The following is a 72,089-nucleotide window of genomic DNA, read 5'->3' on the forward strand; positions in this document are numbered from 1 at the left end:
CATCCCCAGCACCTTTGTGAACTGCCCTAGCTCTCTACTTCCCTGCTGCCAGTTTACCAACAGCAGCAGATTTGCTACATCCTGGATCAGCCCAGTCTTATTCTGCCCCAGGGTGTGAGCTTTCCCCATTCCTCTGGGTTTGGTGCTTACTAACTCTTCCAATCTGATGTATTTTCCTTGTATTCTGTCACCTCCTTCAAGACCCCCCACAGTCATCTCCCTTCCCAAGTGGCCTGGCGTATCTTGACCATCCAATAAAATGTACTGGCCCCGTTTCTCAATCACAATCACCCTTAGTTGTTTCTCTTCATTGTTCTTGTCCCTCACCCCGCTTCTGTGCAAGCTCCACAAGAGATTGGCTTTTGTTTTATGATTTTTAAGCCTAGGATGGCAGGTACTGGAAGAACCCGCCAAAGAGATTAATGTACCCATAAATATTTTGGGATCTGTCTCTCGGGCTTTTTCTATTTCAGTGAAAGTTTTGCTTCTTGTTGGTAAACCGAGAAGGTGACAACATCCCAGCGTACTGGAGCTATCTGTGGCACAGACGGAAGAGTGTTGGATCTTTTCCGGCATCTCTCGGATCTCAGCGTGTAGATGACTGTATCCTTACGTGTCTGTGTGGCTGGCACTACCTATTGCCAAAGTGAAACTTCATTTGTGAAAGACTCTGGTTCAGCTTTGAAACATTCTGTGGACTGGGATGCATTCAAGTGATACAGGATGACTCCTCATGGTCCCTCAACACCCTTGGCTGTCCTTTCTCGGCTCCGCCCAGTCACCTACTGCCAGTTTAAAGCAACCCGGCTTCCTTTCAGGGCAGGCCTGAGCTGATTCAGAGGTAATAAATCTGCCTGTTGGCCTCCTGCCATCTCAGAGGCACAAGGTGACTCTATCTCCTACTGCCTGGGCCATGACCACAGGCAATGTGGTGTCTGTGTGAAGCTCTGTCGAGCTTACTCTGAGACGGCGAAGGCACCTCTTGACTGCACACCATCCTTTCTAGCAATGGAACATAACTACAAAATATAAAACCCTGAGAGGCCTTTGTCCTATGCCAAACCTATACCTGAAATTTATTTATAAAACCTTGGTTTAAACAGAGCAGTAAGATCTACTTAGGCTGCAATTATTTGTCCCTTTTGCTTTAGTCTTTCCTTCTTACAGTCCAGACGTCTGTCTGGAGTGAAACCAGAGGACTACTTGCTCTTAGGTTCAATTTCGTTTAAGTTAAACCTCAGTTTCCACACGACTCTTTAAAAATCTTTAAAGAGTAGCATTTTTATGATGTGTTAATAATAAGAATTAAAGACTTAAAAAGACACTGTGGGATGCTCGAGAGTGTTTTGGATTTTCTTCCTCAGTGGCTGCATATCTGGGAGAACTGTTTGCGCCAGTGACCACATGCCACTGTTGACAGTGATTTCAAACACTGTAGTTAGCGTGTTTGTCTCGTACGATATAGGCTCACACAGTCATGGGGGCCTAATTACTATTGAGCATCTCTGAGAGTGATAACCTAATTACCATGTTGCCTTTAAAAAGATAAATCTGTAAGAGATACTTAACTTCTGATAAAATGCAGAGGAGGGGTAATTTTCCTAATTCGCAAGCGGGGTCCCGACATCAGCCTTTCCCTGGCTAGTTTATCTGTCTAGCTCAGCCAGATAAGCCTTCCCCAACTAGTATTTTCTCACAGAGCGAAGCAATTAAAGTCATTCAGTTATTTTACATTTAGAATAGAAGCCAACTCACCTTCAAACACGTGCAAATGCACATGCTCATACTCCTGTGGTATGCGCGTGTACACACACACACACACACACACACACACACACACACACACACACACGGAGCCTACCTTTTGAGAGGCAGAGGACTAGGCTGGGAAGAAACTACAGAAATGAAGACCTTATTCTTTAAAAGAACAGATTTGCAGGGCGAGGTAAGAACTCAATTTGAAAGCTTTGCATATTCAGGGATCTTAATATCTGTTCTTAATTTATATTTCTAATTTTATCCCCAATTGAGCCCTTTGTTGAAGTCCAATACATTCATTCATTTCCTTCCAGTACACTTAGTGCTCATCTGTGTGTCTTACCATTTTCCTCTTCCTTTCTTTTCTTCCTAAAGGTTAAAAAAAAAAAAAGAAGAAGAAGAAGCCCACTTCGTTGTCTCATTCCTAGCCTGCAAGGGGGTATTTTTTATTCTGGGGTTATTCTGCCATAAAAGATAAAGTAAAAATTCCTTAGGACCATTTACTCGCATATAACTCACAGTTTTAGAAATTCTCCTCACCTGAGTACTGTTTGTGAGGTTTGTGTGCGCATGCGCAGGCCGCAGCCCACGCGCTGGTCAGCTCTGATTGGTTTTGTGATCGCTGTGCTGTGCTTCACTGTGGCATGTCATCATTCATCGGGATATCAGGTTCCCAGCAACACTTTGATTAATTGTTGTCCGTCGCCTTTGCTCCTCACTAACCACATCGTAGACTCAGTTCTCTCTGGAACGGTCTCCAGCAGCGGATCTGTTCAACAGGCTGAGAGCTTCTCTTCCTTCTACCCTTCTGAATTTTCTAAAAGCTCATAAAAATCATGCGTGTACAAAATCACTAATTTGGTTGGGGATGTAGGCAGGAGTTAACCACTTGCTTAGAATATGTGGAGAGTTCCGTTCGACTCCCAGTGCTATAAGCTAGAGTAATAAATTAGAGACTCACAAAATTATTAGAGACCACAAACTCGAGGCTACCTTGTTTCCCAGTACAGTAACTTGCGGTATCACGTGCAACATAGTCCCTCGGCTATTGCTTATAGAGCTTTAAGCTAAGTGTTTTCCATGATATTGAATTTTGAGAAAAATACTCATGTTGGTCAACCCCCTTTTTAAGCCCTGTTAGACTTCCAGTTTTCCCACATCGGCCTATAGCTTTGCTGAGGCGTGACTCAGGGTCAGAGTGATGGTTGATTTGCTTGGTGCTCTTTCTGTTTTTCTGGGCTTGTCTTTTTTGAAGCTCGCTGTAGGAACGGGGCAGCCTTTTGAGACAGCTTCTGTGGCGCAACAGTCTTACAGCTCCTGCTGCATATCGGTCTTATACGTGTTTTGTTTTGAGCATTCATGTTCTTGTAATATAGCCAAACTGAATATTTGCTTGTAGTAGCTACTTAACACTAAAGCGTGGATAAATCTTGTGGGTAGTGATAAGTCATAAGGTTATTTCTTACAAAATATTAAGTTCATATCCAATATAAATGTATGAGGAATATATTTTGAAGCTTTACAAATGTGTTTTATTGGCTTCCTTTCAGGTTGCATGTAGGCATACGTTGTATTTTTTTGCAACCTACTTTGTAGGCAAGTTTCTCTCAATGGCAGAGCAAAGCACAATGCTCAGTGCTCCTCTAGCCTACCACCCAGCAGAGGTAGTAGAAGAGAAAAGTTATTAGGATATAGGGGATGTGGAGCTGTTCAGCAATAGTTTTTCAGGGTGGGGGGTAAGTTGGGTCTTTGGCAGTTCAGTCTCGTAGGAAACACCAAATATGACTCAAGAGCTGCAGACCAGTCTTCTGTCAGCAGACACACACAACACATGAACCAACAGTAGTGCTTCAACCCTGAAGAAGCCACCAGGCTCACAAACCAGCCTCAGGCCAGGCCACAGAAGCGGTAAGCTGCCACAGGAGCCTCACAAGCAGATGTTTGGCAAGTTTCTCTCAAGGGCAGAGCAAAGCACAATGCTCAGTGCTCCTCTCTTACTCCCACTCTCTGCGTGGTCATATTTGTACTCCTTCATCGTGGGTTCTCTCACATGTTTGCCATAGCAAAACAGCCTTTCATCTGTGTCTGCCTTCAAGAAAAAATTCTTTCATCTGTCTGCTCTCACATCCTCTCACCTGTGCGCCCCAGCCAAACATCATTTGACATAACTGCCTTTCCAAAGGAACTACAAGTTTCCACTTCAGTTGCAGGTTATTTTCCCAGTAGTCAAGAATCAGCCCCGTGTTACTTCTCTCCAGGGCATCCTTCTGAAGCACTGCCTAAGCTGGAATGTTCATTCTGTTTACTTCAGTCCTCTGCCCTAAAAGCAATCCAGGCAGGTCATCCAAAGTCCTGCGCAACAAAGCTTTTTAGTGGCTCCCAAATGCCGAGGGAGAGAGCTGGGCACTGTTGAAGGAACAGTGCTAAATAGTCAACAGTTCTATTTTCTCTCTGGGCTCTGAAACCTTTTTCTTGATGGCTTGGGATGTCACTCACAGAGACTCAGTTTCCTTTCCTGTGTGAACACTGGACACCGGACACAGGAAAACACGCACCGTGTGCTCTGTGTCACAAGAGAAAGCTACAAATGTCAGCTTGGAACATAGCAATCACCAGAGGCTAGGAAGGTGTGAGATAGATAAAAGGAGCTTGGAGAGCAAGTCCTGAAGTCAGCAGTGAGTGTAGTATGTGAGCCTATTTTATAGCTTATGAATATCGAGAAAGGAGGACCCTAAAGGCTCCAGGCATAAAGAGAAACTGCCTCGACTTGATCAGGGTAAGATGGAGGCATGTTTGAAATATCCCACTGGGCCTCATTAATGTGGCCAGCTTCCCAGTGGGTACTCAGTTTCAGGTAGACAGTAGAGAAAGTTCTGGAGCACTATTGCATGGTAGGATAACTACAGATAGTCATAACGAATAGGAAAAATACACACAACTAATATATTTTGTTTAAAAAATAAGGTGGGAACAAAATAGTTCATGTATCAAATTTAAAGGTTTGGGGGACTTTAGAAAAAAATGATGCATGTAGAAATTAGGGCCTATAAGATATAGAGATTTTTTTAAATTGATTTTTTTTTAGCTTAACATATGGAGTAATGGGTTTTACCATGGTATCTTCATGCATGCGAGTCATTACGCTTTATTTTCAATCGTTCCCCAGTGTCTTCCACCATCTCATCTTCCAACTTGTCGCCTTTAGTCCCCAAATTAGTCTCAACTTCTCCTTTTCTGGTACATTTGTTCCATCGCCTTCCAAAGCCTCCCCCTACAAGCTCTCCAGTTCCCTTCTCGTAATCCCTTTGCTAATCTCATGACTCTACCCCATATATATTTGTCATTTTAAAGTTAGGTTATGCATGAGAGAAAACATAGTCTGTTTTTTCTTTTTTCTTTTTTTGCTTAACATAGTGATTTTCAATGCCATCCATTTTCCTTAAAAAGTCATGACTTAATTTTTATTTATTGCTGAGTAAATTTCTATTCTGTCCATTTTCTTACCTGGTTTGTTGATGAATATGAATTCTGGTTCTATATCTTGGCTATTACAAATAGTGTAGCATGAAATGCATTTCCTATTAAACATTTGCTTCTTCATTGTGTGTGTGCGTGCGTGCCCACGCGCACGCGCACGCACACACACACACACACACACACACACACCAGGTATATGTTTGCACACATATTCTCTGGGGCCCACAAGTGTGCCACAGCATGCATGTCTATGCTAGAAGACAGCTTGTGGGAGTCACCTTTTTCCTTCTACCATGTGGGCTCTGGGGATTGCCCTCAGGTCTCAGGCTTGCCATCCCATTGTCCCAACATTTAGATCTTATGACACACAGAATGTGAAGCACTGAACCTGTTTTTTCTCTTACTCTTTCACTTGCTTCTAGTTCAAGGCCAGATTCAAGTGTGATTTCTTTCATAAAGACTTGCTTTTCATGGTCAGATTTAATTTCCTCTCATCTTTCCTACAGACGTTTCATGTCCTCGACTTTTCAGTTTCTCCTCTGTGCTGTGTTCCTGATAGTCCTGTTCCTATCTGCTTAGCCATCTTGATAGGTGTCTACTACATACTGTGTGCATTTATAATACGGCAGTAATTAGAGTTAAACTTTGTTATTATTTCCACTCTTACAGGTGACTCAAGCAAGATAGAGGAAACCATTTGCTGAGCTCATGTTATATTTCAAGTGGCAGAAAGATCCTCATCTGCCTGACTTCCAGGCAGGTTCTCAGTGCAGCCCAGGCTTCTCTACTCTGTCTTGATGACTCTCAATACATATTAGATGAATTAGCAGGAGTCTTTATCTTCCTTGGACTCCTTTCCCACCTCCTGTTCCCTATCACAGAACTACACCAGTCTTAGATTAGGGACTGTGAAGTATGTTGTCATCTAGAAGACATGGCTTACAAGTGTCCATGTTGACCATGTTTTGCTATTAAGAATGTTATGGTAACTTTGTGGGTTTTTTTCTCCTTCCCTATGGTTTTTTATAACCCTCCCCGCACTAGTTAGATGGGTCTTGCTAATAGAATAAATCCATAGTGTCAACTCCTCAGTGTTTACTCCAACTTAGAGATGTGACCTTCACTATTACATATTATGATGCAAGCCACCCTGAAATCCTCTGCTGTTGAAGCAGTGCTTAGTGTACACTTGGCATGGGACCCTGGGCTTATCCCTCCACTCTGCTTGCCTGTTTACCTTGGACTGCTCTTCTGAGTTGGACCTCTTCCTAATTACCCTTGCTTCTGGCCTCCTACCAGTCTTTTGCCATCAGGTAGTCAGATGCAGGATTCAGTCCAGCTTGGTTTTAGGGCATATATTACCCTATCCTTTGACAAATGAACTTCTGGTTTTCAAAATCTATTCCTAATAAATATAGTGACTTCTGCAATGGTTTTCTGACTTATTTATACTGAGGTCTAAAATCGACATTTCTTGTTTATACCATGACAGACACGGGGCTAATGTTCTTAAATATATTGCCTTTAAAAAATACCACCGAGTGATGAGGGTATTTTTATTTGGCAGATGAGAACAGGAAACTTGTAAATGTTCGGTGAGGAGACAGGACTTGATTTTATATCGGCCTGGTACCAAAACACCTGGTGTTAATCACGGTATAGTCACTGTTGTCTTTTCTTAGCTGGAAGCTAATCATGAATTGGCAGTTGCGCTTGTCTTATTAAAATTAAAATATCTTGTGCTTGGAGAGATGGATTGGTGGTTAGAAGTGCTTGCTGCTCTTGTAGAAGACCTGGCTTCAGTTCCCAGGACCCACAAGGCAGCTTACAATCACATACAATTCCTGTTCCAGGGGACCACAGTCCTCATTTGAACTCTGCATGCCCCAGGCATGCTCATAGAGCAATGCATGTGTACAGACAAAACACTTCTACACATAAAAATAAATATACATTAAAAATAATGTATAATTTAATTATATTTATGCTTGTAATTTGTGATGCTGAGGATGAAACCCAGGGATTCCTGCCTGTTTGAAAAACTCTCCACCACTAAACTATATATCCACTATTCCCATATCCATGTTCAATTATATAGGCAGATATACCGTATTGCTGCATAGGTAGGCTTTTACTTTTCGTATTTTAACAAAAGTTGGGGAACTGACGATTTTTAGAAACTTGCAGTTAATTTTTTTATCTGTGGGTTTTAATGTGTGTAAGGCATCAATATTAACCATGAATTTTATCATCATGATAATAATGTGGCTAGAGAACAAAGTAGTAGGTATTTTTTAAAGTGCTTTTCACGAATCATTTCATAAATTACTTCAATAGTTCAGCGAAGCAGGAATGCGATCCTCCCCCATCCCTTCTTAATGATGTGAATAGAGAGAGACAAAAATCTTTTGCCCTAGATCCTTGAACTAAACACACTTGCATCAGGTAGTCGGAAGAGCTCTGAGTGTAGTTTGATATAGTACCTGCATTTAAATATAATTCATATGCCAGTGGATTATGTGAACCACGGACCAATTCTTCAATAATTATGTTTAAAATTCTGGAGAGATGACTGAGCGGCTAAGGGTACTTTCTGCTCTTGTAGAGCGGCTTGTTTGGTTCCCAGTTCCCACGTGGTGGTCCACAATCATTTTTACCTCTAGCTCCAAGGGATCTGATACCTTCTTCTAGCCTTCGCAGGCATCAGGCACATAGTGTACATGCATGCAAGTAGGCACACTAAAATAAAATAAATCTTTTAAAAAATCTAATTTCTCAGAATTCACTTTTACATTTGGTCAATTATCATAATCCAACTTTATTTCTATTTTTTATATCCCCCTTCCTTTCTTTTTTAACTCATGCTTTGAAAATTGCATTCATGTCAGAGTCCATTTGAAAATCAAGTAAAAAAGGATCTCTTTTATTTTATAAGCATGTGTAGATTATGTAATATTGTTGACTATTCTTTACCTGTGGAAAAAGAATGAGTTATAAACAGTTCCCGATCTTAATATTGAAATAACATTGGGAAACAGACTATTGCATTTTAAATTTATTTATGCAATGGATCACATATTCAGTGCCAAGGAAACTTAGCAAGGAAGGATGCCTGAGTTGAGATTGTTTCAGAAAAGATCTTAAGACAAAAATCTGAAATGCGAGTAGCATTTTTGGTAAGTAAAGGGGCTTACAGTAGAGGTGGGTTCAAAGAGGAGGGAAAGAGAATCTGGACCTCAAAGAAAGATGTGTCAAGGCAGCTACCACGGCATCCTGGGAATTTAATCCCAATTGGGAATCTGATTACTGATTAAAAGGTAGGGAGTCAAACTGTTTATAACTCTGCTTCCGCTAGTCATGGATTGATGTTGCTCCTGAAGGCATCATTCCGGTTAAAAGTTTGTTGTATGACAGGCAGCAAGAGTCCTTGGCAGAGCAATGCAGGTGCTGACAGTTGGGAAGCAAGCCTGAGTGTCCTGGAGGGCTAGGAATATGGGCCAGGCTTCTAACAGCCTCTGCTGCAGCGGGGTACTCATGTCAGGCCAGAGGTTTGGGGAAGGTTTTGTTAAAGATGTATCTTGTGTAAGTTATAGATGATAATCCTTTTCCTCTAAGCATGAGTGGTGGAATTGTGAACTTGTTCCAGGGAGAGAGAACAGCGTGTGCAAGGCAAAGAGACAGAAGAGAACAGGGAGTATTAGAGACACTTAAAGTTATTGAACACTTCTTAAACCTGAGGGGTAGCATAAGGACATGAAGCAGTATGCCTAGGTTTGGGCAACTAAAGAGTAGCCTTGGGCTTTGGGCCATGCTAAGTCTTTTGTATGAGAGATGGAGAACTGCTCAAGATTTATTTTGGACAAGACAAGGAGATGTTCATATTCAAAGTTTTAAGGTCATTTTGGCTAGTGTAGTTGAAATTGAATAAAGGGGTTGAGGGCAGGGAGACTTGGAAAAGGAGACTAGCAAGATGGAAGTTAGTGTCTTAAAGAGATAGTACTTTGTGGCTAGTTTGCAAAGGAGGTTAAGTGGACCTGGGTGTGGTCAGAGACGAATCAGGGTACCTCTGGGACTTTGCAATGGGTGATGAGAGGTGGAGATGTTGGAAACCACAAGCAGTTGTAAAAGACAGGGATAACCTCTGAACGTGGACATGCAAGAAAAGCAGCTGTATGTGCAAATGCATGCGAGAGGATGGGTGGGAAGGAATAAAGTACACGGAGCCTTTGAATCATCAGAAGGAACGTTTTATAGGCAAAAGGACACAAGGATCTCAGGTTTCAAAGAGTCACTAAATGGTCTTCTATGGCTTCTTTTCCCATTAGAAAACGTAGCTCCACATTCCTAGAATATGTGGCTCTGGTGATTTCTGAAAATGAAAGACAGAGATGGAACCAAAGAAAACAGATTTAAAAAAATTTTTTAAAGAAATTCCAGTTTCTAATAGCTGCTGCTTTGACTTAAGTAACTTGGCATCATTTTAAATCAACTTCCCCGCATTTTGCTTGGAATGATGAGCCTCCGGTATAGTTGGGATGAAAGGTTTGTACCACCACCGCCCTGAGAAAAAGACACTTCTTAAGGGAACCTGTTACGCTAACCCCCGATTTGGCTACATTTTTTTGGACATATTTTCATTTGAACACAAATCATAAGGAGAGAAACATCTTTGATATTTGATGTTTTCTGTAACTGCCCAAATAATGTCTTTAAAGAAAATATTCACTGGGGCCAGTTAGGCTCCCAGCCGGGCCACCAGCCAGGCTGAGTCTGTGGCCATGTCACCACTGTGGGCTATGAGGTTGTCTGGAGTCTGTGCTGCAGCCTGAAGTCAGGTCAATATTCGTGGGCCATGCTGCAGCTAGGGGTGGGGTGCGCACAATGATCTGAGTAGCCTGCATCTGAGGCCATGTTGATGTCTGTGGTCCAGGCTGCCTTTGAGGGCCTTGTCTCTGTCTGGGGTCCTACTGTAGCCTGGCTTGTATTCATGTTCTGGGAAATCACCAGAAACTGTGTGGAGGCCCACGTTTATGTTCTGCTGACTGTGAAGGGCGAGGAGGAGGTTTTTGCTATAATGTGCACAGCTGAGAGGGAGGGAGGTGGAAGGTTTCTGTGACAACCCAACTCCCCCCTCTTCCAAACAACAGCCTAGGCAGGAAGCAATTAAAGAGCACACTTAGAGTAGCTAGTTCTTCACAACCAAAAATCCCCACAAGACAGACAATCAACAGAGCGGTCTCTGCCCACCTTTCTGTTTCTCGTGTATCACTTTCTGTGCAAAAGGCACTTAAAAAGTGGAAATTGAGGATGGAGAGAAGACGCCATAGTTAAAAGTGCTTCTTGCTCCTGCAGAGCATCTGAATTTGGTTCCTAGCATCCACAGGAGGCTCTCCACAGCCACTGTAATTTCTGTTCCAAAGTGATCTGACACCTTCCTCTGACCTCCACATAAACTCATGTAGGCAGACAGACAGACAGGCAGACAGGCAGACAGATCTTTTAAAAGAAGTGGGAAGCTAGAGGATGCAGGTTTAGCTCAGTGATGGAGCACTTGGCTAGCCATCGCAGGGCCCCTAGTTCTATCCCAGCACTGGAAAAAGCAATTTTTTTTTAAAAAAAGGAAAAAACCAAAGCCAACCAACCAACCAACTAATGAACTAACCAAACAAACAAACAAACAAGCAAACAAACAAAAACATTGATTGAAATGTCCAGAAGAAGAAGGACATTCATTCATCAGTACACTCATTGAACAAATAGGATAATCCGATTAAGCCTTAACTCCAAGATATGTATAGCATTTGGTGTAGTTTTGGGGTGCATGAATAACAAAACACCTTCTCAGTTTTGAGAGAATGCTGTCCTTTCAGGGAACACACAAGGAAAGAACTGTGGGGCTGTGATGCTCTGTGCTTATAGGCACAGGCACAAAGTGTTATTGGAACACAGAAGATGCCAGAAATAGGGAAGCCAAAACCTGAGGGGAGAAAGCAGAGCTTTGATTCTTCCAAGCCTGAAGCCCAGTGTTGCTCCAGTTCTTCCTCCCTCTCCTGTTCTTTTTCTTTTCATTTCATGTAGCAATTGAGAACAAAGTTTGTACTCTAAGTGTTTCGCGAGCCCAGTATCATGAAAACATATCAGTGTGTAAACATCAGCCTCTCACGGTATGGCCTGTTCTGCCATCCTTTTTCTGGGAACTGCCAAGTGATCTCACTGTTCATAAAGTTACACAAGTCGACCCTTGGGAATAATTCTTTAGACCATATCTCCAACTCCTACCCAGGGAGAGTCACATGATCCGAACTCAGAGTCTCTTCCCTAGAACTGTAGAACTGGGTCCCAGAGAATGGGCTTGGTTGTTTTTAGGAGAGACACCCATATCTACTAGGAGCTGTTGAAGGTGTGCTTTGCTGTATAGATTTTAAATAGAGGAAAGAGGGCCATAGACAAGGAGAAAAATTCGTAATCACATGCAGTCGCAACAAAAGGGGACTGGAAATCCCAGTGACTTTGTGGTTGCCGTAGAGTCTTCCAGAGAAGTTTTATAGCATTCATATTTGAGCTCAAGGATTTTTTTTCACAAGCTATTATTTCCCATTAGTCAGAACCATGTCCCTGCACTTCCATTGGCAGTGAATGTCTGCTGTTTACCTCCTTGGAATTTGTCCTTGAGTCCCTCTCGCCTGCTTTTTCCCTTCCTGCCAGCATTAAGTTCTTGTTTCTATGTACTTCAAGAATCTTAAGTATTCTGAAGGGAGGGCAGTGGAGTTTACTTCATCGCCAGGTCTAAGTCAGCCTGCTGGTGGCTGACCAGTGAAGTCTTCAAGTGGCTAGGTTGAAGGTAGACCCTGGGGAACTACCTGCCCAGTCCGAGTCCCCTTAAGTGGACAAGAGGAGGAGGTGCTGAGGGATTTTGACAAACGTCATCTACAGCTGGGAGACAACAGCTGGGAAAGGGTTCCTTCTCTTCTGATAATGTGGCCTGGGACACGAGGTCTGAAGCTGTTTCAGACATTCTCACAGGGAGGAATCCAGAGAACAAGGCCGGTGCAGGGGAAGAGAGTTGAGGGGGCAGAGACTCTAACAGGGCAGCTAAGTGGATCCAATCAGGACTGAAGGCCACACTACACGCTTTCCCCATGTGCTGTGTTTTTATTCTTTTGTTCGAGCCCCTGATTCAGATTTGCTTTTATCACTCAGCCAAAGCATCATAACCAAGGGAATTCACAATATTTTCTTCTTTGCTGAAATTGTGAATTCTGAAAATCCTTCTGGGTTTATACCTGCCTTCACTTTTGGGCTATTTGCTGAGAGGTACATTGTTCTTATGTGTCCTGAGACTTGGTTTTGACAGGTCACAAGTAACAGATGCGAAACAGAATGCAAAACTAGAGAATCAGATGTGCTTTTTTGATTAGCAAACTCTTTTTTTTACATGTTTTAATTACTTTATATATTTTTTCCGTTTTTTTTTTCTTTATTAACTTGAGTATTTCTTATTTACATTTCGATTGTTATTCCCTTTCCCAGTTTCCGGGCCAACATCCCCTTCCCCCTCCCCCTCCCCATCCTGCCCCCATTACTGCCCTCCCCCCAACAATCACGTTCACTGGGGGTTCAGTCTTAGCAGGACCAAGGGCTTCCCCTTCCACTGGTGCTCTTACCAGGCTATTCATTGCTACCTATGAGGTCAGAGTCCAGGGTCAGTCCATGTATAGTCTTTGGGTAGTGTGATTAGCAAACTCTTAATGCAGTTTTGGTGTCCTTAGGAAATTGAATAGTCTCAGAATTCTTTGGTGTTATTTATTTTAAAGAAAATGTTTGTAGCTAAGGTATTTTAGAGTCTCAACTAAATATCAATCATCTTGTCGCATCTCTTGAAGCAGGCTACCACTTACCGCACATATAATTACATCTCAATGTTTTTTTCTGGTTTATTATTAATTAATTGATTAATCTATTCTGTATTCAAACTGGTTTCTCTTCCCTCCTCTTTTTCTAGTTCGTTCCCTCTTCCCCTCCCCTCCCCACACACTTACTCACTTCTTCTCTGTTCCTCTTCAGGAAAGGGCCTGCCTTGATGGATATCAATCAGTCCTGACATATCAAGCTGCAGTAAGACTAGGCACCTCCTCTCCTATTGAGGCTGCATGAGGCAACCCAGTAGGAGGAAGGTTCCTAAAGGCAGGCAACGGAGTCAGGGAGAGCGCCTGCCTCCACTGTTAGAGTCCCATATGAAGACCAAGATAGACAAGTGTAACATTAAGTGCAGAGGGCCCAGGTTGGTCCTGTGCAGGCTCCCTGGTTGGTGGTTCAGTCTCTGTGAGTCCCTACAAGCCCAGCTTAGTAGATTCTGTAGGTTTTCTTGTGGTGTCCTTAACCCCTTGGCTCTTATAATCCTTCCTCCTCCTTTTCTGCAGGATTCCCCCAAGCTACACCTAATGTGTTACTGTGGCTCTCTGTACCTGTTTCCATCTGTTGCTGGGTGAAGCCCCTCTGATGATGATTATGCTAGGCTTCTGTCTGCAAGTATAGCAGAGTATCATTAGCAGCATCAGGAATGGACTCCCTCTCATGACTTGGGTCTCAAGCTGTACTAGTCATTGGTTGGTCCTTCCCCCAGTTTCTCCTCCATCTTTACCCCTGCACACCTTGTAGGCAGGACTCAGTTTTAACTTAGCTATTTATGATAAAAAAGGAGAATCAACGTGACTGCTAATTTGAAACCACCGTTATTGCCACTATGTGAGTTTTCCTGTTCGGCAGGTTCCACCTGAGAATCGACAAGGAATCTTTTCATCAGCCCAAGCAGAGGTGTACTAGTCTCTGTCGAAGGACACACTACGACCAAGTTTGATATAAATAAAAAGTCTACATCCTCTTTCTTCCCTACTGTCTTTTTCTTCTAGTCCCTTTCTTTCCTCTTTCATCTGATACATCCAGAGTATGTTTTTACTGGAGACATGGACGTATCTTTAAATCTCTAATGAAAGAAACCAATGAATGAGCTTTAAACTATTTAATCAAATCTTTACTCTCACTTAACTCAAATTGCCAGTTAGTGGTAGACAAGACAAGAAATTCAAGCTACCTCTTTCTATTTTATGTTTGAGAGATCTGGCCTTTTATGAAGAAGCTATTTGAACATCTAAACTTCATGGTCACAGTGTTAGCTGTCTTATCTCTACTTGGAAGAAGAACAAGTTTGTATAAAGACAGTTTATGCATCTTCCAGACTGTTTGTTCTTTGTCTGAGGAAGCTTCTGGTATATTGGAACCTTTGCTACTTGACAAGATGGGTTCTCGGAATTGCTGGTAAACTGGGGAGGTCTGCAAAACTCATATAGTGACATTTAGACGTCAGGCTCTGGACAATAACTTCTTGCCTTGCTGTAGTCTGAAAGCGTTGTTACTAAAATGTCAAGTTTAGAAAGGAATCCCAATACACAATGTTCTTTCTTTTAATACATAAAATGGGAGGTGAATGCAGCTGTCTGAAGAATGGAAACAGGGCTAGCGCACAGGCAGATTTGGTGACTTGCCTTTGATTTCACAACTGGGGAGTGGGAGAGCAGGAATTCAATTGTTCCAGCCCTCCTGACCCCCTCAGTTTACATTTAACCACAAACGTCATAGTTGTAAAGACTGTCTGAGCACTTGGTGTGAACCAGGCACAGCTCCACAATGTGGTCCCACGATAGTAACATCTTTTGCTTAACAGTGAGATTCTTAAGAGAGTGGCTCTGTGCTTTCAGTGTGCTTCCTTGATGACTTCTAGTTTCAACAAACCACTGATGAACCTAAAAGATAGGGTGAATTTTGGCAAAAGGAGAGTGAGGGGCTGGGAATTAGGGTGGGAACCACACAGAGCAGAGAGAAATGGAGATTTCTTTAAGAATAACTGCCCTGAATTGACCTGACTCTGGTTCTCTTCACAATGGTTCCATTCCACAGGTTATGATGAAAGTTGCATGCTTCCCCACCCCCTTTTTTCCAGAATAAATCTCTTGTTTTGTAACTGGACTCACTGTCCATGATTTCTAGATTGTGTTACCCCAGAGTCACAGCAAGGCCCTTCTTTTCTGTTCTTGACTTTTTATGAGGATTTTGGACTAATGGTTGGAGCTCTATGAGCCACTCACCAAATATCAAAGGGAACTTTGGATGTGACCACTCTTTGGGTGCATTTTTCTCTCTATCTGATCGTGAATAAATGAATGCCATACTGATTCTGTTCATGCTTTTCCCTCTCACCTTTTATTCTTCTGCTTAAGTCTATGGATCAAATTTGTGTTTATTACTCAGGCACAGCTTTATACCCTGAAGTATACATTCAGAGTGTTAGCGTCTCAGGACTTGAACATCCTTGTTTCAAACTGCAGGTTCTTTAAGATGCATTGCCCTTACATCTTTGCGAGTCTGTTTTGACAGGCCAGCCACAGTAACAAGTGCAGAACGGAATGTGAGGGATGAGACCAGGGAATGGCTTGTGTGATAACAAGGTAGAGAGAGCCAGTGTCTCCTAAGGCTTTGCATCTTTGAATGCCTGAATGAAAAGAAATTTATTCTGCTTAAGTCTTGGTTTTCATTATCTATTTGGTTTGGTACTCATTTCATTTGACCCTGAGGTAAGTGCTATGACTGTCTTAATTGGAAATTGAAGAAAAGGAGGTCATAAAACCCAAATAACCTTGTCAGGGTAAGACAGCTACTGACAGTAGAACTGTGGTTCTCACAACCCTCTTGGGTTCTCTGCTATAATTATACATAAAAGACTCAAAAGTCCCCCTCCTGGTTTTGTCTCTGTAGGCAAGGCACCTTTCCTTTTGTATGTGAATTCTCTCTCTCTCTCTCTCTCTCTCTCTCTCTCTCTCTCTCTCTCTCTCTGTAAGTGATCATGTATGTGCAAATATTCATACATGTGTGTGCATCTATGTCTGGAGGCCAGAGGTTCATGTTGGGCATCTTTCTCAATTGCTTTTCCCTTTATTTTTTGAGAGAATGTCTTTATGTGAACTTGTTGCTCATTGGTTTTGTTAGATAGCTGGCCAACAAGCCCCAGGGATCTTCCTGCCCTCTTTTCTCCACCCCATTGCTGAGTTACACGCATGTACTGTCATGCCTGACTTTACAGAACTCTGAAATCCAATTCAGGTCCTTACGTTTGTGCAACAAGCATTTTATCTACTAAGCCATCTGTCCAGCCCTTTAGGGTACCTTTCTAATAGACTAAAAGATAGGTATAACCTGTTAGTGATCTATGAAATATAGGCAGATAGTTCAATACATGGTCCTCATCACAATCAGAAACCGAGTAGAGAACACAGGTTGATTTATTTAGGATGTAGTTTTTTTAACCAAGTCACTAAAAATCCAAATCAGAACTCACTTGAGACATTAGGAATTTATTAGTTCATATAAAAGATGAGTGGGAGCCGGGGGTGGTCTTAAAGGTTGGTCAACTCTACAGTCAAGTAAGCCTACATCTTTACCTCTGCTGTGTGGCATGTAGCATGAGCATCAACTGGTTCTAAGCACAAGATATCAAACAACTAATAAACATGGGTTCTTCTTGGTCTGATACACAGGCACAAACACAATCTTGGTGCTTGCCCGAGGCTTTGAGAGCTTTGTGAATCCCACGTGTCGGGTCATGATGCATGAGGGAACACTTAACGTGTGGTATAAATCAGTATGGACACCACCATGTCTCTGGAAGTGATACTTCCCACCCCAATGGCAGGGAGTTCCCTGTGAAGCCAAGCCTTAAGCACATTGAACGTTTGCCTCTCTTCCATGTAGAGGGAGAAAAGGAGCTTCTGACTCCTATTAGCATCATGCAGAGACAGGTTCTCATCTTCCTTTTAAAATTGAGGTGGGATTATTTTTCTCAGAAACTTCTTCTCAACCTTCCCCTGTCACATAGCAACTGCAGATGTCATCTTCAGGTAACAATGATAAGTAGATGGCAACCAAAGCCCTGCGCATAGGTGAGCTGCAGAGGTACATGCTGGCTAGCACACTAGTGATATTCAAATCTGGCTATGACAGAAACCCAGGCAGCTGTGCTGGATCCCTCCCTCCACCAAGTTGAACCTGTTACATCTCTGGTGCCTATATCCAGGTTACTTGGTTCCTAGCTGTACGTGACAACAGGGAGGACATGGTTAGGGAGAATGGTGTACTAAGTTAAGAAGAGTCCCTTAGGAAGAACTCTAAGGGTGATATCTTTTCATAGACTAGATTCCAGAAGTCTTCAAATGTGCCTGCTAGGATAGGTTACAGAAGACTGGGGCTATCACTTCTCTTATCCTACATACTCTAGTTTTGTTAATGTGGCCAAACACTAGATTATATGGGCAACAATAAACTATCAGTATCAAGTAGAACTTCAAGATCTTTTGCATATGGGTAACTTCTCAGATACACTCCCAATGGGCAAATTGGTGAGGAAAGGAGTATAAGTAGGTAAAATCAGAGTGACACCAGAAGACTGTCATGAGGTTTGTTTCCATCCTGTCCATTGTTGAGTACCACCCCCAGCAGAGGTTCTAGGGCAACTAATATGTTAACTCATGCTGGGAGTTCCACATTTATGAAAATGTTCTCCAAGCAGGAAGGATAGTGTTGTGAGGAGAGTGGCCCTCCCCACTGCTAGACTTTTACAGAAGCAGTGAGGTGCAACAGGTGCTATGATTGTCCAGACCCTGAATGAGGACACTGCTGGCTTCGTTTAGGACTGTCCACAAGACAAAGCGCTTGCCAACAAGCCTGTCAATGTTGTCTTTGTGTTTCTTTCTTGAGGTAGGGGAGTTGTATTGGAGGAGGCTGAAGTCTGTGCTGTGTCTGGAGGGAAGATAACGAATGAATGTCAGTATGGAGGAATAGTTCTCTAGTGACCTTCAGAAATCCTCCTCGTTTCTGTGCTCAAAGGCAGCCAGCTGCTGGGGACAGAAGGGAAATCTCTCTTTTTCCTCCAATCAGACAGTTCCCTTCTTTTCAAGTTTGCAACCATCATAAATGAGCTCACTGAGTATCACAATAGCAGGATTTTTCTCTTAGAATGTGGCTGTGGGTTGTGATATCCTAGAAAGGTTAGCTAATTCAGCATTATCTACAGTTGTTGAAGAGAAGGAATTCCAGCCTCTGACTTGAAAGCTGGTTGACATCTCTGTCCACACTGTATGCTTAACTCAGGTACTGAGCAACATTCTGTCAAAGTTTGCACTCTATTATTAGGGGACTGACATGGGTGGTCTGTGTTACCTGCTTTCTCCCTGACCCAGGATAGAGAGAAGAGAGAGAGAGAGAGAGAGAGAGAGAGAGAGAGAGAGAGAGAGAGAGAGAGCACGCCAACTTATTTAGGGCTAAACAAATCAACAAATCAGTGGAGAAGTTAATGTCTCTTGGCAACCACTATCATGTGTCATAAATTTGTGCAAATTGACATTTATTACTCTGCAATGCCAAAAAAGGTAAAACAAGGTTTGATGAAGAACCTGCTAACCAGAGTACGTTTAATACCAGAGTCCATTTAGCATTGCTGGTTTGAACGTGTGTTTAGGGCTGAGCACACGGGGTTGAATAAGCTAGCAAGGCACTTGTCCCTGAAGAAAACTGATTCTCTCTCTCACAGCAGCCATTTCCTGCCAGCAGCTCTTTATTTAGGAACTGGGACCTTGTGAAATTTCTGTCATACAAGTTGGCTTGCTAACAGATGTTGCCATTATGTAGGTGCTATTTTAGTAAGCATATTGTTGAGATTTCTTGGGTGTGTCTTCCCACATGTATCTGAAAGACACTACTTCCTCATAGTAGGCAACTGGTCCTCTGGCTTTTACAGCCTTTCCACCCATTCTTCTGAGGTTTCCAGTGAGCCTTGGGTGTGTGGATTTGTGTTGTAGTTATATCAGTTATGGTTGGGTACCCATGACCCATTCCTTTGCATTTTGACTAGTGATATCTGTAGTAGTTTTCTGTTTTAAAAATAAATGTTTTTGATGAGGGCCGAGAGCTGCAATTTACCTGTGGGATTGAAAATAAGTATTTAGAATATATTAGAAATTATATTGGTTTAGGCAAATGGCCATAGTAGTTTCTCTTCTATGCTCTGTGATCTCTTCAGCTATGGGCAGTGTTTTAGTTAGGGTTTCCACTGCTCTAAAGAGACACCGTGACCAAGGAAACTTTAATAAAGAACAGCATTTGATTGGGGCTGGTTTACAAGGCAGGAACATGGCAGCATCCAGGCAGGAATGGCAGAGGAGGGGCTGAGAGTTCTACATCTTGTTTGGAAGGTAAACAGAAGATTGACACTCACATAGCTAGGAGGAGGGTCTCAAAGCCCACCCCATAATGACACACGTCCTCCAACAAGGCCATATCAACTCCAACAAGGCCACACCTCCTAACAGTGCCACTCCCTGGGCCAAGCATATTCAAACCACCACAGGCAGTTAGCTAGGTGTACAGTGGCAGGAGTGAACACCCCTACTAAGGCTGACTTTAAGGCAAAACAGCTGTCAGTTACCCCAGGATATAAGTGTGGTCATTGTACCACTGGAGACACCAAGCTAGGCCAGTCATTGTGGTTTGTAGGCTTTGCAACTGATTAGAACTAATGACTGATTTTCTTCCCTCTTGGCAGCTTGTATATGACCTTCCTGTGCTAGTCCTTAGGGAGGAGGCTTCCCAATCAGTTCCAGCATAATTTCTCTAAGTCCTGCATCTGAAGTATGTGGTGCCTTCTGCAATACGGTCTTGCCTTCAAGTACTAGGAGGCAGATAATGGTAAGAGCACTACCCTATATTGTTTGGGGATGTCTCTTGGACTACCCTTTTCAATTCCTTGAAGGAAGCTTTTCTGTGCTCAGTGATTTAACACAATGGCTCCTAGGGAAACTTTATCACCTATGTGGAATAAATTCTTTGAAAGCATAGGTCAGTGCCAGCTCTCTACAATAGTTAATTTGTCATCTATGTGATCATTCATTGTCAATCACCACTGAAACATCTGCAGAATTTACAGATGCATTCAAGCCAGCACTTTTAAGAGTTTAATTAAGCCTTCCTATAGCCATACTCTTAGATAATATACAAATGTGAAACTGAGGAAGTATTTCTATTCCCGTATTAACCCTCTGGATGACTTTAATGTCTTTGTGGATAAAAGATCTTATAATATACTGCCCATGCCACATACATTAGTAATATGTCAGTATGCAGAGTCCTAGGCTCTATCTCAGACATGGTCAGCAGTTCTTGGGATGGATCTCAGTAATCCTCAGGGTAGACAACCTTTTGACATCTTGAGATGACCTTGATATCTACAAACTGTATAACTTAGTAACAAAATTATTGAAAAAAATCTCATTATGTTGTATGTAAGTTTGCAATTTTGTATTGGGTTATATTCGTAACTATTGTGGGCTGCAAGAGGCACACGGTCTTCAAGTTGGACAGCCTGATAAACCTTGCTGTCCATTGAATCATTAGTTTGGCTGATGGAAAATTCAGTTTAATTTTCAAAGGGAGTAATTTTAAGACATATAATAACCACCAAAATATTTTCTTTTCCCCACAAGTCTGAAGTCATGAAAGAGAAACAAGCTTGCTCTATCTCATGGCCCACAGTCAAGGCAGATTCTCTTCTTGTCCTTTCTGACTTTCCTTTTCCTAATTACTTAAGAAGCCTGCCTGGGACCTTTGGCAATCACTGCTTCCCACTTTAGAGTTCCTCAGGAATAGGTGCTAGCTATTAATATTCATACATATATACCTGAGACTTGAGACCCAGGCCCCAGAGCCTCCATCCACCAAGGCCACAGTGTCAGTGCCTACTCTTGTAGAAATATGAAAAGGTACTTAGAGAAATGATCAGATGCTTGCTGTTGGCATGGGTATTGATGGCACATGATTGAAGGCTGGCTGCTGAGGGCAAGTGCTATTGAAAAGTGGTGACACCTTCAGGATGCAATGCTTAGCAAGAAGCCATTGAGTTTTCGGATCTGTATCCTTCAAAGGGATTGAGGGACCCAGCCTGCCCTCTCTCTGCTTCCTGGCTGGAGCTGTGATTGCTTGTTCTGACAGGTACTCCTGTCATTGGCGTTTGTCACTCTCACCAAAGGCCAACCTGGCAAAGCCCTCCACCCCCAGTCTTGAATTTAACACTCAAAATTGGGTGCTTCATAAACATTTCTTCATTACAAAGTTGATTGTTTTCGATATTTCATTTTGGTCACAGGGAGCTGAATGTCATTAAGGTGTTAAAACATTCTTTCTGTCTCCTCTTGGAATGTATTAATGCATAACTGAAAGGAGTCCTTGGCTCTTTTGCATTTTCTGCTATTTTACTCAACTACTCATTTTTTTTTGTTCATTTCCCAAGAAAACATTAGTGCTAGTATATTCTTCCTAGATCCTGTGGTGACTAATTACAATGTCATTCAAAGATCCGAGGCAAAAATCCTGGATCTATGGAAGGTTAGACATGAAGAAGCACATGTACCGTTAAAATATATTTGAAATGTTGGAAAGGGGGTTGTTGATTTGTTTTTGAAACAAGGTTTCTCCATGAAAGTCCTGAATGTCCTGGAACTTTCTCTGTAAACCAGGCTGGCCTCAAATTCAGAGATCTACCTGCCTTCCAAATGCTGGGATTAAAGGTATTTGTCACCACTGTCTGACTGGAAGGGAGTACTTTTTTTTTTAATGTATTCACTTTACACTCCACTCTCTACTCCTCCTTCTGGTTACCCCTTCTACAATCCTCCCTCTTCTCTTCCAAGCAGGTGGGGGGCCCCCCCTATGAATCAGCCCACACTGGTACCTCAAGATTCTGTGAGGCTAGGCACTTCCTCTCCCACTGAGGCCAGTCCAGCTAGAAGAACATATCTCCCATACAGGCAACAGATTTGGGATAGCTCCTGCTCTGGTTATTTCAGACACACACGAAAACCAAGCTGCCAATCTGTTACATATGTTCAGGGAGACATAGGTCCAGCCCATGTAAGTTCTTTGGTTGGAGGTTCAGTCTCTGAGAGCCCCAAGGGTCCAGGTTAATTGACTCTGTTAGGCTTTCTGTGGAGTTCTTATCCTGGAAGAGAGTACTTTAAAGAGAGATTTACAAGGCTCAATAAGGAGCTGAATATTGTAGGATAACCAAGACCATAGTAGGTTACCAAATTGAGATTGTGCAGAAGGGATGAGTGCTTTAAGAAGACAAAGTACACTGGAGAACAGAGGAGTCTAAACAATGGGAGCAAAGCTGAGTACACAGAGGAGCATCTGGAGTAGCAGAAAGAAAGAGGGAAAAGATACGCAGACACGGTAGCTGACATCCCCAAATTTGTCTGGTTAGATGTGAACATGAAAATGTTTTTCTCTGTTGCTTAAGAAAAGAATGAGGAAAGAAAAAACCCATTTCATTTGAAATGCTCTAGGAGGTATTTATAGAGTGATCTGGGACCCACTGAGTTGTGGCTAATCAACTGAATGGGATGAATACTTCACTTAGGGTATTCGGACTCACATGTAGAAGTTAAAATGAAAATCAGCTCAGTGTCTTAGATGAATGTCCCCCAGGGTCACCCTGCTAACAGTTCGACTTTTTCCTGTGGTTTATTCTTCAGTTGGCCAAAGCACTTTGTAGGAAACATCCTGCTTCCATGTAATACCAAAGAGATCAAATAAAAAGTGTGCTGCAATGCTCTGCTTTTCCCTCAGTAACTATTGAAATTACTTTTCCTGGAAGCAGACAACGTAGTATCTTGGCTTACAGTACCAATTTGCCGTCTTTTAAGCAAACAATTTTTCCGGTTTAGGTTCCATTCATAGAAGAACTGAAGCAAGCTGTGACCAAGAAAAGATTCTGGATGGATAACCCTTTATGTTTTGACTCAATACTTTCTGATGTCATCAGCTCTACCAAACTTTGACTTTTTTAAAAATCAACGTTAGATCTTCCTGGCTATTTTCAAAACATGCAATGGATGACATCTGGATTCATTTGAATAATATAGCAACTTGTAAACTATAGACAGGCTATTCATATCTGGCACTTGGTAAGCCTGCTTAACTGTCCAATGAGATATTACTAACAGCTGTTCCTCAGAAAAAATGGTCAACATAAAGTTTATCTGGCAGTTCCTCCAAAAATTGGACATAACACTAATTGAGGATCCAGCTATACCACACCAAAATATGCCCCAACATATAACAGGAAACGTGCTCCACTATGTTCATAGCAGCCTTATGTATAATAGCCAGAAGCTGGAAAGAAACCAGATGTCCTTCAGCAGAGGAATGGATACAGAAAATATGGTACATTTACACAGTGGAGTACTACTTAGCTACTAAAAGCAAGGTCTTGAAATTCTTAAGCAAAATAATGGAACTAGAAAATATCATCCTGAGTGAGGTAACCCAATCACAAAAGAACACACATGGTACGCACTCACTGATAAGTGGATAGTAGCTCAAAAACTCAGAATACCCAAGATACAATTTACAGACCACATGAGGCTCAAGAAGAAGAGGAGGATGAGGAGGAGGAGGAGGAAGAGGAGGAGGAAGAGGAGGAGGAGAAGGAGGAAGGAGCAAAATGTGGATGCTTCAGTCCTTCTTACAAGGGGGAACAAAATACTCACAGGAGGAAATACGGAGACAAAGTGTGGAGCAGAGACTGAAGGAAAGACCATCCAGAGACTGCCCCACCTGGGGATCCAACCCCAGCCACCATACATACATACATACATACATACATACATACATACATACATACATACATACATACATACAGCCACCAAACCCAGACACTATTGCTGATGCCAAGAAGTGCTTGCTGACAGGAGCCTGATAGAGCTGTCTCCTGAGAGGCTCTGCCAGAGCCTGATAAATACAGAGGCAGATGCTCACAGCCAACCACTGGACTGAGAACAGGGTCCCCGATGTTAGTTAGAGAAAGGATTGAAGGAATTGAAGGGGTTTGCAGCCCCATAGGAAGAACAACAATGTCAACTAACCAGACACTCAGATCTCCCAGGGACTAAACCACCAACCAAAGAGTATACAGGGAGGGAGCCATGGCTACAGCTGCATATGTAGCAGAGAATGGCCTTGTTTGGCATCAGTGGGAGTAGAGGCCCTTGGTCCTGTGAGGACTTGATGCCCCAGTGTAGGGGAATGCTAGGGTAGGGAGGGGGGAGGGAGTGGCTGGGTGTTTGGAGGAGCACCCTCATAGAAGCAGGGGGAAGGCAGATGGGATAGAGGGTTTCCAGAAGGGAAACTGGGAAAGGGGATATTTGAAATGTAAATAAATAAAATATTCAAGAAAAGAAAAGGTTTGTGATGTAGTTTGAATAAGAATGGTCTACATAAACTCATATATTTGAAGCATCAGGGAGTGGCATTACTTAAGAGGGATTAGGAGATGTGGGCTTGTTGGAATAGGTGTGGAGAAATGGAAGAAATGTGCCCGTAGTGTGAGTTTTGAGGTTTCAAAAGCCCATGCCAAACCTAGCACCATCTCTTCCTGCTCCCTGAGGCTCTGGATGTAGAACTCTCAGCCGCTTCTCCAGCACTGTGTCTGCCTGTGTGTTGTCTCAGTCCCTGCCATGAGGCAAAGGAACTAAACCCCAGAGATTGTAATCAATCCCAATTCAATGCTGTTTTTTAAAATAAGAGTTTCTGTGGCTATGATGTCTCTTTGTAGCAACAAAGTACTGACTAAGACATCATAATAGTAGAATCCAGTTACTTTTTACAGCGAGTGTCAAAAAAGCTATAGAGAAGAAGAAACAATGGGACTGCTATTAGGAAAAAAGCATGTAACAGAATATCAAAGGTGTACACTTTAAACTGGATAGTGGTTAAATTCTAGTATGGAGGCACAGAAAATTATTTTCTTCTTGAATTTTCTTGGACTTTCAAGGGTTTTTCCCTCAAAACCTTACATTTTACATGATATTAAAAAACTACGTATTTTTTAAAACATTAATTTGAAGTCCTTCATCATATAATGCCCTCCCCATTCATCTCTCAGTTTCCATTGCAGCTTTGTGCATGCCCATTCCTAGAATACATGGGAACACTCACTTTTGTCTTCATGAAAAGATGATTTGCTTCTGTGCCCTGGGTGGACCAGGTGATGTTTCACTGTCATCTTTATTTTTTGGTGTAAGAGATTGAAAACTGGGATTTTTAAAGCTCATGTTCTCCCCCTTAGCTGTGTCCCCAACTTCTAGGTAATGAATTTTGTTTGTTGGTTGGTTTTCCTAAACAGGGCTTGTCTGTGTAGCCCTGGTTGTCCTGGAACTCACTTTGTTGACTCAGAGATCTCCCTAGTGCTGGAGTTAAAGCATAAACCACCCTCACTTAGATATTGTTCTTGTTTATCTTTATGTTTTTGTTTTGTTTTAAAAGGAAGACATCTTTACCTTGGTATTAGCCAACTGTCCCAAGATATGGTTTGCAAGCTTTTGCTGTTCTCACTAGTTGGAATATGTTTCATTGATAAAAGAGAGAAACTAGATAATTTGAGGGTATTTAACTTTTGAGATAGGGTCTCACTATGTTGCCCTAGCTGACCTAGAACTCACTGTTTAGGATGACCTGGCCTCAGATGCAAAAAGTTTGATTGCCTCTGCCTCTTGAGTGCTAGGTGTAAAGGAAAAGTACAATTATACCCAGCTAATTGGAGGATATTCAACATATACTTGCAATAGGTAAGCTGTGACAATTTTATTCTGTTAAGGAAATACCACTTAAATACATTAAGAAGTATCAATATAACTTGTTTATTATACATGGTACCTCCTTATACCAAAGACTTTTCTATTGTGAATAATACCTAAACAGCCAATGATAGATGTTTCTTTGACCACCAATAGAATTTAGCATATAAATTATTTATAGATCAATATTTGAGCTGATGTGAGGAATAAAGGAGAAGTAGGGAATGTGTGAAAAGGTGGATGAATAGTTACATCCAATATATATTAGCTGTGTAAGGGGAGACAGGCTGATTCTGGTTTATGAGTCAGGAACAGAGTCTATAGTGATGGCAACTGTATGGTCACGATGTGTTCACATCTGGGCAGGTCAGGAAGCAGCCAAAGCAGAATGCAGATATTCAACGGACTTATTTTTTCCCTTCTTATTTGACAGGGACACCTACTCATTGTATGGCGACATTCATTTAACGGAGGTCTTCACACCATTAGCTAAGCCACTCTGGAAAAAGCCCTCCCAAATGCATCACAAAGCGTTTTAGATATTTCTTAACTTGACCAAAATAACTGTCTAAATTGATCATCACGGTGGCTAGACTAAGAGCACAGACTCTGATTCTGAGAATCTCTAAGGATGGGTGATTGCTCTGGACTTTTAACCCTCAGAAAGAATGGGGAGAGGAAGAAAGGACATTGCCTAGTATATTTTAAGAACCTAGAATTACTTTTTTTGGGGGAGGGGGATTTAAAGATACATACAAGTAACACTAGACAAACTAAACAGGTTATATTTAGGAATGCATGTAATAACAAAGTGTGTTGCTTTTTAAGAAAGTAAAACGGGTCTATAGCTTGACAAAAGGGGCTTCCTAGCTGGGCTGCTTTGCAGGCTAAACCCCTACAGGGCACAGCTTCCATCACTGGATAGCACACATGACTTAAAGTGATTTGTATGAATCACATCTATCCATGTTTCTCTGGCTTTCCACTTTGGGGTGGTTTTCCGAGTCAGTGCTCTTACTATGGCTTTACTACAGTAGGATGAAATGGGCTTAGAGAAGAACAGGTAGGCAGGGAAGGCTAAGGCAGCCTCTTGCTCCCACAAGATTTCCAGAAGAAATAGTAGGAGCAAGAGGTTGCCTTAGATGACCCAGGGCCCCATAAAATACTCAAGCCAGCCTTTCTTCAATGGATGCAAGCCTTAGGTTTCTGATTCCAAATGTATAAAGCTGTCACTTTTCTTTTTCTCATGGATTGGTCTTCTGTCTTTTCCCATGGTTCAATTCTTTGTTAAAGGGAATGAATCAGAAATGGCTTAGACAACTGAGGTCACTGAGTCACAAGAATTCTTAAATGTAACTTTGGTTATAAATGCCCCCAAAACAGAACCATTAAAATATGTTATACTTTGTTGAATTATTCCTAGTGGTAAAATAATCAGATTTTAAAACAAATAACTGGCCGAATGGCAACTTTAGTAAAGTAGATAAATACCATTATATGGATATTTTAATAAAATTCTGAACTCTAGTTTTGCCATTAATATAAATGTTGATATAAATGTAAATTAGTGTTTTTTTTTCCTGTGAACAAATAATTGTGTCAATGGAATTATGCCAGGGGCTCTTCCCTGAAAGAGTGCTTTGCAACTTAAGCAAGGAAGAAACCAACATGAACAAATGGAACAAAAATCAGCTGAGGAAAAAGAATTGTAATGAACAACATATTCTGTGGAAGCTGCATTTGAGTCATAAAAGCCAGTTCTTCTTGTAAAAATAATAGATATATTCTTTTAAGCTATCATAGTAGATGGTTATGTTAATCATAAGTATTGTGACAAAAGAGAAAGCCAAAATTTTAACAGTCTAATGGAACTATGGTGTATGTCAAACTGAACTCCTACAGGGTGAACAGATACTTCAACCAAACTCTTGAGTTCTTTCTAGACTATTTTAATAAATCACCACTTCTGCCAAATTAAAAAAAAGTTGTAATGTGTCCTACTTAATAATAACAAAACAACCATAATACTAATAAAGGAAAGAAGTTATTGCTGTTCATAGTTAACTGGTACTTTTGGGAACCAGAAACTTGAAGTCTAACTACTTATAGAAACTTTTTTTCTTACAGAGCTAGAGAAATGCAATATAAAAGAATCTGTTTGCACAGCGCTGGTCTCTCAGCTAAAGTAACATAGTCATGACGCTTGCCCAAGACAAAATTGACATCCTACATATTGAACTCATACAAATTCTCTGGATAGATGGTAGCCACATGCCAACAGAGGTCTATATGCACCAAATGTCCAAGTTAATGCAATTCCACATTGTAAACTACCCTTTCTGCACCCTACGTCAAGAGCTGCGTTCACACATTTATAGGGAAATATTTGGAAATGGTAGGAAGTGAAGATCTACTCATGTCCTTAGGCTTCATACAGTGCCAGAAACTGGCAGGTAAAGCAGGCTACTCCAGAACTAAACAGGTCCCTCACTGGATTCTTCTCTGGAGCAGTTGTCATATTCTCTATGGTGAGATACCTCTGAGAGAACTTAAAATCACCTGCCTGGGTTTCTGGGCCCAGAAACTCAAAAAGCAGTACATATCGTTTTTACTTTATTTTTTTATTGAACAATACAATGTCTTTCTCTTCCTTTGGTGAAGACTAACGTGACTGGGTGGAGGTGACATCAGCTGTCTAGGTAAATGTTGAGTTGGTTCTCTAGCACGAACTCTGCTTCACTGGAAAAATTATATTATCCTGTTGGTGAATGCACAGAAGTTAAACGACCTACCTACCAACATTTATATATGAAATTATCAGAATATAAAATTTAAGATTTCAATATGTATGGCATGTTTTAATCTGTGTTGTTTTTACTTTTATTATTAATACAGATATAGAATTCTCAGATTGATTTATTTGTGATTCTTCATGCATAATTTATACCTCATATCATAAACTAATGTATCATGTTATTAATAATTATAACTATTACCATGTCCCTATCATATCCCAAATTCATTAATTATAAAAATAGATCTCTTCACACCCTCCCACCTGGTTCTCTCCATCCATCCACCTTCGATGACTATTTTGTTTTCCCTTTTGAGTGAGATTCAAGCATCGTCCTTTGGGCCCTCCGTATTTCTTAGTTTCTTTGGGTCTGTGGATTGTAGCATCTTGTGCTTTATGGCTAATGTTTACTTATAAATGAGTGCATATCATGCATGTCTTTGTGGGTCTGGGTTACCCCACTCAGGATTACATTTTCTAGCTCCATCTATTTGCCTGCAAATTTCATGACTGTTTTTGTTTTTAATAGCAGAATAGTAGTCCACTGTGTAGCTGAGAGGCATATAGGTTGTTTTTGGTTTCTGTATATTACAAATAAAGCTACTTATGAACATAGTTGAGCAAGTGTCCCTGTGGTATAGTGGGGCATCTTTTGGGTATATACCCAGGAGTTGTATAGCTAGGGTAGAACTAGTCCCAATTTTCTGAGAATCAACCAAATTGATGTCCAGAGCGGTTGTACCAGTGTGCACTCCCACCAGCAATGGAGGAGTGTTCCCCTTGCTCTACATCCTCACCAGCATGTGCTGCCACTTGAGTGTTTAATCTTGACCAGTGTAAGATAGAATTTCAGGGTTGTTCTGATTTGTATTTCCCTTGATGACTAAGGATTTTGAACATTTCTTTGAGTGCTTCTAGGCCATTTGAGAATCCTCTATTTAGTTCTGTACACCATTTTAAAAATTGGTTGATTTGGTTTGTTGGTGTCTTTATATATTTTGAATATTAGTCCTATGTTGGATGTAGGATTGGTGATGCTTTTTTCCCATTCTGTAGGCTGCCATGTTCCCTATTGATGGTGTCTCTACCCTTGCAAAACCTTTTAGTTAAATGAGGTCCCATTTATTAATTGTAGATCTCAGTGCCTGAACAAGGATGGGGATGAGATATGTGTGGGCAGAGAGGGCTGGGAGTAAGAATGGAAATCAATGAGGGTGGGGGCTGCATCTCTGGGACTAGCTGGAGACTTGGGATGGGGGAGGCTCTGGGGAGTCTATGGGGGGTGAGCTTAGTTGAGACTCCTACCAGAAAAGGGATATAGAGACCTAAGTGGTCACCTCCTGTAGCTGTGTTGGACTTCCTGTGGAGAGAGGCGGACATCAACCTACCCACAAAACCTTCAACCAAAAATTTCTCCCACCTACTACATGCACATGGATAAAGATGTAACAGAGATAAAAGCAACAGTGAACCAATGACTGGCCCAACTTGAGACACACACCATAAGAGAGAACCAACCCCTGAAACTATTAATGATACTCTGCTATGCTTGTAGATTGGAGCTTAGCTTAATTCTTATCTGAGAGGCTTCATCCAGTAGCTGATGGAAACAGATGCAGAGAACCACAGCCAAACATCAGGCAGAGTTCTGGGAGTCTTTTGGAAGACTGGTGGATAGAATTGAATGAGCCAGAGGGGTCAAGGACACCACAAGAAGACCTACAGAGTCAACTAAGGTGGGCCCATGGGGGCTTGTGAAGACTGAACCACCAAAGAGCATGCAGGGGCTATACCTATGCAGCTTACATGTTTGTAGCAGATTGCAGCTTGGTCTTCATTTGTGTCCCCAAACAAATGGAGCAGGGGCTGTCTCTTACTCTGTTGCCTGCCATTGGATCCCCTTTTCCTAACTAGACTACTTGTTTGGGCCTCAGTGGGAGAAAATATGCTGAGATTTAATCTCCCAAGGTGCAATTCTACTCAATGAGGTCTTCTTATTCTCTAAGGAGAATGGGAGGGGGTATTGGAGGAGCGAATTTATAAGGGTGGGACTGGGAGGAGAGAAGGGAGGGGGGGTCACAATTGGGGTTTAAAGTGAATAAATAAATTAATGAAGAAAAATAGATCACAATATTTCTATTTTAGTGGAGTTTGAGGGGGTATTCCCAAGGTCATGACATTGGTAGATAGTCAAAAGTGGCTGTGAATTCATGTCTCATATAATTGGTTTTAAATTTGGTCCTCTTTGTAGGGAATCTTTTACAAAGTATAAAACAGATTAAGTTAAAACATTTGAAATAGTCATTATTTGTAAAAATTCACTCTGAATTCAGAATATGCATTTACCTCTCTTTGTTGTCTGTTGACTATTTTTTACTTATTTATTTAATTTATTTAATTTTATTTATTTACATTTCAAATGTTATCCGCCTTCCTGGTTTCCTCTTCGAAAACCCCTATTCCACCCCCTGCCTCTGCCTCCACGAGGGTGCTCCCTGACCCACTCACCCACTCCTGCCCCACCACCCTAGCATTCCCCTATTCTGGGGCATCAAGTCTTCACAGGACCAAGGGCCTCTCCTCCCCTTGATGCCAGACAAGTCCATCCTCTGCTACATATGCAGCTGGAGCCATGGGTCCCTCCATGTGTAGTCTTTGATTGGTGGTTTAATCCCTGGGATCTCTGGTGGGGTGTTGTTCTTCTTATGGGGTTGCAAACCCCTTCAGAGGGGTCTGTTGGCTTTTTAATGGTAACTGCTCCTTGTCCTAACAGTTTATTCTGCTGTGGAATAAGTGTCATATTGTTATAGAATATATGTTATCTTCATTGATTTCAGATGGATTATTTGAATGTCTTATCCAGGATAGTAGGAAAGTTGGATGTTTTGAAGCTTACATAGTCTGGGTAATAAATAATTCTTTCATGTTTTAGTTCTCATCATTTCAAAATCTTAGCAGTTAAAGTTCAGATTGTCAACAGAGTATTTGATAAACAAGCAGCAGATAACATGTCTTTTTTTTTTTTGCTCAAAAATATTGGAGTTCATTTTAAAATCTATAATCTCCCTAGTGCATAATAATGTAAATCAAAGTCCTTGTAAAGATTGAAAATACTAGGAGAATGTATTGCAAGTATAGGAAAATGTTTTCAATAGAAATTCAGTGTTTGGTCCTTTCTAGTTTTCCCAGTCTCAAGGTTCAATTATAGGGCTCAAAGGTTAATACATAAGTCCCAGGAAATCAGCCAACTGTATGGAAAACAAGCTGAGTTCTGGAGTCTCAAAAGGACAAAGAAACAAAACAAAACAACAGGAAAGCAACAGCCTGCCCTCTGAATGAAAGAGCTCTTTCCACCCTGGTCACCTTCACTCACCTTTGGACGGTTTCCACCTCTGGCAAGGAGCTGGTTGTTCCTCATGTGCCACTTGGCATTTTGCCTCTTGGTGACTTAAAGTTGCTTCTAAAATAAACCACAGCTAAGAAATCAAGATATACTTTCTCCATAATGACCTATTTCTCATGGTAGCAAGTTATTAATGTGGAAAGGTGGCTCTACCCACACTTCTTGGTATTTATTCTGAATTATTTAAAACCAAACATACAGAGCACATTCTCTTGAGCGGTCATGGTTTAGTTGTGAGAGTGTGTACTTAATTTTAATTTCCTGGGGTGTAGGAGGTTAGACCTAGGACTTTGTATATGGTAGGCAACTGGTCTGTCACATACTACAACCTCAGCCTTGATGTAACAACATCCTAAATTAAGCTGTATCCTAAACTTCAGTAGGAAAGTCACAGAGCATATTATAAAATGTCGGTGAATATTTAAATATAATGGGAGTTTTCAAATAAATATGACACTTACTTGTCAACCTCAGCCATCATATAGTTCATTTTCCTTGGCTTTCTGAGATTAGTTAATAGATCCGAGAAGCACCCTGCAAGACAATTTGAGAACTAAGTCTTGGACCCATCCACGGTACAGAAACTACTAGAAGTACACAGGCATAAACCACTAAGACTATGACAAAGAGACAATGGAGATCTCAGAAGGTTTCCATTTAGACTTCCTGTCTCACTTCTTTTATATGTAGGTAAGATTGCAACTTGCACTCTTGTCTATATGAAAGTGTTTGGTAAGTTCAAAGCATTATGGGCAGTTTTCCTCTAGTGTCCTTACCCAGTTTAGATTCCCTTAACACATTTTGGCCCTTCCTGTGCAGATGCCATTTTGTGTAGACTGGCAGTTCTATCGTCGTGCTCTGGTTGAACTAAACAGTTCACATGTGCCCTAAGCTGGTCATATTAGGTCCTTTTTGGGGCTCGCTTGCTTAACTGTTCTAATACATGAACTCTCTAAGAGTCAGCCTCTCTTCTGAGGTTGTATCTCCAATTGCACAAGGAACTTTGCAGAAAGAATCTGAAATTCTAGCAGGTGCACAGCCACCACCCTCATGAAATAAACCCCCTGGTCTCTCAACCATTAAGGAAGGATCAAGTTAGTTTTCTGACTTGCACCTGAAAGAAAACTGGCCTGAAATATTCTCAAAACTGTATTTTGCTAAATTGTGATGCACCTTAGGCTATGGGGATTACCTATATTTTCCACACAGGGATATTTTTACCTGAAAATGAGTTTACTAAGCTATAACTATTCACACATAGTAAGTCCTGGAATTAGTTCATATTTTTACCTCATTCAATTCATCTGGCAAATAAAATATTTGATTGAAAGCTCTTACAGACTTTAAAATAATAAGAGTTATTCATGGAAACTAAGAAACAGATAATGTCTGTTACATTCAGAAGCAATGAAGTATAAAATAACTATTTTAGTAGAACTTTTTCTTGTAGCTACCACTATGAGATTTGGTTAATATCTGAACATAAACTATACATAAAATATTTATCTTATTATTGTGTAGCCCAGATTGGCTTGAAACTCACTGTGTAGCCTAGGATAGCCTCCACCTGGCATCAGTTCTTCTACTTCAGCCTTCCAAATGCTGGGAACCTCTATACAGCTAAGAGCTACCGTGCCCTGCCAAAATGTTCTTTGCATTATAAAAAGAGAAAAGCAAGTTTCTTTGTGTGTGTCTGTACTTCTTTAAGAAATTGTCTAAAAACAAATACAGACTTCTGAGAATGAGGCTCAATTATCCAATGGTCCTTACCATGATTCTTCCGGGCATCAAAATACAAATGAAGGAGAGATTTCTCAGTGTGATTGAAGGAAAGTGTCATTTGTCCCTCCTCACTGTTGGTCTGATTGACTGGTGTTTTTTAGTATTCCCCAAAGATCCTCCTTTTCTTCCGTCAAAAATCCTCTCCCCAGTATTGTTTTATCAGTATCAACAGGACACTTGATATCTCCAAAATGTATTTGGTTTACTTCCCATACACTCCTTGTATTCTGAAGAGAAACACATACTTTTGAAGGAAGGAGAAGAAAAACGTTAGAACTTCCCACAGAAAAAATATTTCACTATAAATTTAAAGTATCTTAGAGATTAGCGACGCTAAAGCATATCCCTCCAACGGAATAAATTTTACCGATGCCACTGGCTGATTTCTGAGGTGAACAGTGTCGTAGGCAAGGCAAGGCAAGGGGAGACTCCATATCACTGGCTGTTTTTCAGGGGTTGCTACTAGGATAAAAATATCTTTGGCAGGTCCGGGGCTAAGGTGTGTCGCTAAGAGACAGACCATGCAACAGATCTAGGGCACGAGGTTTATTGGAGGGTTGGTGAGAATGGAAGGCTTGCTCTGGGAGGGGACATGAGAGAGAAATTGAGACAGACAGAGGGAAGTAACAAGATAGAGACAGAGGGTACAGTCTGATGTTGGGGAGGGGGTGGGGACTTTTATGCAATGCACTTGGTGACAGTGGATGACAGCCTAAGCTGCCCAATCTGCTGCCACTGAAAGGCAGGCTGGAGGAGTACCAAAGTTACAGCAGGCGACTCCTGGCCAGCAGGGTACTGAGTATGTAGTCCCAGAATTTCACCAAGTCATCCTGAAACCGCACCACATAGCTTATCCTTCGAGGACTTGGAGAAAGGGAGGATTTCCCTGGACAGAATCACATAGGTACTGACTGAGTGATTCACTGAAATCTCCAGATCCCAGCTCATACCTTTAATTATTTTACCTGTTAGTTCTATGAATCAAGGGGTGCCCTAGACACTCGGTGTTAGTTCATGTAGTCCATGCTGCTCAGGGAGACATCATTGCCTTGATCTGATTGAGTGAAGAAATCGAGATTTAGAGCAGTCCACTAACATATCCGAGGTAATTAGGGCTTTATTTGTTTGTTTTAAAGACTTCAAGTTTTTAGAGCAGTTTTAGGTTTAGAACAAAATTGAAAGTACAGAGATTTCTCATATGCCCGGTTCCCCCGCTGACATTATCAATGTCCTTCCCATGTTCTCTATGATGGTGTTAGCTTTTCCTGCAGTCAATCTGCACTGACACCTCATTATCGCCTAAAATCATTCCTGATGTTCAGCAAGTGCTGGGCTGGCAGCGGGCCTTTAAGTGCAGAAACAGAGTGTAAAGAAAAATAATAAATTTAAGAGGAGAGAGAGAGAGAGAGAGAGAGAGAGAGAGAGAGAGAGAGAGAGAGAGAGAGAGAGGGAGGAGGAGGAGGAAGAGGAGGAGGAGGAGGAGGAGGAGGAGGGGGGAGAACAGGCAGAGACAGAGAGATACACAGAGAGACAAAGACATAGTGAGAGAGTGAGAGGGAACAGAAGAGAGACACACAGAGACAGAGAGGCATACAGAGAGAGGCAGAGGAGGAACAGAGAAAGTGAAAGACAGACAGACAGAGAGGGGGGATAAGAGAGAGAGAGAGAGAGAGAGAGAGAGAGAGAGAGAGAGAGAGAGAGAGAGAGAGAGAGAGAGACCAGGATTAGGGCCTAAACAATTTTCAGGATTTGGGGAAATTCAGGTGGAGGTTGGCCCCTAATAGAATAGCAAAGGATCACCAGGTGGCTTAACCCTACGGCCAGGCATCGCTCCTCCTTCAGTTGAAGAAGGCCGACAAACCTTCATGCTCAATAATTATGGTGTCTCCAAGGCTTACTCTAGGCTGTGCCTTCTACAGGAATGGATTCTTTAACCAGTTATGCCCCTTTTAATTTCCTCAGTAGTTTTTAGTGTTTAGATCTTCAAAATACTGCCTGTCACAACCTTTTTTTAAAAGTTTCTTATCGCAAGGTATTGAGATAGATCAGTAAAACTGACTTATATACATTGATGCTGTAGCCCGAACCCTTTTACTGACTGACTTCTCTGTCCTATTTCCTCCTCCCCCTCCTCCTCCTCCTTCACCTCCTCCTCCTCCTCCTCTTCCTCTTCCTCTTCCTCTTCTTTCTCCTCCTTCACCTCTTCCTCCTCCTCCTCCCCCTCCTCCTCCTCCTTCACCTCCTCCTCCTCCTCCTCATCCTCCTCCTCCTCCTCCTTCACCTCTTCCTCCTCCTCCTCCCCCTCCTCCTCCTCCTTCACCTCTTCCTCCTCCTCCTCCCCCTCCTCCTCCTCCCTCACCTCCTCCTCCTCCTCCTCATCCTCCTCCTCCTCCTCCTTCACCTCTTCCTCCTCCTCCTCCTCCTCTTCCTCTTCCTCTTCCTCCTCCTCCTCCTCATCCTCCTCCTCCTCCTCCTTCACCTCTTCCTCCTCCTCCTCTTCCTCTTCCTCTTCCTCCTCCTCCTCCTTCACCTCTTCCTCCTCCTCCTCCCCCTCCTCCTCCTCCTTCACCTCCTCCTCCTCCTCCTCCACCTCTTCCTCCTCCTCCTCCTCCCCCTCCTCCTCCTCCTTCACCTCTTCCTCCTCCTCTTCCTCCTCCTCCTCCTCCTCCTCCTCTTGAGATTCTGTGGACAATATCATGTTAGCTTCAGGAGATAGTTGTGTACCTTTTATTTAACTTTTCTCATTTGAGCAGCCACAGGTAGGGCAAGAGTGGATCTCCTTGACTTTATCTTGATCTGAGTAGGAAGGAGATGTCCCTGTTTTCCTCCCTGCCTCCTTCCTCCTTCCTTCCTGCCTTCCTGACTCACTTCCTCCTTGCTTCCCTCTCTCCTTCCCTGACTTCCCCCTTCCTTCCTTCCTCCCCTTCTTCATACATTTTCTTTCATTAGTGTCTTACTGTAGGCTGATCCCAGACTGGTCTGGAACTCTCTATGTAGATCAGATTGGCCTCTACCTTGCTGTGATCCCTTGCTTCAGCCTACCAAGTACTAGGATTACAGACAGGAGCCACCTCATGGGCCATTTATTCAAACCTGCCATCCTACTGCCTCGTCACCTGTATGCTAAGTCTCAGACAGGCACCCACCATGCCCAGCTCCGTATTTCCTCTTATAAAGCATTTGTTCCTTGTTTTGCTGTCTGTTATGTTTGGAACTGAAGTACATTAAAGGATTGGGCCCCAATGCAAACAGTGTTCAGAAATGGAACTTTGGAGAAATGAGTAAGTCCTTAAGGGAAAGTCTGAATAGCCTAGCGGTGGTGGGCTGAAGGAAGTGGGGAAGATGGAGCCTAGTTGGAGGAAGTAGGTTATTGGGTGTGTGACCTGGAAAGAAGCCTCTTGTCTATGGCCTTTTCCTGTCACTTTCTCCTTCCTAACTCCTAGGAGACAAGAGCTGCTTTGCTCTATAGTGCTCTTTACCACACCTTCCTGTCTTATCCACAGACCCCGAAGCACCTACCTTGACACTTTGACTCACCACAGACCCTAAAGCAATGCTGTCAAGGATGACAGAGCTAAGTTCTCTGCCACTGAGCAAACCGGAATCTTTCCTCTTTGAAATGGTTACCTTCAGCTATTTGTCCCTGTGAGGGAAAAGCCTCACACAGTGTCAGAGCATCGCGGACGTTATATACATTTGAAAGTCAAAATGAAAACGCCTGAAAGACTTTATGCAAATTTGCTATTATTTCCTCCTTCCGTTTGATGCGACTTGCCAGAGGCCCAGTCAGATCTGTAGCTTAGGTGTGGAAGTGATTTTTGCATATGAAATCAATTTTTCACAGATGCAAGACTTGAGATTATTTCTTCTTGAGGGAACTTAGGTAGTTTGTGAATTTTAAGAAAGAGTCTATTGCCTGTATGTTGTTGAATCTTTGGATTCCTATCAGTTTAAGACCTGTAGGTATGTGTGGCTAGTAGCTGCCACAAATAGTCACCTTTATCCCTCTATGCAGCTAATTTGCAGCACCTCCAGCTTGCTGATCTCAGAGCAAGCTTTTTTTGTACCTTGATGCCGCTTGGTCACTTTTCCGCCACAATGAGCTCTCCTCTGATCTTTGCTGTTTCTTCTCTTTGGCCTCTTTCAGCTTCAGCTTTTATGATTTCTCAGAATGGAATTTTGGGTAATTGATAATAGACTTCTTAATAATTAAGGTGAGTTTCCCTCTGTTGAACAAAAGTTTACAGAAACTTAACCTTCTGCGAGGCTGACTGAACTGAGTAGAACGTCAGTGTTTGTGGGGAGGTTGGAATGTTGCAGGTCGAGAGCTTAACTACCATTTGTCTTGCACTAACATTCAGCCCCTTAGTTGCCATTCCAGACCCGCCTCCGTATCTGATATAAGGCTCTTCTGACTATCAAGTGAAAATGTGTGAAACTCAGTACTAACTTAGCACATGAAGAACTTCCACAAACAAAAGTGCAAAGAATCCCATCAGAGAGCCTAAGAAGCCTACAAAAGAGATGTCTCGGCCTTGCTGTAACTCACGCCTCTGAAGTTCCCACCAACGCATCTGAAAAGTGCCTGATTGACTTATGACTTTCTTACGTCAGTAAGATGTAAAACGTCAGTGGACAGACAAATGGAACATGAAGTTTGAGGTCACTTAAATCTGTGTTCCTCACCATGGCCACTCATATTTGGCTCCAGGATACACTACCTCCTAGCCCCTTAGAGGTGAGAGATACATTTTTTACGTCAACACTGCCTTCCCCACTCACGACTGTTTCCTGATCATGACCTGTGCTTGTTGCTTTATTTCTCTTTCAGTTTTCTGTACTTTTAAATGAACATTAGAAGATCCTCCTCCCTCTCCTCCTTTATGCTTCATTATTCTCTTTTGGAAAAAGGTAACTTCACCCTTATACTTCTAACATGCATTTACAAAGCATCTAAAGCAATTACCATTGATGCCATCAAGCATGAACACACTATTTATATACAGTGTGCGCAAGTTAGGGAGGAGTTCCTAGTGTCTTGCTTCCGTCCCCAACAGCAACACCGGCGTTCCTTTCATTTTTTCATAAACTGTAATCATCCCACCATGGTTGCTGTGGTTACTGTAAGGAAGCACTTATCTTTCAGACCAGTTAAGAATAAGAACAATAAACAATTTTACTTTATCTTCATTGGTTCCTCTTCTATAGTCATTTCTGGGCCTTGAGCTTTTGATTTACATCATTCACCTTCTCTCTGAAAAGTGTATGCTAACACTCCATGCCCACTAGGACTGTTTAGACACAAATTCGCTCCATGTTTTACTTGCCTGATAAGGTTTTTACTTTGTTTTCATGTAGGAAGAATAAGTTTTACTGGTTAGAGACAGCGGTGTGAAGGGTTTTCTAATTCTTGCAACACATTAACTACTTCATTGCGCTTTCTTTCTATTTTTATGAGGTCTAACCTGAAGGTCCACTGGGATTCTTACCATAGCTCCTCCGTGCTAAATGCATCTCTCAATGTGATTTGCTTTCAGAGTTTCCTCCAGTGTGTATCCATTCAGCGAATTGAAGATGATTTGGTGTTCTGTCTCTCTGCCTCTCTCTGTCTCTCTGTCTCTCTCTCTGTCTCTCTCTGTCTCTCTCTCTCTCTCTCTGTATGTGTGTGTGTGTGTGTGTGTGTGTGTGTGTGTGTGTGTGTGTGTTTATCCTTTTTGGTTGTCACTGAATACAAAAGACTATTTTCTGTAATTAGTTTTGGAAAAACCATCCCTTTACCTCTACGAGTTTTTATGAACATGTCTGGAGGAAAAGGGGAAAGAACTGATTTTTTCTTTTCTCTCTCTCTCTCTTTCTTTCTTTCTTTCTTCCTTCCTTAATTTCTTCCCTTCCTCCCTTCTTTCCTTCCTTTCTGTTAATTTAGAAAAATAAGCATTAGAAGAGTGAAATTATACAGTTAGTATGGAGAATGAGCAAACTTCCCAGAGAACCTTATCTTTCCTCCATGTGGATGGTTTATTTAAGCCACCTCTGCTTTCTTTGTTTCACTTTGATTTTAAGGATGGAGTCTTAGAGGATCCTGACCTCTAACATAAGTAGAGAACAGCCCATTGTGAATGCTTTGGTTCAGATCTTGAACTTGCGTCTTAGGATGGGCTGGTAGAATATTGCTTCACCAGCTGCTATAACAGGGACTGCAAAATCCTCAGGCCTGATGCTTGCATGAGGGGCACTTGCTTTGTAGTATCACTGAAGGGTTACTTGCAGACTTCACATATATTTTTTTTTTGCTAGGCTGCCATGTTCCTGGTATAGCCAACACCCCTGCAGTAAGTAGCGGCTAATCCTGTCTGTTCCTGTGAAGGGTGAGACTCTGGCTTTCTCCTCAGGGTCTTCTACTTTAAAAGTTTCTTCTGATATTTGTGCTTTGCATCTGGGCTATGAGTTATGGGGATCCTTTCCCGTGATACTTGTTCCCTAACTATTCTCTTTACTGTTTCAAAAGCTTTAACCCAGAATGTTTCCACTGCCCGGTGAGCATGCTGTCTTCTAGCTTCAGACTCTTGATCTTCCCCTATGGATTAATTTGAACAATTATGCACTGCCTAGTTTTATGTCAGCTTGACCCAAGCTAGAGTCATTTGGGAAGAGAGAACCTCAAGTGAGAAGATATCCCCACCAGGTTGGTTTGCGGGCAAGCCTGTGGGCATTTGCTTGATTGATGATTGATGTGAGAGTTCTCAGCTCTCTGTGGATAGTGTACCCCTGGGTCCTGAGTGCTATAAGAAAACCAAGACAGAAGGAAAGGCCATCCAGAGACTGCCTCGCCTGGAAATCTATCCCATATACAGCCACCTAACCCAGACACTATTGCTGATGCCAAGAAGTGCAGGCTGACAGGAGCCTGATATAGCTGTTTCCTGAGAGGCTCTGCCAAAGCCTGACAAATACAGAGGTGGATGCTTGCAGCCAACCACTGGACTGAGAATGGGGTTCCAAATGGAGGAATAATTAATGAAAGGACTGAGGTAAAAGGTTTGTAACTCCATACGAAGAACAACAATATCAACCAACCAGACACCCTGTAGCTCCCAGGCACTAAACCACCAACCGAAGAGTACACAGGGAGGGATCCATGGCTCCATCCACATGCATACATAGCAGAGGATGGCCTTGTTGGGCATCAGTTGGAGGAGAGGCCCTTGGTCCCGTGAAGGCTTGATGCCTCAGTGTAGGGAAATGCCAGGGTGGGGAGGTGGGAGTGGGAGGATGGGTGGGAAACCCCTTACAGAAGCAAGGAGAGAGAAGATGGGATGGGGGTTTCCAGAGGGGAAACTGGGAAAAAGGATTACATTTGAAATGTAAATAAAGAAAATATCCAATAAAAAAAGAAGAGAGAAAAAAAAGAACAAATATCATTATATCATTTAATAAACACTTAAACAGGAAAAAAAAAAACAGCCTGAGCAAGCCAGCAAAGATCTTCCGTGGCTTCTGTATCAGTTCTTAACTCTAGCTCCCTGCCTAGATTACCTGGATGACGGACTATAAATTGAAAGATGAAGTAAACCCTTTCCTCTTCAGGTTGCTCTTGGTCTTGGTGTTTTATCCAGGCAATAGAAACCCAATTAAGTCACATTACTTGTCCTAATCAGCAGTTTGGTGGCTACACCCATCCTGTTCTAAATCTCTTCCACTTGTTTAAAGGTAGCAGGCATCTGATTAGTTGTTTCTTTTAAGTGATTACTTAGCTTCATTTTCTGTTTTACTCCAAAGTCTAAACTCAACAGTTCAAAGGCAAGGTCATGCCTCCAAGCCCTAGGATCTGGCAGTTGTTAGCACAGAAACATACAGGGCATCTTGCTTCTTTCATACTCCTTCTTGAGCATCTTTCTGGCCAGTTCTATCTCTGGCAACTTGCTGGTTTTGGTCTGCATCTCTTTTACAACATCCATTTGTAACCATTTTTCCTCCTTTAACTACTTTCTTGCTTCACTAGGGGTTGCTGTTCTGAGTGCTGCCTTGCTTCTGGGAGACTAGAAGGTAAGGAGAGATTTTAAAGAGAAATATTGCCTAGATAACTAAACAGCTATAGGCAAAACAACAATATTAACATTTCACACTTTAGGTAAAAATTAATACAAATGACCCATCTTATTAAATGTAAGGAATTAACTTTTATGTAAAACTTTAATATAAAAATTTGAGAACATTTTTAGGACCTATGGCTAGACAAGGCTATAGGCTTAACATCAAGAGCAAAATTCGTAAGATGAGGAAACAAACTAGTTAACAAGACTGTGTTGCAAAGCACACATTTGATGGAAGATTCATGTGAAGACCCAGTAATCCAACTAAAATGGCCTGAACAGATGCTTCTCTATTGTCACCAAATTCTCTGTTGAGGGGGAAAAACTAGATCAGTCATACTTTATTAGCATAGCTCCTCTCCTCTGGAAAATTTAGTTTGCTCCCCCCTCCCCCTTACACCAATGAACTGAAACATGCAGCTGCCATACCTAACATTTCCCAGCCATGCTTGACTGGATATAAACAATAGTTCATTCAGTCAGGATCAAATTTAGACGCATCCTGGAACCCCAAATGCACAGTCATGAGCTAAGTGCTCAGTGACGTTATGATAAACGCATCAGTCCAAAGAGCAACTTAGCATTTAGCATTGTTTGATACTGTGGGATATTCACAAGCTTGCTCGCTTTCTTTCTTTCTTTCTTTCTTTCTTTCTTTCTTTCTTTCTTTCTTTCTTTCTTTCTTTCTTTCTTTCTTTCTTTCTTTCTCTCTCTCTTTCTCTCTCTCTTTCTTTCTTTCTTTCTCTCTCTCTCTTCCTTCCTTCTTTCTTCTTCTTCTTCTTCTTCTTCTTCTTCTTCTTCTTCTTCTTCTTCTTCTTCTTCTTCTTCTTCTTCTTCTTCTTCTTCTTCTTCTTCACAAAACCATCACTTCCTTCAAATGAGTCATGATCAAAATTATTTCTAAAATGGTTACATGGTTACATTACATTACTCTTAAAATGTTGATGATTTTAGCTGTATTTTTATGAAATCTTTCAGAATTTATGAGTCTCTGGAACCTAAAACAAATTGAAAACATTAGAAAGAAGTAGAACTTGCCGTCCTGACATTTATGTTCCAGTGATTAATGTCTACTTCTATGAGAGCTACCCTCCGTGAGGCTCTTTGCCAAATGTCGATCAATATCTCAAGCTTCCTCATCAACGGGAAAAAATACCACTCTCTTTCCGAGCCAAAGCTTGTTATCTTGCCTTTGCCAGACTACACTAAGCTCCAGTAAATGTAGTATTTTCAACAGTGCTCAGTGGCACGGTCTCAAAATGCTGTCATTGTTGATTACCTGAGATTGCATTCTGAAGCTTAAGACTGAGAGAGTGATTCAAAATAGGGCTGGCAATAGGCCTAAGTGATTGGAAGCTCCAAGTGAATTAAACACCAACACAAAAAGTTAAAACAAAACAAAACAACAGCTACCACTCTAGGCTTGCCCCAACTCCAAAAGCAGTCACCAGGAAATAGCTTCTTTTTACTCTTTTTTGGAATATTTCATTTTTTATTATTTGGATTATGATGTGACATCTTTACATCGCTAAGATATACTCAAGCTAAATAAACACACTTTTTTATTTATCCTTGCTCCCTAGGAAGTTCGCATGTGGCTCAGTGAACTTTTTAAACTATATAAACAACAGATGAACTTGAGATTTGAGAAACCCAAACATTTAGACCTTATTCAAGACCCACATGCTTTAGTGCTCTCTAAACTTGTGAGGCAGGCATATAGAGTCAAGGGGAAACATTAGGTAGGCTCACGAATTTATTTTCTTTTGCAAATGAGTTTGGCAGGCTTAACTGAAATCATTTGTTATTGCATACATACTTCCTGGAGAATTCGTGAGTTCATTACTCCATCAAAACCCACATATTATTCAGACCAGGCCCTTTGTATCTAGACAATTCTAGTTACTCTAAAAAGCAAGCACAAAAAGTCACAGCAGTCATTGTTGATCATTTTGTTGGAGTGTAGGACAGATGTTCACTTAGGAAATTTTTCACAAGGCTGAAACTTCATCTTTACCTTGGAGAATAGGTAATATTTAGGGGGAGAGAAAGCAGCTGCATGCAAGGTGCGATATTCCACCTACTTATTGTGGAAAACTGACAAGAAAACCCAGTACCAAATGCTTCTCATCGGTATCAGGAAGTAAGGTTAAACGGGCAGAAGAGTCAAACCAAAAATCTAGAAATGTTCAGCTTTTGGCCCATCAATTTACCATGTCAGGGAGTTCTTAAAATTTTCTGAGTGTAAAAGTTGCTTGAGAATACCAATATTCAAACAGTTATTCTCGGCAACTGATTGGAAGTATGGTATAGGATCTGGGGTCTGTTAAGCATTAGGTAGGAGTGGAAATGTGGAATAAGCACATGGCTGTGATATGTGTTTGGACATGTAGTGTTCCTGCAAAGGTTCATTTGTTGAAGGTTTGGCTTCTACATAGCAGATTCAACCCTGAGTGGTGACCAGTCATGAGGAGTCCCAAAGAATCAATGAATTGACTCATCGATGTGTGTGTGTGTGTATATACACACATATACACACACATATCACATATACATATGTATCACATATACATATATAACATATATGTATCATATATATGTATATATATATATATAAATTCGATACACATATACCAGTTACTTTATATACTATAAAGAAACAGGGAAGGGTAAAAATGAAAAAACAAATAGAGAGAACCAGATATAGATCTTAGGATATGATGGAGACAAATTGTAGTTTTCACATTCTTGATCTATAAAACCATTCTGGAGACTCAAAGTAGTAGTCTTTATTTTAAGTAGCCATCTTCTACTTACTGTGGAACATATTAATTGTGTCCTCATTGCCTATTTCCATCCAGTGTACCCTTTCACTGATTGGTTACCTTCAAATCTGAATCTTATTTACTTAACTGAGAAATCCTATCCTCCACCCCAAGCTTTTATTACTTTATTAACTAGTGTATCCTCCTTAGTCTTCAATTACCTCCTATAATTGTCCTGCTCTGTCCACCTTCCAACTAATATGTTTGTTCATCTTAGTCTTGATGCCTGCCTTGTGAGTTAATTAATTTTTGGCCATGGTATGTACCAGTCTCCTTAACTTCTCCTTCATAAAAGAGGTACCGGGTCTATGCATAAGGAGCACTCAGTAAGACCAGGAGCTGAAGAAGGAAGTGACAGCACTGACGAGGCAGGTGACATGCCTGGATCCAGAACTTGACCACATTTTTGGGTGGTTTAATCTTTCCTCGTCTGCTTCCTCACTTGTTATGGTATAAAAAGCTGCCTTCCACCTTGCCCTTCTGTCACCTTGCTATGGAAAATACAAATAATGCAACTATGCAATCAGACACTGTAGCTCTGAAAACCTGAGCAAAATGCATCTTTCTCCCTTTAAGCTGTTGTCTTAGGGTTTCTATTGTTCCAGTGAAACACCGTGACCAGAAACGCAAGCTGGGAGGGAGGAGTTTATTTGGCTTTCACTTCCACATTTTGGTCCAGCATTGAAGGAAGTCAGGACAGGAACTCAAAACAATCTAAAAACATCTTCTTATACCTAAAAATATTTTCTTAAATCCTAAACAACTCAAGTTTTTATTGTGAGACTAATACTATCTAGTCTTCAACCGAATGAGAGATTTGAGAATGAACACATATTATCTGAGAATGGAGTGTAGGTAAGCAGCTTCCAAACCAGAGAAATGACAGAGACGGTTGGGTATCTGTACAGTTCCCCAAATTTCCTCTATGACATTGGAGCATCTATCTTCAGCCTTCTGGCCCAGTATATCTGACAGATTTTTCTGTAAAGCAAGAATTTATGCAGGATTTGCCTACTTTGTTCTTGCAAAGCTCAGCAGTTGACTTCTCTGCACCCCGTTTGTCAACTTTGGACAGCATTCTGTCTGCAGTAGAAGCAAGAAGCAGTTTCTTGCCCAGAGCAGCCTGCCACATTTGAAGGAGACCACATAAGGATATTCTTTGATGCTTATCATCTTCTTTGAGGTAGAAAGAAGGGCTGCCAGGAGCTGACATGTCTCATAGTCAATAAGGCCTTAAAATAATAAAACATCTTAAAGTGCCATTTTTCTGTAGGTTCCAGGCTTTTGAAGACTATTTATCTAGTATATCTGAATTGACAAGTGTTGCTTGTTATTAGCTATTTACTCTCTGTTCAACCTTGGAAGCATATTTCTGTAATTAACTTCTATCTGACATGACCATAAATTTAACTTGCATCATTTAGTTATCCTAAACACTTTGTAACCGAAGCTTTTAAAAGAACTGGAATTTTTAGGAAGAACAACAGTGTCAACCAGAGCTCCCAGGGACTAAACCACCAACCAATGAGTACACATGGAGGGACCCATGGCTCCAGTTGCATATGTAGCAAAGGATGGCATTGTCCAGCATTGATAGGAGGAGAAGTCCTTGGTCCTGTGAAGGCTCGGTTTCCCCCATATAGGGGAATGCCAGGGCATTGATGTGGGAGTGGGTGGGTGGGATTGGGAGCATTCTCATAGAAGCAGGGTGAGGGAGCATGGGAGAGGGGGGAAAGGGGATAACATTTGAAATGCAAATACACAAAATATCCAAGAAAAATAAAATGAAAAAGGACTGGAATTTAATATTGAATTAAAAAAATCACCTAAGTACAATACCTCAAGCAGTCTGTTGTAGCAAAATATAACCTCAATTTCACATCAGTACACAAAGATGTACCAATGTGGGGTTTTTGGTTAGTAACAGTTCCATACTTTAATAGTGGACCCAGCAATCGACTGTTCATTATTCTTATTCTACATCGCCCTTTTCTCTCTTCATCCCTTCTCTTTCCTTCCCAAAACCTTAGATAAGAGAGACAGAAGGATAAAGGGGAGACAAAGAAAGAGAGAAATCCATGAGTCTAACTGCTTATATTTTCTTTTCTCCCTGATCCGAGATCATTAACAACCTCCAAACAAACCTCCTTTAGTGACAACAACCATCCGCTATCCTGTGGATGACCAAAAATCATCTACCCCAACTCTTGGGAATGTGGGAGCTGCTCTCCTAAAGTTGCTTCCTGCTTATTTGTGGTGTCATTTTCCTTTGCACCCCTACTTCAAATTGGGATAATAGTCTTAAGAAAGCTAGCTGTAGCATTTGTTGTCCAGTCTCTGCATGCTGTGAAAATGCAGGCTTAAATGAAGTCCCGACTGGAACAATCAGAAAGGCTGCACCAAATGGGGTTGGCAGCTTTCCTTGACGCTGTCCTGGAAATAGACTTTGATGAAACAGCTACTAAGGCAGGGTTCTGATCTGAGTTTGGATCAGGCAGGATGCTGGAATAAATATGTCTCAGTGTCTCAGCATCCTTTTCAGAATCCTCAGGGTGTTTCTTGTCAGGGTTGCTTTTCTGGTTGTTTCCTCTGTGAACATACACACTTTCAAAGGCATTGTACTTTTTTGCATGAGCATAAATGTGGAATGTGCACTGTGCACAAATCAGTTAAAGATGATACTATGCTCTTTTTTTTTATTTTTTATTTTTTTTTTTTATTAACTTGAGTATTTCTTATATACATTTCGAGTGTTATTCCCTTTCCCGGTTTCCGGGCAAACATCCCCCTCCCCCCTCCCCTTCCTTATGGGTGTTCCCCTCCCAACCCTCCCCCCATTGCCGCCCTCCCCCCATAGACTAGTTCACTGTGGGTTCAGTCTTAGCAGGACCCAGGGCTTCCCCTTCCACTGGTGCTCTTACTAGGATATTCATTGCTACCTATGGGGTCAGAGTCCAGGGTCAGTCCATGTATAGTCTTTAGGTGATACTATGCTCTTAGAGCAGGTGAAAGAACCTTTCTTTATGAGTTGGTTTGGACTGTGTGCGTGTACTCAACTGTAATACATATTTTCGCTATGCTTTATGAAGGATGGCCTGACAAGTCCTGAGGATTCTGCAGCTAAGGAGATTTATTCAAGTTCTAGCTGGAGACATTCTCATGTCTCTGCCAGTCTCAGAGCTGTTTGCATGTAGGAGGACCAGCATACACGTTACCTGTTTTATTGGTTTTCATGATTGTTTTCTTGTCTGTACTCAAAATCTTCAGGGGGTCTCCCTCTGTCATATCTGACTTTTGTCAACTTGAAAGGAATCTAAAGCCTTTTCTTTTCCTGTTGAAACAAGAGAAGAGCATAGTCTCTTCCCCCACAGACATCCTTCCTGTTTTCCATTTTGAAGCTATTGTGTATTTATACTCTAACCTCTGTTCTATGGTCTCTAATCCAGCATGTAATTTATCAGTCTCCTCTTTAGTCTGTCTTCTTCTGATCTCTCCTAAAGAGGATAAACAAAATTGTAATTATTATTGGAAAAAATAATTACTGGAAAAAGTACCTTTTTTCCATGTCTACCTTTCTCCTTCCAAGATATTACTTTCTTATTTTCAAAGTAACTATTTATTCCTGTGAATTTTATACTCAGTTTTCTTTTCTTCTTCCTCCTCTTCCTCCTCCTCCTCCTCCTCCTCCTCCTCCTCCTCCTCCTCCTCCTCCTTCATCTTTACTATTTTAAAACTTAATACCTTACCAGTTTAGAGGGTTGCAGCTGTTCAGTCCTACCACAGCTCTAGGAAAAGGTTCCGTTTGCCCTTCTGTTCATCTGTAGGCTCCTCAGACCAGCATGTGCCTGTGGTGGCTAACTCTGCCCCTTCCATTCCATCCGGCTGTTCACAGGCCTCCACTTTCCCTAGCAGTCAGCCATGCTGCACTTAGGGGGATGGGGTAGGGAGGCATAGCAGGGGAGGCAAGGGTCTGTATTTCCAAATTCACCCTCCTGGAAGTTAGCCATTCCTTGGCCAGGAAATTGTCATCTACCCTGGAAATTTTTCTCAGGCTCTAAGCTTAGGCTCTAAGAGCTCCATGTTGGGCACCGTATGTAACTGCAGGCTTTTCCCACAACTGCCCAGATTCAGCAGTTAACAATTCTGAGACTTCTCATATATGAATAAAAGCCTAGGCCAAAAGGAAGAGCTCTGTCCTTGACTAGCTCAGATCTTAATAGTCTCATTATTCTATTCTAAGTTCTGCCACATGGCCAGTTACCTGGTTGTCCGTTACATGTGATGGGGCTGAATCTTCTCCTCTCATGCCTGTTTCTCTCCCAGAATCCCCCCTCCAATTGGGGTCCATCTTCTAATCCTGTCTCAGCTCATTGAGCAATTATCTTTTTACTGACAGGTGAATGTTCCTCACAGTGCACCAGAAACTATCCCTAAAGAAGCAATTTATAACCCAGCCCAGCTGCAACACCTATGAACCACAGCAGTCACCAGCATGGGGAGATAACTGGAAAGTTGCACCCGCATATAGATGGTAACCTACAGCTGTCTAATTGGACTCGAGACCCATTCAACAGGAGACGAAATAATGCCTTGTACTATAAATCCAATCAAATTCCTAGGGCTACTGAAGTCATGGGCCTTAAAAAAGTGCTTGCTAGGGGGCTGGGGATTTAGCTCAGTGGTAGAGCGCTTACCTAGGAAGCGCAAGGCCCTGGGTTCGGTCCCCAGCTCCGAAAAAAAGAACAAAAAAAAAAAAGTGCTTGCTAACATCACTCTACTAGACCAGCATGTAATTCCGTACTATAGTACTATATGTACACAGATAGTGGGCATGAGAATAGCTAATACATTTTACATAAAAGCATCTCTTCTCTTCTCAGCAAATAGAGACTACCACAGAAAACTGCAATGGACACAGTGCAGAGATCAATGGAGCAGGAGGAGCAGAGGCCCAGCAGATTCAGCTCTTGAATCTGTGACTCAGGAAATATATCATAAGGGAGGTCAGAAAGATTGTCAGAGCCAGGATCGTGAAAGTCTTAGGTTAAACAGTCTCCTCTAGAAATGACTGCATGAGCAAAACTGGGACAATAGATCTATCAAACTACAGGGAAGGGTATAAATGTCATAGGTCCCATTCCTAGACAAAGAACTAAAGAGAACTGATGACTCCCTAGAGAGGAGAATTAGCTTCTCTCAGAGATGAGTACTTTTATGACTTATCTCATACAAAGTGGTCAGCCCTGAAACTATATACACATAAATAACAAAAAGAGATTCAGCAGGGTGAATTTATATGCTTGTGCACATATAAATACATATATAGATATGTAACTAATAAAGAAAAGAGGCACTTAATTTGAGGATTTGGGCTGGAGTTAATGAAAAGGGTTGAAACGAGGGTACCTGGGAGAGGCTAGAGAGATAGAAAGGGAAGGAGGAAAGTGGTATAGTTCTATTTTAATTAAAATGTATAAAAATTAAGCAACGAAATTAAATGCAATGTTTGAGTTCTGCTTTGCATCTGCCTCTCACAACAGGGGGCCATCTGGTCTACTCTTGTACATGTTCTGTACTCAGGAACCCTTTATAAATATTGCCAAGCCTAAAGTCAACAGTGAACTTCAAATATGTATCCCTTTTCAAAATACCTGCCTTCCAAATTATCGTCTTAAAATGAAGATGTATTGTGGTTCCTCTTTTAGATGTTTTCTCCTCCCCAACTAGATCCTCTATTCACAAAATCTGTCATGTTATTTCAACCCAAAGTTCCCCTCTTTCTCTTTCTTCCCTCATTCTGCCTCTCTCTCTCATTCTTTCTTTCTTTCTTTCTTTCTTTCTTTCTTTCTTTCTTTCTTTCTTTCTTTCTTCCTTCCCTTTTCTTTCTTCTTTCCTACCCTATTTTCCTTCCTTCCTTTTAGACAATTGAACTCTCAACTCTGTCATCATGCTAAGTGTTAATATTAACCATGTCACTCTTCTTGGTTATATTTTGTTTTTTATATTTATTTCATCACTTTTATTTATTTATTAATTGGTGCTACTCTGAGAACAGGGAGCACATCTTTTTATCAATTGCCATGTGGCAAATATCAGTGCCTTGAACAGAATAGATAAATGTGTAATTTAATATAAGCTGAATGCAATTATTTGCACATGTTCTTGGGTAGACAGATAGAATTTCACATCTGACCTCAGACTACAATCTTTTAACTAACTTCCAAGTTTCCATACTTTCAATCTTCATATTGCTGTCCTGAGTTATTTCCATAAACTTTAGTTAAGTTTGGTGCCTAATGCTCTCATGAGAAAATTTTAACCTTGAATATTCAAGGCCCTCCACTTTCTGTACTACCCTTTGCACCCTACTCTTAACATTGTGTGCTGGCCATGCTGGGTCATGGATCCCCAGGCCTTCCTTTATTGTGCTGTGGCCTTATACTACCTCTTTTATCCTGTAGGTCACAGCAGAACTTCTAGGCTGTTATCATCATATTAAGTAACTCCAGGCTGCTCTTCAGCTAAGAATTACTAAAGATTACGGAAGACTCACTAACAAAAGGGATTACATACGTCATAAAGCCTCTGAGCCAGACCTGTCAAAGTGTGCCTTTTGGTGATGGCAATGCTCTATATAGCTTAGACCAATCCCTCAGATGCAATTTCAGATCAATCTAGGGAAACAGTGCTTGGCATACGGCAGGTTTCTCATCTCCTCATTTTCTAGATTCGCAGTGTTTTTACTGTGATAACCCTCCTTCTAACAGAAGTTCCCAGCCCCTGCCTTTGATTACTCTCTGGACTCAAATGATGGAATACTACAATGAAACGACACAAAAGCACTACAAGAGTCTTTCCCATTAAATTTTGGGTAATTTCACTGAAAGTTAATTGTTGTCTTGCTCGCTCTGCTCACATGACAATAAAAACAACTCTGGCTATATTAACTTCATTGTGACTTGTGAAATGACTGTATTTTGAAAAATCTTTGGCATTAGAATACATTCACAATGAAGAATTATCAAAATGAATGGACTGTCTGTCCCGAGTGTTTGAACTGTGGGAAACTGGAACAGTAAGTTAAACTTATTTGTGGAGGTATGTGGTTTCTAATCTGAAATCTGTTTCAGTTTGTTCCACACAAGAGGCCATGGAAAATACCATCTCAATAAAGTGTATGCTTTCCAAAGCTCTGCAAGTCAAAACGTTTGATTTATTTATTATTTTTGTTACTGGCTTTTTCTTTCTACCAAAGGTCAAATGCCATGGGGAATATGTCTAGTTAAACATATTTATTGATTGATTGTCAAATGAAAAAGTTCTGGAAATACTTACATTCCCATTCGAGACTGGACTTTTCAAAACTTGCACTTTAAAAAAAGCTGGGTATAGTCAAATATGCCTGTAGGCCTACCTACCTCAGAGCCTGACACAGGAGAATCATTTAAGCCTAGGAATTTTGGACTAGCTTGGAAATTATAATCTGATTTCTTCTGTAAACAAACAAACAAACACAAACAACAAACCAAAAAAAAAACCCACCTAACAACAAATGAAAAAAAAATCCCGAGTAAAATTTGTCTTTATCTCTCTGTGCGTCAACAGATACTTTCTATCTCACTAATTCCATACAGGTTCTTCCAACATCCATCCATCCATCTATCCATCCATCCATCGATCTATCCATCCATCCATCCATGCATCCATCCATCCATCCATCCATCCATCCATCCATGCATACATGCATCCATCCATCCATTTATCCATCCATCCATCCATCCATCTATCCATCCATCCATCCATCGATCTATCCATCCATGCATCCATGCATCCATGCATCCATCCATGCATGCATGCATGCATCCATCCATCCATGCATCCATCCATCCACCCATCCATCCATGCATCCATGCATCCATGCATCCATCCATCCATGCATCCATCCATCCATCCATGCATCCATCCATCCATCCATGCATCCATCCATCCATCCACCCATCCATCCATGCATCCATGCATCCATGCATCCATGCATCCATCCATGCATCCATCCATCCATCCATCCATCCATCCATCCATCCATCCATCCATCCATGCATCCATCCATCCATCCATACTGCTCATGTTGTATAACTGTTGCTGGAATCAGTAGAGAGTAGAGAGAAGAAAAAAAGCACAGGATTTTCACTTGTGCTTTTCATAATCTAACCAGAAAAGTTATCAAACAATTGTAAAAGCAATAAGAAATGCCACTATTTAGTACTAAATTACAGAACCTGGTGCTTGACAACATCTACCAAGAGGAGGTATGAGTCCACTTCCCTGGGGAAGTGGCAATTGCATCCTTCGGTGTGTGGTGAGCAAGAACTGAAATTACACTGTGCAGAGAGGAACCATTAGACGGAAAGATTCCCTGGGGCCCAGGGACATAGCATCTTCAAGCAAATGGAAGGCGGCCAGCGATGCTGGCACAGGGGATTGTGTACAAGGGTAGAACGGAAGAGGAAGTCAGCCCTGCAGGGGTATGCTATATTAGCGATGCTTTCATCTTAATGTTCTGGAGACCTGTCCGCTTGGTAAGTGACAGGAGGCCAGATCAGGTTTGCGTGTTGCAAACATCTCTAGAGTTGAGAAGGCAGTATATTAGGGGTAGGAGAGAGCAGATGGTGGTGGGTTAACTGCAGGCATGGTGGCATCTTCCATCAGACTGGGGACTGAGGAAAAGCTGGACAGAATGTGAGGTGAATAGGTCTTAGTGGCAAAGTAGATTTGTTAGGTGAAGCCTTAATAGGAGTTAAGTACTGTACAGACCTGAGACATTTGTGCCATATTTCCACTACAGTCTCACTGTTTCAATGAATTCAGAACTCACTTACATCAATGGTATTTATCCTGGACCTGCTACGTGCCATTCTGGCTGCTGGTGATACTGAAATGAACAAAGTTGCCCCTCCTGTACTTGTGCTTGTTTCAGACATCTGGTTAAAAGTGTGAATTAGTGGTAGTCACAAAGAAACAGCACTTGCAATACTGTGGGCCATTTTCCTTGGCAAATAGAAAAAGTCACCTTTCAGTAGTTCCCATTTCTGAAGGACCCCTTACTGTGTAGAGATATCAAGGAGATAGGCAGAGGGGTATTCAGGGAGGGACGAGGGCATAAAAGGAGTACTCTTAGGGTCACGAAGCTATGGGATGTCATTACTTGAACAAAGGTCTTCCAATTTCAAACTGAGGGTGCCCCCTCCCCATCTCCTCCCATTTACCAAAACTGTTCCAGATATAGAAAGTTTGCTTCAGAAAGGGAATTCGTCCAAACTAGCTAGAACGAGGGTTTTTTGCAGCTAGAAAATATTCCTGCATTCAGCTCCAGCAAAGCACTTGCTTTCTTCAGTGTTACCCAGAGTAGCACAGATTATTAGCTAAACAAAGGCAGGAGGTGCAGAAAAATTAGGATGTTTTGTATTGACCCATCACAGAAGAAAGAGCTGATCAGGTATGTCCTGCCCATGCCAGGTGCCTGGAACCAAGAATACACCAGGCAGGCCCACATTCACACAAACCTTTCCTTCTATCAGACTGTGTAACTTTAATTACTAATTTTTAGCTGGTCCTTAACACACAGGTCAATGCTGTTTTTTTCTTTTTCTTTTATTAAATAACACATTTGACTTTCACAATGAGTGGTCCTAGGAATGTGATCTGATTTTCTTAAGACTACATCATGTCTATAGGATTAAAGAGAACATCTTCCTGGAAGCAATCATTCTTCACTTCTCAGGGCTGTCGATTTCTCAGTGGACAGGCACAACAATTAACCCACACTGATACCTCTTTACTAGAAAGTCATTCTCTCTTATATCTGACATGTTTCCAGTTACTGAAATCGAACAACAGAACCACATCTGGACTTCCAAATGTTCAATGACATTATTTAGCAAAATAAATTTATTCAAAAGTATTCAAAAACCACTTCAGAGTTTAGCTGCCCGCAAGACAGTTTTTGGCACTCGGAACGGACACTGGTTCTACAGCACGGCACAGCATTCACTCTATCACACACACCATTTAACAATGCAAACACGCTTTTTCAGTTTCAGTGATACATGACACAATAGTATTAATGATCTGTAGTCCTAAGAACGTCAGTCAACACCCTTGCACACAGTAAACATTATAATGTTACTTAGTACTAAAATATTAAAACTAGAACTAAAACCACTACGTGGTAACATGGACTAGTTCAGGGAAAGGTGTACAGCCAGCTAGCTAAGGCCACATAATCCCAGACCTATTGATTTTAAATGCTCCAACAACATTCCATTGTATCTTTCATCTCACACCCTGCTTTCCTGACAGGGACGAGCCCATTCAGAACCCTGTTCCCTCCCTCTGTTCTTCACACAGCAAGGGAAACTTCTCACAGAGACTCTCCTAGGTTGCTGGCTTCCTGATTCACTACCCAACATTGAATCAATAGTTCTGAGCGATGTTTTCCTAACACTCAGGCTGAATTCAAGGTCAGTTTGTTTTTTTTTTCTGGCAGGTTACAGCCTTTGCTCTCGGGAGACAGAATGGAATGTCCTCGGTGGGGGTCTCCCTGTCTCATGTAGCATGGGGCTCCGTGGTGATCTGTGGCTTTTTACACAAGTCCTGATAAAATTCTGATTCCAAGAAACGAGGATAAGAGTTGTTCTCCATCAGGCTGTACACCCTCTTCTGCGCTGTGGTGAAGCAGCCACTTGTAGCCTCTTGGATATTTTGGGCAATCAGAGTTTTTGTTTGAAAGTCTATGTTTATCTGAAAGAACAAAAGAAAACTCCATTTATTTGCTATTCAATGGTACAGACCGATGCTTAATAATAAAACATGAAGGTATAGTTTGTGATCAGTTATAACTGTCAGTTTTGGGAGAAACTTAAATGTTAGGAGAGCTGGGGTGAGAGCCATACACGGCTCCTCTCCCGTGAGTATGAACGCAGTGTATTCAAGTCTCGTGTTTCCCTTCAGTATTGAAGACGATCTGAGGAACCTGCTTTCTTACCTCTTTGGGAGCTTCCTTCTCGATGAAGTCGGTGTATATTTTCCTTGCTTTTGAGGACAGTTTCTGTGGTGATTTGGTTTTCTTGAAGTCTTCGCAAGCCAACCAGAATTCAATATTTTCTTCACAGAACTCGGACTTTAAAAACGCTCTGAATGCAGCAAGCCCATCTGGAAGCACAAGGAGACGCGGTATGAAGAATATGAATGGAATGGCCGAATTACACACAGCTCTCCTAGTACAAAATGATCAGTTTCCTAGACTTCATTCAAGCCTGTCATTCTGGAAGTCTAGCTCTTTAAGCACTAAGATGCCAGTAAGCAAAACGCTTAAGTTTGTAGTCTGCAACAAAAAGTATACTTAACTTCCCTGTCAATGCCAAGACCAGTATTTACAGGACGACTCTAAGTCCACTAGGAACTAGGGCTTTTGAAAATATTCTATGTAATGGAAAAGCTGACTCAATCAGCTATGAGTAACTGGCATCTTAATTTTTAGGCTAATTTTTCTTCCCCACCTGAGTTGAATACCTCTTGCTTCCCTATGATTAAACTTAGTGATATAAGGGAAAGAGAAACAGGCTTTGTACTGTCGGTGGTGGTAATGTCTAATGCATTTCTTGCAAACTGCTCATTTTGTGGTGCGAAGGGAACATTTCTAGGCTTTTGAGATACCGGCAAGAGATCACATTCAAGAGGTTAACTTACATTTGCTGGCCAGCAGTTCATCAAATGCTTCTGCCCAGAGCAGCGCTTCCTCAGGAGAAGGCCTGCAAGAGAAGTTCCACACATGAGCTTCACCACACATGACAGCTCCCCTTTCCTGTCCACTGGTTTGACCAGATACTCATCTCTGTAACTACAGGATTTGAAACTCACTTGATAAAAGTTTGCTGTTTGCTTTTCTTGCCAGTTTTGGGCTTCCCAGGAGTAGAGGAGTTTTGCAAGAAATAGCTCAAACGGGTCTTCCAATCTTTTAAGCTGGAAGAAAAAAGAAAGAAAGAAAATATACTTCAAGTAGCAATTCTTGAATGGTAAAATTATCATCAGTTGCAGTAGCTACAGACAAAGCAGACAATGAGTCTCATTCCCTTAGCATTTAAACCCAGCACCTCCTGGCTTTTCTCCATTAGTCTGACTATAATGAGCTTCACAAGCAGGATAGAACTAGGTAAGACCTAAGGCAGTTTACATTTTCACCAGCTATTTCTGACCTAATAAACAGATAGAGGTTTTTCTGTGTGGTTGACTACAACTTGCTGACATTTTGTGATTGAGAACAGCTGCTGTTTTTTCCCTTTCTGCACCGGAGGCAGGAGGGTCTGGACTATGCCAGAGACAATGCATAGGGGTGTGTGTGTGTGTGTGTGTGTGTGTGTGTGTGTGTGTGTGTGTGTGTGTTGGAGGGTCTGGACTATGCCAGAGACAATGCATAGGTGTGTGTGTGTGTGTGTGTGTGTGTTGGATTCCCTAGCTCCCTTCTCAGGCCGCCCACAGTGCTTCTCTGCAGCAGATACTGCAGAGCGAATTACTCATTCCATAGTCGTGACTGGGTGAGACCTACTTTATGATTTAAAAACGGATCGCATACATTGAGAATCAATTCAAACATCCCCACCCAGCAGCTATGCAAGCAGCTCAGAACTAACAATGCAACGACTAGGCGCCGGTGGACTTCATTCCGCTGCAGGAGTCTGATGCTACATTAAATGCAGAACAAAAAAAAAAAAAAAAAAAAAAAAAGCCAACCAGCGCCTTCTCAGCCCATCTACCGCCACCTTCTTCGACCATTTCCTACAGTTCTTAAACTCTCTGAGCTCACATAGAAAAAGCACATACCACCAGATCTAGCAAGCTAACTTTTTCTCTCCCCCACAAGCCCCCAACTCTCCCACACTTTCTTTGCAGAGGCGCAGTCTAGAGTATTCCTAGCCGAGATCGAGAGAAGGTCGGTCCCTAGCAGCAAAGCCAGGCAGGGTAGGAACTCTTAGGAAGAGAGGGCATACTCACAGTGTCCGCTTCATTTTCTCCCGCTTCTCCTCGACCTTGGGGCCGTTGCCTGCGCTCTTGTCCATGGGTACGCAGTCGTGCTGGACAGCCAGGAACATGGCACTTTGCATTCTCAGACACCCGCGGCCACCGCAGCTGTTTGCCGCCCGGAGCGCGGCGCGAGCTTTTAAGGCGGGCGGCGGCGCAGGGGCGGGACTTGGAGGCGTCGGCCACACCTCTAGAGGGCGCGGATTGGCCCACTGCAGACGGCACGAGGGCGGGGTCACGCGGGCCTGCGGCAGTCACGGCAGCCGCCGAAGGGTCTGGAAGTGAGGGCGCTGTTGACGTAGGCGCCGCATCCTCGTGCGCACACAGGGTGGGAGGTGGCGGGCGGGGACAGAGAGCGATCGCTGTTAGGCAGCTCAGGCGGCCACAGCCGTGAAGGGTCCTGAATTTGTGGCTTTTTCTTGAGTGAAGACCGTAGTGTGTGTGTGTGCGCGCGCGCGCGCGTGTGGTTTGTGGTGTGTGCCCCCCACCTTTGCAACTTGTCTTTTGTTCATCCGGACACCTATAAACTGAAGCCGGGATGGGGAGAGTCCTGCTGACTGCACTCGGCCACTCCACCTGTTTTGGAGAAGGAAATCAACAACAAGAGAACCCTGAAACACAGGCTACTGAACTAGGTGCTGTGACTCTGTAGCTCTCTGAGGCACCTTGGATTTCCTTAAGGGAATACAGGCTGCTCAGGGAGGAAGCAGGAGAAAGTGTTTCTTAAAACCTGGTGTTTTAAATGGTTCTGCAGTCTTGATCTTTAAATGCATGGTTGCAGCAGGCTGTGACGTTGCAAGGTCGTTCCCCAGGAGACCCGATGGGCATCTCCCTGATGGGCATCTCCCTCCGGGCATAGCATAGATCTGAGTGATAAGTGAGAAATACAAAGGGAAACCCAAGATTCCCAGTTCGGCTGCACCCGGATCATTTGTAGTTTCAGGGTGTAAGGAATCAGGATTTCCTCATGAGTCATTCTCAGTTGAACAGGCTTAGGATTTACCAGATGTTCAATTGCTTAAATTAAGGTTGGGGGCTAGAGCTAGATGTGAGAGCCCGTAGGTGTAATCTGTTTGGACAAGCTTCATTTGCGATATCCTCAGAATCAGGTCTTTGCTCCTGCAGGGTTTAATATGCCCTGATTTGTAAGAACCAATACGTGACTTCAACTACAAACTGATTCAGCTTCCTATGTTACCAGAATGATGCGGTGCAATACCTAAGTGGTTTTCCCATAAAGTCTCAACAGATAGACTAACAAAAAGGTACAGCTTAGGCTCCAGTTATTCTGTTTCATACTAGACCCACTAAAAGGAAAATGAAGACCCTCAAACTGGGATCCAAGCAACACATTGTTACAAGCTGTGCATGGTTGAGCTCCAGGTTTGAGTCAGAAACTAAAGTCTGCAGTCGCTAATGAAGAAAATTGCTACAGCCTTTATTATAGAAGGAATATCATTTTGATTTTAGTAACAAATACTTGAAAGCACGCTTATGAATGGCTAAGATGGGATTTTTAATAAGCCCAACAGAACTGCACTGTTCCTACATTTGTTTCAATGTCTGACGATTTAATACATATTTATTAAGCATGCAAAATGGAAACAGTGTTGCTGTTTAAAAATATGTGTAATGTGTGGGCATATTTGATTTTTTCCAATAATACAAACCAGGAATATATTTTTCACTTAACAAACCTGGGCATTAAAATCATCAACATTTATGTTTCTGTGTAGCTCAGATGACCCTTGACACTTGTGGCTGTCGGCAGGTGTAATCAGAGCCAGTGTTTAGCCAGTAGTTGCTAAGTGGCTATTGGGGCAGTCAGTCACTTTCCCCCTGCCTGATCCCTAGCTCTCAAGACTAATAACATCAGTAGGATTTTTTTTTTAACCAGTCTTAAAAGATACTATGCAAATCCTGCATTTAAGACATTTTGTAATGTCAACAAAATGCATTAATTTGCACATATAAATGGGGCTTTTCAAGCCAGCTTTTCAGTATAAAAAAATCTCAAGGAGTAACTCAAAATTAATTAGGCTCTAGATGTGTAAATTCTATTAACTATCAAGATAACACAGGTTTGTTGTGACAAGCTTGTGATAAGTCACTGTCTATATAATAAACGAGTAAGGACAATAAACAAAAAGCTTGAAAAGCTCTGTCCTTTTTATACATTAACAAGGTGAATTGACATATACCCTACTAACTGGTTGAAAAATAGACTACCCTAGATAATTTTTGTATTTAATACATGTATTACCCCCACAAGCCTTTTCTGACAATTGGTATTAAATCAAAAATTATTTTTCTCCGTGGAAATTGTGATCACTTGACAAAATCACATACATTTACAACCACTGGTATTTCTGTGAGTTTGGGCAGTACTACTACAGACAGAAGAAACCTCTTTTTCTTGAGAAGTTACCACATTGGGCTGGGAGGGAGTATAATGGTAGAATGCTTGCTAAGCACAGAAGGAGCCCTGGACTCTATCTCCACCAGAAGTAAATCCCCAGGTTAAGGTCTTCCTCAAGACTGGCGAACATATTTAAAGTAACAGCTTCATGTCTTGTGACTTCCCTTTAGAGTTTGTTGTTGTTACAGTTGGCTTTTAGGTAAATAGGATTGCTAAAGACTAAGATGACACACAGTTTCCATTTTGTGGTGGCGGAAGCAGCAATGCAGTGGGTTGAAAAAAGACTGGCCAGGCAAAGCCACAGCCTGAGATCGGCTGATAAACAAAGCGGAGGTTTCCATTTTGAATCTGCCATGCCCTCTGCTGGAGCTGTCTGAGCACATTCCGGTGGATTCTCCCAGAGCTCAGACTGAACTCTTTTTCTTTTTCAAACAATATCTCACAGATGAAGAATAAAATGTCTCACTTGCCAAATGCCTATCTTCTTCCTTAATTCATTATTATGAAGATTTATATACCAACTCATGCTTTAGAAATTTGAAGCCAATATATATGCTTAAGAAAACCCCACAGAAATATCGTTCTGTGTATAACTATATGCTAAAAAGAAAGAAAGGAAGAAAGAAAGAAAGAGAGAGAGAAAGAAAGAAAGAAAAACTTGGCATATATTTAGGTACTAATTTGAAAGAACTTCAAACCTGTAGCTCACCTTTGTGAAATATTTTTTAAGAAAAAGCAACAACAACAACAACAAAACAACCAACCAAAAAACAAAAACCAAAACCAAAAAACAGGGGTAACAAAGGGTGGGATAGATAATTGAAAAAAAAAAGTCAGGACTGTTCATACAGTCAGAAATGTGACACAGGTCTTCTGCCCCCACCCCCAATTTTATTTTGTCTAACTTTAGTTTGTGAAATATTTTATCAGAATGAACACATGGTTTCACAAGACTCTCTTCGTCACTCTTTTCCTCTAACATGATCTCAGATTTTAAAGTTATTATTAATTTCTTAAACAGTTACTTCTGTGCCCAGAAGCTAAGAGAGAAAATTAGTGTTTTTGTCAGGACTGTATTGCTTTAAATGCCTGACTTGTGTTTCAGAGAACTTAGTCACTCGACCAATGTGTGTTGGTGGTTTCAGTCAGTTGTGCCCCTGCTTCCTCTGTGCTTTGGAGTACGTAGTCCAAGTGCAGGTAGGCAAGGCATTTGGGAATTTAATCGCCTTGCCAAAAGGCTGAAAATAATGGGGACCCGAGGATGTTTTTTTGAATGAAAAATGTAGCATCAACCAAATATCACATATAGGTGTGTTCAGTAGTTGTTTAAGACTGTGAGTTAAAAACTGTGCCTTGTGCCGACTACAACAGGGGACCATTGCTTGTCGTGAGTGGAAAACTGATGGGAAGATGTGGTTAGAAATACTTCCTTGTAAAGTAAGTCGCACAAGTGACCTAAAGACTGCAAAATACAGAGGCAGTGACTGATTTCTTGACATTTCTTATGACTGGAATTTTAATTTCTAGCCAAAGAAACTGGAGTGTTAGTTGGAGTGCATTTACTGTTGTCTTCAAATCTGATGTGTTTGGTTAAGGACATATTAGATTTCAAAGGCTTATAAGCTGCCAGTCACTGGGGATGTGACTTCCTTCTGTATGAAAGGATCATTAGCAACAATATGTCTGACTCACTTTTACCCATCCTCAGTATACTGAGGACTTTTGAGTAGGGAGCAATTATCTGCTTTATGTGTGTCTGAGGCCATTGATTCATGGACTACTTTATAATCATAGATAACCCTGTACATGCTCTCTTCCTTCATTTTCTTTTTTCTCATGTTTTTCTTGCCTCTTCCTATTTTCTCCTTCCCTTCCTCTTTCACCTTCCCCTCCTCTCTTCCTTCCTCTTGACTTCTTCCCTTTTTTCTTTCAATCCCTTCTTTCTCTTCCCTTTCCTCCCTCTCTCCCCTCCTCACTCTTTTTTCCTCCCTCCTTCCCTCCCTCCCTCTCCCCCTCTCTCCCTTCCCTCCCTTCCTCTCTCCCTTCCCTCTCTCTTCTCTCTTCTTACTGTGTAGCACAGGCTGGTCTCCCAACTCTTGATTTTGTTACCTCATTCATCCAGGTACTATGATCACATTAACACATAAATAAAAAAATCCCAGAGTCCCAATAGAAATAGCTGAACAGAGGATGCTTTTGCCGAGAGATGAACAGAATTTGACACAGCTGTGCTGTAACGATCCAACTCTCAATGATAATGGCACCAGAGCTCGGCAAACTTCCTAGCTTCTAAAAGTGAGAAACTTCTGTCTTTCTTTTTCATAATATGTCTAACAGAGCAGGTTGGATGAATTTCTTGTCCATAATTGGGACACTCGAGTTTTACTCTTACCGTTGGTATTTTAACAGAGTCCACTGTTAAGCGTAACTACTGGGGTGGCACGTTTCCCTTTCAGGTGGAAAGAATGAATCAAAGAACACCCCGAGTGGCTGCCAGTTTAAAGGGCACCAGGGCAAGTTATACTTGGTGTACCGAGGACCCAGTGTGTCAGAGGCTGAAGTCTTCTGATGGGATTTCTTCATTCCACAGTGCTGAAAACTGATGTTTTGAATCTGCATTTAAACTGACTCTGGCCCTCGGTGCCCTGCCATCTCATTTTGACTTATCATCCTTTCTTGGGCGATTGGTGATCTGTTTCCTCTCTGGGTTTCCTGGTGGTCCTCTTGACTTCTGACAAATAGTGTGTTGGATACATCAGTGATTATTAGTGATAAAAGATTATATATTTAAAAGATGTTTTAAAACACAAATAATAAAAAAGAAACAAAGTTAGGTTCACAGCAAAATTGAAGACAAGCAAGGTAAAGGAATAGCTTTTGGTTTCCTGTTCCCACTCATTCCTACCTTCTCCCATAATCAACATACCTCACCCAAATGACACATGTGATGATCCTTTATTGACACACTGTTACCATCCAGAGTCCTTGGTTGACATTAGGGTTCATTCTGGTTGGTGTACATTCTGTGTGCTTAGCCACCAGTATCAGTCATCGAAGTATTCTGCAGAGTGCTTTCACTGCCATAATTACCTCTCTGTTTGAATTTATCTCTCCTTGTCTGATACCTTTGGCCCCTGATGGCTTTTTTTAAACCATTTTTATAGTTTTGCCTGTTTTAGAATGCCATCTCAATTAGAGTTTGGCATCTAGAGTATACAGAGCTTTTGAGTTTGGCTAAGTTGCTTCCATGGCTTTTTTCCCCCTCATAATTTGATAGCTATTTTAATATCATATAATAATAGTCCCTTATTTGAAGTTTCCGTAATGTACTTCGCTATTCACCCGTGAAAGGATATCTAGGTTGCTTCCAGGTTTTGGCAAACATGAGTAAAGCAGCTTTAAGTTCTGCATGGGCCTGTTTTCAAACTGATCAATTGATTAAATACCCAGGATTGGGTTGCTTAATTACAAGATCATGTTTAGTATTGTAAGAAAACATTACCTTGTCTCGAAATGTGGCTTTACCTATCAAGTTCTAATCCCAAATGGTGGTCCTGTTACTCAGCATCTGTGGCAGCACCTGACGCTCTCAGTGCCACACATGTGGACGATTCTAAAGGTGTGCGCCAATGTCATGGTTTTAATTCTCAGCCGTCTAGAAGCATACGATGCATAATTTCTTTTTGTATGAGTATTTGGCATTTGCTTGTTTATTTCATAAGGTATCAAAGTTTTTTTTGTCTTTTGTTTTTTTTTTACCGATTTTAAATCAGACTATTTCCCTATTGTTGAGTTTTAAGTTTTTTATATATAGTTTAAGTTTTTTATATTTTTAAGTGACAATCCTTTGTAAAATAAATGCATTTGCTTGTTTTTCCTCTAAGCCTATGAGACATTTCTTTTTATTCTCCTTTTTTTTTGTCTTTTGTCTTCTGTGGAGCAGAACACTTTAGTTTCAGATAAGTTCATCCTAGTATTTCATCATTTTTGCCATCTGGAATGAAATGACTTCGAAAATAACATACATTTTTGTGACACCTATGCTACGTTTTCAGATGCATGATAAGATCCAGAAAATTATATTCATAATTACCATGAGTGCCAACATTTCACTCAGGGATTTATGTTACATGGCAGACGAAATCAAGACAGCAACTGTCCAAGGAAAGAGACTCAGCCAAGGCAAATTCTAGGATAGTGCATTAAAGGTACTGCTGCTTCATCAAAGAGTTCCTGGCATATTGGACAACACCAAGACCCCCAGAGACTGTTCCTATATTAGCACGGCGATCAGCACCTCCTATTGTTGAAGCATCTACATTGATTAATGTAGCAGCCTTATCGGTGTCTGCTGACTGCACTGGTCTGGAACCCCTTCTAGTCCAACTGCTACACACTCTTCTGGACCTTGGCTCTTAAATGTAAAAGTCACTGTCACACCCCAAACTATCTTGATTTTCTCTTACATTATCTTCTACAAGTCTTACAGATTTATACTTTACATTTAGATCTGTGCTCCATTTTGAATACTTCTGGAAAATAGTTACGTTTTGAAATATTTAAGCTATCTCTTTTATCCCTCAAATATGTGTTAGTAATGTCCAACTTTTTATTGAATTAACATTTTCAACAAAATTATTCACTATTTTTCTAGGGTGTAGTGGGCACTTGGTAAAATTAATATAGTTTTTCTCATTTCATTCTCTCTTTCTCTTTGCTTCTCTCTCCTACCCCCCTTTCCTGTCCTTCTGACTTTCTGTTTGCTTGCCTGCCTTATTGCTTTCATCATGAAGCACGGTCTTTCTGTCTGTCTATCTTTCTGACTGTCTGACTGCCTGCTTGCCTGCTATGTTGTCTTCTTCATGAACCACAGGTGGTTTTATCTCTCATGTTTAGCAAATGCTTACAATGGCTGTCTGTCTGCTTGCCTGCCTGCCTGTCTATGTTTATCTTTAAGATAGAATCTCCCTGTGTTCTGGCAAGCCTATAAACTTTCCATGCCCAACAGGATGGCCTTAAACTCTGACATATTGTCTGCCTCAGTTCCCCAGATGCTGGGCGTTTATCATCACGCAAGGCACCATTTCTTTTTCTCAATGCACTTTAGTAAGGACTTGGAGTCTCTGACTGTCCTTTCCTGTCACACTGTACTGAAGCTTTCTCATTTGGGGTCATGCAGTGCATCAACCCCTTTGTCTCCTTCAGTGACTATTTTATAGTCTATATTTGGTTTCATTTCTTTAAGAGTTTTAAGAGAAATTTTAAAGCAAGCAAATGAGGACGCATTAACCACCTTGTCAATCTTCGTCTAGATAAGCTGTATTTAACTAAGCAATATCAGTTAGTTTCACAAAACAAAAGAAGAGTCTTTGGATTCATTTTTCTAGAGGGGCCCATTTTCTGACACGTTTATTAAATTCAAGGTCAAGCTTTCATTAACCATGTTGTCTTCTTCATGAAACTACAGATGGATTTATTTCTCATGTTTCGCACAGGCTTATACTCTTAAGGAAGAAAGGCTTACTCCGGCGCACTGTTTCAGGGCCCAGTCCATTAGGGTGGAAGTCAGGATGCAAGGAGGAGCTGGAAGTATCCGGTTACAATCTAGCTGTAATAAGAAGCAGAGGACAATGAATGAATGTGTGTGCTCAATTCCCAGTCTTCATTTTATATAGTCTAGGGTCCCTGCAAAGGGAATGACTCCACCCACAGTTGAGACCACTCTTCTAACATTGGTTAACCTAGCTAGGATCATTTCTTATAGGTGTTCCCAGAGGCCTACTACTCACGTGATTAGAGATTCTGTCAAATTACCAACACAAACCATGACAGTTTCCTATGAGTTTGATCTAACTTCATCATTTAGGGTTTGTTCCATATGCACTAGTTTTGTTTAGTAAAGTTTTTTTCTGTATTAAAAAGTTTTCTCACTTCATTTCCTTCTTACGATCAAATAAGAACAGTTTTATACTTAACCAGAAATAAAATTTCCTACCTTTGAAGATGGGAATTTTCATGTGAAGCATCCTTTTGAAGTTGTTCTTCCTTTTTCTGATGGATTTTGAAAGCCATTTTGCTTGTACATGCTTGATATTGGATTGTTTTGATGTATCTTATAAAGATGAGTATTTCTTGCAATGTCAGGCTCAACTTGTTCTGAATGTTTAGATTTCTCCTTATTAAGTCCACTGTAAAACCGCTTTGAGTTGACTCCTTATCAATGGCCTCCAGGTTTTTCTCTTCAATAACATCTTCATCTGCTTGACTTACATTGAAATTGATTCAAGTCCTTCAAATTCTTTGGCAGGTTAAACAGTTTAGAAATTTTATGATTTTCTCTTTTGGACAGGAAGACTTTTCAGGGTGGTTTTACACACCCCAGGCAATTGCTAAATCCCCAGCATCCAGTGTCTAGATTTACTTTACTTGCATAAGATGGGTTTTAAAATATTAAAATACTTACCACGACTGTAAACAAAACCATCTCTTCCATAGTGAAAACTTTAAGGTTCTCTGATGGGGTTGTCATTTGGTTGGTTCAGAACCTCTAGAATTGTGGTTTGCAGAGCCTCCCAGCCATGAGGAAATCCCATCAAGTCTTCTGGACTACTACTTTAGGGTTTCAGGACAATGATAGCTACAAAATCTATCAGAGAATACCAGTGAGCTTTGTGTTCCTGGAATCAAACTAATAATGCCATGGAACTGTTGTAGCAGGGCCCTAAACAAGATTTCATGTTATTTTTCCAATTTCACATCTAAAAACAAAAACACAAAATAAGTAGAATTTAAAATTTATTTCGCATGTCCAGAGAATACTGTCTAGCCAACCAGAAAAGCTGTCTTTCTCAAACTCTTCTGTCATATGATGAACAGTTTACTAAAGTCGTTCTAGGTGCTTGTGTTCAGAATGATTGTGTCTGGGTGTTTTAGCTTTTGGGGTCAACTGCTGTCAACAAGGCTGATTTGTAGACCACTGGCTTAGCTCAGTTAGCAACTTAAATATGTGAACAATGAGAATATATGTCAGTTGGGGGACCATTACGTTTTGGTTGGGGTAGGCTCATGAAAGCATCTGAGGGCGAATGCCAGCAGCAAACCACTGAACTGAGAACGGGACCCCCATTGAAGGAATCAGAGAAAGAACTGGAAGAGCTTGAAGGGGCTCGAGACCCCTTATGAACAATAATGCCAAGCAACCAGAGCTTCCAGGGACTAAGCCACTACCCAAAGACTGTACATGGACTGACCCTGGGTTCCAACCTCATAGGTAGCAATGAATATTCTAGTAAGAGCACCAGTGGAAGGGGAAGCCCTGGGTCCTGCTAAGACTGAACCCCCAGTGAGCGTGATTGTTGGGGGGAGGGCGGCAATGGGGGGAGGGTGGGGAGGCGAACACCCATAAAGAAGGGGAGGGGGAGGGACTAGGGGGATGTTTGCCTGGAAACCGGGAAAGGGAATAACATTCGAAATGTAAATAAGAAATACTCAAGTTAATTAAAAAAAAAAAAAGCATCTGAGATTTTTTGAAGGTTGGCCAATCTGGATTTGGCAAGGCTGGCTGGCTCTGCAGGTCTTAACTGGGATTTCTCATGTGTATGGAGGTCAGCCCATACATGTTTGTGGAACTCTATGTCTGCTCCATGTGACTTTCATCCTTGTCTTATAACCCAGGTAAAAGATGCATCTTTCCTTCCCATGTTAATGTTAGAGGCAGAAGACAGCCAGTGGGAAGCAGTTACATAATTTGCATTTCGCAAAGTTTACTTGACTACAAGATTCAACATGTTACGTTTACCATTTTATTAAGTCATATTTTTTTACAGGGAGACAGAGACAGCGTAACAGGTGACAAATTTGCCCATTATCTGCATGACTTCTTTCATCATCCATTGTGAAAAATAGTTGTGGTGTTTGACACAACAAGGGTTAAAGCCTAGTAGACCTCAGCTCAGAGATGCCTATGTCTCAGTAATGTCAATGTTTATGGGATGAAGAAATGCTGCTGCAAAAGAGGCTGGGAAATTACTGTAATCTATTGACCATGCAAGCAGGAACTCCATGGTGCACAGTCTAGAGAGATGAGGTAGTCAAGATGCTGATACTGCAATGCTCTGTTCAGAGTAGCTGGAGGATTCCAGGACTCCCTTCAAACTCTCAAATCTCATTTTCTTTCCTAATGAGGAGGAAATGTACGAATAGATTGCACAAATTAAATCTGATGGGGCAGCACTCAGATATTTTGTCTCAGTGTGTGTGTGTGTGTGTGTGTGAGAGAGAGAGAGGGGGGGGCTGGTTCTGCAGTTAGTGTTCTAGGAAGAGTAAATCAATACTGGTTTTCAGGAAGAAGGAATAATGTAGCCTACCATCCTTCCTACTAGATTACTCAGAGATGAGATGATGTCTTTAATTTTTGTTCTGAAATACCAACAGTGACTGAGAACTCCAGAATTTCAGTCATCATCTTTTTTTCTGTTTCTAAGCTGACTAGGTGCTGGGTTTCTGCTCCTTGGAGAACACTATGGTCCTTCCTTAGCATGGGTTGTCTGTGATAAAACTTGGGAAACATCAGGAGGAAGCACTTTTTGTTTTACCTAACTGATAAAGGGGGAACTTAGAGGGTGTTTCTTTCTTTTGCAGTTTAAATATTCAATGTTTATTTTCACCTTATGGAACATAAAGAGACATTCTTGGGACTAGAATTTGGAAGACTGCCTCTCTCTCTCTCTCTCTCTCTCTCTCTCTCTCCCTCCCTCTCTCTCTCTCTCTCTCTCTCTCTCTCCCTCTCTCTCTCTCTCTCTCTCTCTCTCTCTCTCTCTCTCTCTCTCTGTGTGTGTGTGTGTGTGTGTGTGTGTGTGTTCAGGTTTGGATTCAGGGCTATGCTCATCTAAGTGTGTGATCTGCTGATAAGCTACTGGAGACTGCTATCTGGTTTGCAGAAGAACAACTCTGGTTCATGTAAAGGAAGAAGTATGTTTTTGTATACATGACCTGGAGGAGGGTAAATGAGAGGGAGGTTATACATCTCACTGAGCTGAATACAAGATGGTCAGAAAACTTTGCCCATAAATGTCTCAGATCTACGTCAGAGTCTTTATGGAACATTAAATTTGCTTTCCGTGTGGAAGAGCTGTTTCCCAGCCTCTTTTGCAGCATACATTTCTTTGTCCTGTAAACACTGACATTACTGAGATGCGGTCTTTGCTCTATGTTCGTTCTGCATCTGTTCTCATTGTTTACGTTGCTTAATCCCTGTGCTGAGCTCTCATCTCATCTCAGTCTCTCATGGCTAATTATCCTAGTTTAGTTCATTCTGCAATGTAGATGAACTCGTTCTTTCTTACTTTGTCCTCAAACTACTTCTCTGAGTGATACTAGTATCTAAAATTTTAGAGAAAAATATGGGAGGTAGATAATAGCCACCACTGGTTTATTCTTTCTAATTCTGTACTGAGTCTATCCTGCTGGTTCATTGTACTTTACTTCTTTTTTTTTTATTGGATTTTTTTAAATCTTCACTTCAAATTTTATCTCCCTTCCCAGTTTCCCCTCCAGAACCCCCCTATCCCATCCCTCCTCCCCCTGCTTCTATGAGGATGCTTTCCCACCTATCTACCCACTACCTCCTGCCTCCCTGAATGCTTCCTTCTTTCTATCCAGTTTCACTTTCCAATTTCTCTGCCTCTATTTTATTAATGAAAACAAAGTTCTTAATCCTCTTACTCCACTGTCAAGTGTTATATACATTTACTATATAAACTATATATAAATATATATTTAAAACATTCATATAAAATTTGTGAATAAGAAAAATATTTTATTAACATGACTTGCTGCTTAGATGTTTAGGAGATTTCCATTTTGGACCACTATATAATATACCGTATTTGTCAGGTAAATGGATGGAGGTCTAATACATTACATATTAAGAGACTAGAACAGTCCCTAGAAATTTCAGCTTTTATAGTTATAAAAGACTTTCATTTATTGTTCTTAATTGTTGAGGTTCTGTTCTTATACAAATATAGATGAAAACGTTTATTATAATGGCCACAATATATGAAATTATTAGTTTTGACCAAATTCCAAGATTCAAAAAATGACAACAAATTTAAAATATGGTCAACTGGCTTGTTCATGAGACAATGAAACATAAGAATCTGCATTTTCCTTAAGATCACATCTTAACTCTCTCTGTATACCTCTTTGACCCTGCTTCCCCTTCTATTGAAAAAAAAAACCCTGAAAGTGTAGCATAATATAATAAGGGAAAGAAAGTTGGAACTGCTGTAGAACTAATGGAAAAGAGGGAAGATGGATCACTGATCTCTATAAAATTATAGAAATCCTGGAATAAAGAAAGAGAGTTCTGGACCAACGTGAAGCAAAACAGAGCTGACTTGATACGTCAGTGTGAAATTCACACAGAGTCTCCTCAGATGTAAGCAGGTAGTTTCTTCAGTGGTTCCTGTAAGGGCTTGGATAGTATTTTAAATATGAACGCTTGGCAGTAAGCAAGGGTTAAATTAAATTATTTCAGACTTTGAGGTAATGTCTGCACATGCAGGATGTTTGCTTACGTTTTACTTAAACTTATTTTTGAGTTTTTGGAGAATGTTGTGTAATACAATTTGATGACATTTCCCCTTTCCCATGACTGCCAGATCTCCCCATTTCCCCTCCCCAGACAACTTTGTGTCCGCTTTTATTTTTCCACCCATTAAGACGAATTTGTACTGCCCATGTAGTCTTGGGTGTGTGGCCTTTCACTGGAGCATGGTGGACTTAGAAAGGATTCAGCTCATAGGGGAAATCAACCCTCTCCCAGAAGCTTTCAACTGCCAGTACCTTCTAGGTTCCGGGTGAGATTTAGTCTGGCTGGAGATTATGACAGTTTCGAGAAAGCTTTTGTAACTGGTATGAATTCCTAAGTGCTGCTGTCTTGTTTTGTCTGGAAGACACTGTTTTCTTGAAATCATCAAATGCCTCTGGCGATTGCACTCATTCTACCTACTATTCTAACAAAGATTCATGAGGCTTGGGAGGGGGGAGTGTTTTAGGACTGAGCATCCTACAGCATCGTTGTCTCTGCACCTTGCCTCTTGATGGGTATCTGTGTTAATTACTAGTTACTGCAAATAGAAGCTTCTCGGCACTCACAGCATGTGACTAGACTGGTTATAGAGCTCAGAGGGGAATCTATTACTTTTACTTTGCTAAATGGACATGGAGTGTTAAACTAACTCCTGTTGATTTATTGTTATACCCATTGATTAATGCAGTCCTTAACTGTCACCAGAGAAATTTCTATTAGGTTTGACCTTACATGGAGAGTGAGATAAATGGTCTTATGAGTTAAAGGGGATGTAAATATAAAACGTAAAGTATAATTAGAAATTACAAGTGAGGTACTGTACTGCACATGACCTTTTGAGATGGGTCAAAGTCATATATAGAAAACAATTCAATAAAAATTTGGTTTTTTTTTTCTTCAAGGAAAAGGGTTAAAAACAGATCAGTGAACATGTTTGATGTGTAATGCTTGGGGGAGGACTGAGTTAAGGATTCTGAAGTTGAGTCAGAGTTGAGCAGGGAGCATGGCTGATGCTGAGTTCTGACATCAGGAGTCAGTGGGTTGTTTAGATGAGCTGTATCAAGCCATTCAGGGTCAAACAATTCCCACATTGCTGCTAAGCAGAGTGATAGTCTCGATTACTGCTTGAAGTCAACAGCTT

At 41.4% G+C, this 72,089-nt stretch overlaps 1 protein-coding gene and 2 long non-coding RNA genes across 6 annotated transcripts; 1 reads left to right on the forward strand and 2 right to left on the reverse strand.

The window, feature by feature from the left end:
• Positions 1-28,572: 28,572 nt before the first annotated feature.
• On the reverse strand, positions 28,573-36,168 carry LOC102551374 (uncharacterized). 4 transcript variants are annotated; one of them, XR_595488.4, is made up of 5 exons: positions 34,314-36,162; positions 33,935-34,190; positions 32,626-32,698; positions 32,135-32,221; positions 28,573-28,725 (listed from the first exon to the last, which is right to left on the reverse strand). It is a non-coding gene; the product is annotated as an uncharacterized LOC102551374 (long non-coding RNA). The 4 variants fall into 4 exon arrangements; XR_001840844.3 differs by having other exon boundaries at positions 33,935-34,173; positions 34,314-36,161; XR_010057041.1 differs by having other exon boundaries at positions 33,708-36,168.
• Positions 36,169-38,561: 2,393 nt separating this feature from the next.
• On the forward strand, positions 38,562-52,335 carry LOC120096269 (uncharacterized). The gene is made up of 5 exons (XR_005492519.2): positions 38,562-38,684; positions 38,778-38,857; positions 40,241-40,275; positions 40,452-41,989; positions 49,258-52,335. It is a non-coding gene; the product is annotated as an uncharacterized LOC120096269 (long non-coding RNA).
• Positions 52,336-55,414: 3,079 nt separating this feature from the next.
• Positions 55,415-58,018, reverse strand: Rgs2 (regulator of G-protein signaling 2). The gene is made up of 5 exons (NM_053453.2): positions 57,909-58,018; positions 56,778-56,879; positions 56,607-56,668; positions 55,903-56,069; positions 55,415-55,658 (listed from the first exon to the last, which is right to left on the reverse strand). The coding sequence occupies exons 1-5, from the start codon at positions 58,016-58,018 to the stop codon at positions 55,464-55,466; spliced, it is 636 nt and encodes a 211-aa protein (NP_445905.1). The 3' UTR covers positions 55,415-55,463.
• Between the last annotated feature and the right edge of the window lie 14,071 nt (positions 58,019-72,089).

Source organism: Rattus norvegicus, chromosome 13 (assembly GCF_036323735.1).
Source record: "Rattus norvegicus strain BN/NHsdMcwi chromosome 13, GRCr8, whole genome shotgun sequence".
Classification (NCBI taxonomy): Eukaryota; Metazoa; Chordata; class Mammalia; order Rodentia; family Muridae; genus Rattus; species Rattus norvegicus.

Coding starts and splice junctions, on each gene's coding strand:
- Rgs2 (NM_053453.2), bottom strand. CDS start 58,018: ATGCAAAGTGCCATGTTCCTGGCTGTCCAGCACGACTGCGTACCCATG. Junction 56,880..57,908: donor GAGAAAATGAAGCGGACACT/GTGAGTATGCCC, acceptor TTTTTCTTCCAG/CTTAAAAGATTGGAAGACCC. Junction 56,070..56,606: donor TGAACTGCTGGCCAGCAAAT/GTAAGTTAACCT, acceptor TTGTGCTTCCAG/ATGGGCTTGCTGCATTCAGA.